General features: G+C 39.1%; 2 protein-coding genes across 6 annotated transcripts; both read left to right on the forward strand.

The window, feature by feature from the left end:
* The first annotated feature begins 4,190 nt into the window (after positions 1-4,190).
* Positions 4,191-23,892, forward strand: LOC133569636 (leukocyte elastase inhibitor-like). Of its 3 annotated transcripts, XM_061922114.1 has the most exons (11): positions 4,191-4,349; positions 4,613-4,797; positions 6,100-6,198; positions 6,744-6,794; positions 7,538-7,675; positions 8,308-8,425; positions 8,506-8,648; positions 20,470-20,547; positions 20,662-20,751; positions 20,819-20,999; positions 23,325-23,892. In XM_061922114.1, exons 2-11 carry the CDS (start codon positions 4,618-4,620, stop codon positions 23,549-23,551), a joined length of 1,305 nt encoding a protein of 434 aa, XP_061778098.1. In that variant the 5' UTR covers positions 4,191-4,349; positions 4,613-4,617; the 3' UTR covers positions 23,552-23,892. The 3 variants fall into 3 exon arrangements, with proteins under 3 accessions (XP_061778098.1, XP_061778099.1, XP_061778100.1); XM_061922115.1 differs by lacking the exon at positions 6,744-6,794; XM_061922116.1 differs by lacking the exons at positions 6,100-6,198; positions 6,744-6,794.
* Positions 23,893-24,042: 150 nt separating this feature from the next.
* Positions 24,043-41,842, forward strand: pigm (phosphatidylinositol glycan anchor biosynthesis, class M). 3 transcript variants are annotated; one of them, XM_061922117.1, is made up of 8 exons: positions 24,043-25,532; positions 27,267-27,440; positions 27,723-27,849; positions 31,607-31,850; positions 31,924-32,027; positions 32,102-32,256; positions 37,725-37,826; positions 37,887-41,842. In XM_061922117.1, exons 1-8 carry the CDS (start codon positions 25,362-25,364, stop codon positions 38,055-38,057), a joined length of 1,248 nt encoding a protein of 415 aa, XP_061778101.1. In that variant the 5' UTR covers positions 24,043-25,361; the 3' UTR covers positions 38,058-41,842. The 3 variants fall into 3 exon arrangements, with proteins under 3 accessions (XP_061778101.1, XP_061778102.1, XP_061778103.1); XM_061922118.1 differs by having other exon boundaries at positions 27,723-27,843; XM_061922119.1 differs by having other exon boundaries at positions 25,393-25,532; positions 27,362-27,440.
* The last annotated feature ends 30,247 nt before the right edge of the window (positions 41,843-72,089 follow it).

The raw sequence follows: 72,089 nt of genomic DNA on the forward strand, positions 1-72,089 counted from the left end.
CACCAAACAGCAGTTCAGAGTACCCTTTTTGGATACACTCAAGGGAGTATTGGAAAGTGCCCCCCGGGATGATTCCCTTGTCCTACTGGGGGACTTCAACGCTTATGTTGGCAATGACAGTGAAACCTGGAGAGGCGTGATTGGGAAGAATGGCCGCCCGGATCTGAACCCGAGTCCTGTTTTGTTAATGGACTTTTGTGCTCGTCACAGATTGTCCATAACAAACACCATGTTCAAACATCAGGGTGTCCATATGTGCACTTGGCACCAGGACACCCTAAGCCGCAGTTCCATGATGACTTTGTAGTTGTGTCATCGGATTTACGACCTCATATTTTGGATACTCGGGTGAGGAGAGGGGTGAAGCTTTTTTACCTGGTGGTGAATTGGCTGCAATAGTAGGGGAGGATGCTGGACAGACCTGGCAGGCCCAAACGCATTTTGAGGGTCTGCTGGGAACGTCTGGCAGAGTCACCTGTCAGAGAGAGTTTCAATTCCCACCTCCGTAAGAACTTTGAACATGTCACGAGGGAGGTGCAGGACAATGAGTCCAAGTGGACCATGTTCCGCACCTGTATTGTCGAGGCGGCTGATTGGAGCTGTGGCCGCAAGGTAGTTGGTGCCTGTTGTGGCCGTAATCCCAAAACTCGCTGGTGGACACCGGCGGTGAGGGATGCCATCAACCTGAAGAAGGAGTCCTATCGGGGTTTTTTGGCTCATAGGACTCCGGAGGCAGCGGACAGGTACCGACAGGCCAAGCATGGTGCAGCTTCAGCAGTCGCGGAGGCAAAAACTCTGACATGAGAAGAGTTTGGGGAAGCAATTCTGGGCCACCATCCGTCGCCTCAGGAAGGGGAAGCCGTGCACTGTCAACACCGTGTATGGTGAGGATGGTGTTCTGCTGACCTCGACTGTGCATGTTTTGGATCGGTGGAGGGAATACTTCGAAGACCTCCTCAATCCCACCAACACGTCTTCCTAAGAGAAAGCAGTGCCTGGGGAATCTCTGGTGGGCTCTACTATTTCTGGGGCTGAGGTTGCTGAGGTAGTTAAAAAAAATGGATGAGTTCCACTTGGAGTTCCTTAAGGCTCTGGATGCTGTGGGGCTGTCTTGGTTGACAAGACTCTGCAGCATCGGGGGAGGGACCTGTGGATTGGGGAGGGACCTGTGGGTTGGCAGACCGGGGTGGTTGTTCCTCTCTTCAAGAACGTATACCGGAGGGTGTGTTCCAACTATCGTGGAATCACACTTCTCAGCCTTCCTGGTAAGGTCTATTCAGGTGTACTGGAGAGGACGCTACATTGGATAGTCAAACCTCGGATTCAGGAGGAACAGTGTGGTTTTTGTCTTAGTCGGGGAACTGTGGACCAGCTGTATACTCTCGGCAGAGTCCTTGAGGGTGCATGGGAGTTTGCCCAACCAGTCTTCATGTGCTTTGTGACTTGGGGAAGGTATTCGACCGTTTCCCTTGGGAAGTCCTGTGGAGAGTGCTCAGAGAGTATGGGGTATCGGACTGTCTGATTGTGGCGGTCCGCTCCCTGTATGATCAGTGTCAGAGCTTAGTCCGCATTGCCGGCAGTAAGTCGGATACATTTCCAGTGAGGGTTGACTCCGCCAAGGCTGCTCTTTGTCACCGATTCTGTTCATAACTTTTATGGACAGTATTTCTAGGCTCAGTCAAGGCATTGAGAGGATCCGGTTTGTTGGCTGCAGGATTAGGTCTCTGCTTTTTGCAGATGATGTCCTGATGGCTTCATCTGGCCAGGATCTTCGGCTCTCACTGGATCGGTTCGAGGCCGAGTGTGAAGCAACTGGGATGAGAATCAGCACCTCCAAGGTATATCCAGGGTTGCCGCCAGGAAAAGGGTTGAGTGCCATCTCGGGGTTGGGGAGTAGACTCTACCCCATGTGGAGGAGTTCAAGTACCTGGGAGTCTTGTTCAGAAGTGAGGGGAGAGTGGATGGTGAGGTCGACAGGTGGATTGGTGCGGCGTCTTCAGTAATGCGGACGCTGTATCGATCCATTGTGGTGAAGAAGGAGGAAGGATGGATATATGGATATGTGTGTACATATACTTTTTTCAGAATGTATATTATTGGTTTGTAGAGAAATGCTTTAACATTTTGTTATAAAAGGGTATTTCAACGAGTAAACAGTAATGTAGGTACTTGACTTTGATATATGTACTGTTCACTGGGGTATTCTAATACATTTTGCAGGGATAACAATATCACAATTTTACTTTGAATCCATTTTTGGCACCAACTCAGTGGTCATTTTGGAAGAGTTTAACTCTAAAAAAGGGTACTTCAACAAGTAAACAGTAGAGTAATTACTTCATTTTGATATATGTAATGCACATAAGGATATGCTAGTAAAATATGCAGAGATGTGATGTGTCAATATCAAAATATTAATTTGAATACATTTTTAGAAACAACTTGTTAGGGTCGATTTAAGCTTTTTAAATGGTATTTCAACAAGTATACAGTGCTATGGATACTTCATTTTGATATATGTGTTGCTCATAAGGGTGTTCTAGTAAAATATTCAGCGATGAGATATGTCAATATCAAAATATTGGTATAAATCAATTTTTGTCAACAACTAAGGGGTCATTTGGGTACATTTTAGATTTAGAATGTTTAAAATTCCCGTAGCTGAAACTTTACTATGGATCATGAATCACGACGGAATGTCAACCAGCAGGTTTCGGTGAGAAAATTGTGATTAAAAAGTCGCTTCTTACCAGAGAAAAGCTGAGCTTGTGCCGTCCATAGCCGATGTCGACTCCCCTGAGACATTGGCGTCAAGACACCCGTGGAGACACACCTCCGACTATCAGGTACTATTTAACTCACTAAAACACTAGCAACACAATAGAAAGATAAGGGATTTCCCAGAATTATCCTAGTAAATGTGTCTAAAAACATCGGACCAATGCAATCATATTTTTTTTTTTCCTAGTCCATCGCTATCAATATCCTCAAACACAAATCTTTCATCCTCGCTCAAATTAATGGGGAAATTGTCGTTTTCTTGGTCCGAATAGCACTTTTTGTTGGAGGCTCCCATTAAAATCAATGTGAATATGTGAGGAGCCCCCACACTTGTGACGTCATTGTCTGCGACTTCCGGTAAAGGCAGGGCTTTTCTCTTAGCACCGAAAGTTGCAAACTTTATCGAGGATGTTCTCTACTAAATCCTTTCAGCAAAAATATGGTAATATCGCGAAATGATCAAGTATGACACATAGAATGGACCTGCTATCCCCGTTAAAATAAGAAAATCTCATTTCAGTAGGCCTTTAATGACAATTGAAATTCAATTAATACATCCAAACACTTTATAAATATTTACCACGTGCACGAAGAAATATCATTTACAATTGTATGTTGCTTCTAAACAATAAATAACTTTTAGCACATCAACATTGAGATCATCAACAGTCCTTCAAAATCTCATTAACCCCAGAAAAAAGGCAAACTGTCATTTTTCGGACCCTGTGTCAAACACGTAGTGTTACATCCATTCATCCACAATAACCCGGAAAATAAAGTGTCTCATCCGTTATGGACATACAAAGCCCAGCAATGCAGGTTTAGCAATGGGTGTGTGCTCCCGCGAAGGGAATCATTTTTTTGGCAAGGACTCCAATTTTGGCACAACACCAGAAGTGTGCCTCGAGGTCATGTGATTGCAACCCAGCTATACTCATTGCTGTAAAACATCTGTGGTATCGTAGATCATCTTTTATTAGCCTACTTATGTATGTATACATTTTTGTTGGCTCTCTTGAGAGATAATTACAATTATAAGAGATAGGCCAATAGAGGGCGCACTCGTTGTTAGGTTGGCTCCTGTCTACGTCACTTGGCACACTTAGAAGAAGAGCGTGCCAAGTCTTTTGTGTGTGTGCAACCATACGTTGAGTAAACGACAACTAAGAACAATTCCTGTGCAGTGCATTCATTTTGACCATATGACAACATCCATCCAGTTTCTACCGTTTATACATATTCCTCTTAAATATAACAACATAATTTGACAACACTTATTCATATAATCATGTAATGAGATTAAACCAAATAAAAAATAAATCATATACAATAATCTACCGGTATGTATAATCTATTATTTTAGAGTCACTCTTTTTTTGTTTTAATCCTGCGCTTCCGGGCATTAAACTCATGTTAGGTCGGTTTCCGTATGACGTCATCGCAAACGCGGAAGCTGATTTTACGGTGACGTTTCGGGGCGTGTTAGAAAAAAAATATATATAAACACTTTTTTTGACAACCGTCTGAGTATTCTTTGACCACCAGAGGACACAATAGACCGTCTGTCAGTAAGTAATCATTTTTTGTCGACGTATTTAAGGGTGTGAGCATAGTTGTAATGATTGTTGTTAAGAAATTCGATTTTGTTATGTCTCATTTCCACTGCGGTATCAAGTATAAACATACTTTGTCCTGGACGAAATCTTAATGAATATAGTGATTGCTAGCAGCCTGTTATTTATTTATTTGAACCATTCAATTCTCCGACACTATAAACAAGTTGTATTTTTGAGAACAATCTGAATTGATAACCCGGTTTTATTTTTTGCAGATACAATGGCGTCGTCAGCAGACAATCTATCCAAAGCTAACACGTCCTTCTGCTTGGATCTGCTGAGAAGGTTGAGCGACAATGACAAGACTGCAAATGTCTTCTTCTCCCCTTTCAGCATCTCTTCAGCCCTCGCCATGGTGATGCTGGGGGCTTCTGGCAACACAGCCTCACAAATGTCAGAGGTACTCTTTCAAATCATCTCTTTCCTCCCACACTACAAACTTCCCTTGCTTTGCGACATGCAATAGAAGACAACATGCTTGCAGGGTATAAACACGTGCAATAAACATAATACATGCTCACACTTCTGCACTTGTTATGCATATATGTACAATAAGTGTGAATTATGTTACCAAATGGATGTAAGAAAGGGTCGTTTACCATCTATGTTAAAAAATATGGTTGTCGAATATTATACTTGTTTGTTACAGAAATGGTTGTGAAGTCAAGTAGGATCTTCCCATCTAAGTTGCCCCGCCCTTAAAACAGCAGACTATTCTTTTCAGTTGGAATGTAGGTGGAACTCGAGATATGTTGGCTCATTTTACCAACCAATTGCTAAAGCAATGTCACACCCAGATTAGTCATAGGGCTAGACATGAGTGTGTGTGTGGGTGTGTGTGCGATTGTTCGCCTGCCTGTGACGTGTGTTCACAACTGCAACCTATGTGTGTTGAAGGAGTTGGTGTAACAATTGGAATTCGGACATAGGTTAAATTGCTGACTGCAGTGAAAGGTGTAAAGTGCAAGGTGTGTGTGTGTATGTTTGGTAATGAAATGTTCAAAAGGCACCCTGATGAACTTCTGCTCTGGAGACAAATCATTGGTTACACCTGACAGACACCGAACACATTTAATGTGGCACCATGTTTGTAATTTTTGGTATTGATTACTTGTTCAGATTTGTTTAGAATAGTTAATTTTTCTAAATAGTTATTTGCAGTTGAGGTAAAATGAAGTGCATTTTAAAATGTTAATCACTGTGATGAAGCAAGAAGTAGCTGCCAAATAAAAAAACAACCAAAGAAGTGGAGATCTGCTTGGTGACACTCTACTTGATGTGGTCATCAATTACTATTAAAACCACCTGCACAGCTGGTTCTGAAAATGAGTGAGTCAAGAAAATAAAACAGTGAATATCATTGATTCAAAAATTTTAAAAAATGTGTAACATAAATGTGCTAACGTATAAAAAAAGTATATCGAGCCTTAGTGCATGAGTTTATGCCTTTTTTATTGCTGTATTGCATCAGTACTTCATGATCTGTGTATTTTATGTAATTCATGTGATCTGTGTACAGAATGATAGACTTAGGTCTTTAAGTACATTAAAATGGGACTTACTAATACACAGACAGAGGACCGCCTGTATAACACAAGTTTGGTTCAATCAAATCAATGTTTATCTTTTTAGTTACATTATGAACAACCATGATTTGCACACATGTTGATGATTTTTAACTCCATTAACTCACACCCTCCAGGTTCTGTATCTCACTGAAGCAAAGTCCCAACAGGCAAAAGCACAAGATATGCAAATGCAGCAGCAGGTCCAGTCCAGTCTGCCAATGTTTCTGCAGAAGGTGGTAACTTACAGTACATAGAAATAAGGCACTGGAAGCATGTGGAGCTTTGTACTAACAACTAACTCGGGTGCAGGCAGGTGGAGGAACAAAGGTTATAAATCTGTATTGCGAAAAGGGAGCAGCTTTATTTGTTACACAGTGTTGCTACTAAAAATCTTGACATTGTACAATGTCCACAACTATTCTCTTCATGGTTTTCTTGTTGCGGCTGCTCAAAATTATATGACACATGCTTCTAGAATTTAACAATATTTAACAACGGTGTCTATATTTTCTGTGCCATCAAATTTTAAGATGCAGGTTTGACTTTTCCATTCATTCATCCATTTTCTACCGCTTTTCCCGTTTGGGGACGCGGGGGGTCGCTGGAGCCTATCTCAGCTGCATTCTTCATTCTAATTTGGTGCAGGTCCAACTATCCTAAACTATTGAATATACTGTATATTCAGTAATAATTTTGTTAGTGTGATAAAATATTCAATATGTTTTCTCTTTTCAATGTGGCCCCAATCCTCATCGATGATGTTTAATTTAATGTATAGATAAAAATGAGTCTGTTGAGCCTACTTTGGACACCCCTGGAAGAAGATACAGTATGTTGTTTTTTTCAAATATATTGTATTGTTTTGTACAAGGGATGGGCGTAGTAATCAATCTATTATTTGAGTGTGCTGTTTTGATAGTTGATCATTCATATTTGAAAGTAAATATCTTACTAAGATGTTAAATATTTCAACATCTTACAGAACATAAGCACAGGTTTTATTGATATTACTTAATGAAATGCTAACATGGGAAATTCCATCCTAACGACCGGTCTCTTTTCCTTGCATCTTAACAGCTATTCTTTTGCACCACAATGAAATGACACCATTCTCGTCTGAGCATGTTCCCTCTTGCAGGAGATATGAGCATGCTATTATAATTTCAGTACCATTACAGCTCTTAGTATCTATTAAATCGATATTTGGATGGATGGAAATTGAGTAAAACCATGCAATTGCAGTGCCAACTCCTGTGGCATTGAAACTGGGAATTAAGAACACCCTCTCATCCTGTTGCTATCTTATTAGCTGATATTTTTTTTTTGTCCCAAAGTCTATCCAGGAAATTGGAGTGCTCATCCCTATTGAATACTACTTTAAATATTGTAACTCGCTAAATATAACAAACACTATCAGTCTATAATTGAATAGTAAACAGAATACAATGGTGTGTAATGTAATGCTATTTACAGGTGAATGTGTGAGACTGTGCACAGATTATTCACGTATTAATGTCAGCACGACTTGAATCGATTTCTTGCAGTGTAACTTCTCGTCCTCTTGATGCACAGGTTCTGAAAACCAAAGGCCATGATGAAATCCATGCCAGCTTTGCCGAATTGCTGCTGAAACTAAACAATCCAAAAGCACTTTATGCCCTAAGTGTTGCCAACAGGCTGTATGGGGAGCAGTCCTACCCATTTGTTGAGGTTTGTGTTGTTCTATCAATCATGTTTTGTTCCCGCCAACAAGACAGATTCAAATCTTAAGAGCTTTGCATGAAAAATTAGGACGATTACCGCACTATTGTGATTAACAGGATACTCCCCATTAGTGCAAGATAAAAGGATCCAAGAGTTGGAGCAGAAATTAAGGCTTTGCACTAGAAGTGTGTGATACTACAAATGATGAAGTATATCCAACACCAAATATTACAAATCTAATATCAATAAAAATATTTTATAATGATACTTTTTATTACATTTGTTTGAGCAAAATAAATTAAACAGTGCAAAATATCCATCAATTTTCTACCGCTTGTCTCTCTCTGAGTCACGGGGTTGCTGGAGTCTATCCAAGCTGCCTTCAGGTAGACAGTGGGGTACACCATGGACAGGTCGCCACCTCATTGCAGGGCCAACCAGTGCAAAATTAAAATTATAAATATAATATATATTCATAGAGATCATTGTCATGTTAAATAGGGCATGTTCCTAGGTTCAATAACTGTTGGGAAACACTGATGTAGAGTTACATATTTGTATTTAATGCGGTTAGAATTAGTATTTCTACCTGTGCTAGTTATGGATGTTAATAAATGATGTGTTCTTTCTGGTGGTAGGATTTCTTAGCACAAACTAAAAAGCACTACAGAGCGGAGTTGGAGTCTGTGGACTTTATAAAAGGACATGAGGCAGCCAGGGTCAACATCAATAAATGGGTGGAGAAGGAGACACAAGGTAGACTGCTTACAATTAGTACACAATGTTCACACAATGTTAACACAATGTTGATGGTTTCCACTCCTGCTTCTTACCAGGTAAAATTACGGATATACTGATCCCAGGTGTGTTGGACAACATGACTAGGCTGGTGCTGGTCAATGCCATCTACTTTAAAGGCGACTGGAACCAGAAGTTTAAAGAGAGTTCAACACGTGACGCTCAGTTTAAGATTAACAAGGTAACACTGCTGTTAAAGTACTTTTTGTGCTCATCCTTACACTTCCATCCATAAGCAATAATGCCAAACAACAAAAATGATTTCATCAAAACACAACATGAACTAAATGAATTCAGTCTAATTCACAATTAAAATATATATATATATATATATATATATATATATATATATATATATATATATATATATATATATATATATATATATATATATATATGTGTATATATATATATATATGTGTATATATGTATATATATATATGTATATATATATGTGTATATATATATGTGTATATATATATATATGTGTATATATATGTGTATATATATGTGTATATATATGTATATATATATATATATATATATATATATATATATGTGTATATATATGTATGTGTAGGTGTGGGAAAAAAAATCACAAGACTACTTCATCTCTAAGTCTTGTGATTTTTTTTCCCACACCTACATATTGCGCTCTACCACGGTATCGAGCACTATTCTCTGGATAATCCAATCAAGACATATATATATATATATATATATATTTGTTTACCTTATCACCAAGTGGGTTCACACTTCATTTTTGTATTGATGAATTGTCCATATTGCTTGTGCGTTAGCCTGGAAAATTATAATAGTTTTGGGAAAAATGAGAGTGAACTACACTTTGCTTTGAATAAGAGGAACAGAAAAAGCGCAACACATTGTTATTTATGGCTCACACACGTTGTGTTAATGACATTGGATCATCCATCTTAATTGTCATACATACCTTATGTTTGGACCGTAAGGCACACTATCGATGAACGGGCCTATTTTTATACAAAAAGTGTGCTGGATCCTAAGGCGCATTAAATGGTTCATATAATGATTTTTTTTCTCTACATTTAAAACACTTCCTTACATGTAATTTTTTTTTTTTTAGTCAAAATGTTGCATAGATTATGTTTTACAGACTATCTCCAAGCCACTTTCTGACTGTCTCTTCAGGATGCGTCATTTTGAGGGTGGTCTTATTTACGTGCCTTTACTCCGAGAGCATCCTCTCCCCGTCATATTTAATGTAGTTTGCTAGCGCTTCCATTTACAGTTTACTAACAAATATAAGTTCAAACTATATGCTACTTTATAATAGAAATGGCAACAGTGGAGGAGGAATGCCCCACAACAAGAGGTTAGAGGAAAATTATCTAATTGACTACAGTGCAGACTACAAGAGCGGAAGTGCACAAGGCACTTTGGATACATTTATGCCATAAATGGTCAATCCGGTGATGTAATGGTATGGAAGGCAAGATTGTTTCATAAATATCTCTGCCTTGCCTCCCGGTTTGATTTCAAATTTTCTGGACTTAAGCAGATCCCAAATTCGCAATAGCAGGTACCAATAGGTAAGAAATGTTGGTTGTGCATGTTAGGGCAAAACAAAACGCCAGATAATGTCTCCTAAGAGCTGCCATTTTGGGGTCGTTATACAAACACCATGATAGTAACACTCGTATGTTTGAAAACACGTCTCTTATGTGTGACTGCCATTTACTGGTCACACTTATCATTACACCCTGTACCACATAAAATTGGTTTGAGGTCAGTAAGTACAACCAGAATTATACAAACATTAGGTGCACCAGGTTATAAGGTGCACTGTTGATTTTTCAGTAAATAAATAGTGATCACTTTTGTTTTAGCACACATTCGTATTTTATCTTTTGTGTTGTATTTAATCAAAATGTTGCAGTTATTTTCAATTGCGCTGGACGATTATATGATCGTGATCGATGATCGCGATTGATTTCAGTTCAATCACGGTGACCAGCTGATAGCATATTTCTTCAGTCAAACATGGCAGGAATGTCTGTTAGAAGATACCACAGTAGTAAAGAGTAAGAATGCAATAATGCTCGAGATAACCCGGCACGGAGCAGTCCCCCATTAATGACCTGGACCCTCTGTGTATTTGTGTACATGTTCGTGTGTTTGTGTAAATGTGTTTGTGTTCGTGTGTGTGCCACCGTTTCTGTACTTCGTCAAGAAAGTCAGGCTTGTCACGACATTACTAATGTTCAATGAGTGTTGTGCCTCTTTGCCCTTACACGACTGTGAGTGCAGGCCAGAAGAAAAAAATTAAGCAATATGGCCAACAATATCATAGAAGTTGAAACACAACATTTAGAAGAAGCAGAAACTTCAGTGACAGACTTTAATCTCACTGTCTGCTGCAGCTCATGTTGTGGTGCATGCGGTAATCCTGCCCTTAATGCGGAATCGCAGGCAATCACAGAATGCCTTTTAGACTGAATTTCTGAGTTGTCGCTGACTGGTAGAATAAACACTCTCAAATTAATCAGGAAGAAAAGTACATTTTTGTATCTAAATATTTTTGACTCAGTCTTTTGGTTTGTTTGCTCTGATTGAACTCCTCTTATATACAAACCCCGTTTCCATATGAGTTGGGAAATTGTGTTAGATGTAAACATAAACGGAATACATCCATCATCCATCCATCCATCATCTTCCGCTTATCCGAGGTCGGGTCGCGGGGGCAACAGCCTAAGCAGGGAAACCCAGACTTCCCTCTCCCCAGCCACTTCGTCTAGCTCTTCCCGGGGGATCCCGAGGCGTTCCCAGGCCAGCCGGGAGACATAGTCTTCCCAACGTGTCCTGGGTCTTCCCCGTGGCCTCCTACCGGTTAGACGTGCCCTAAACACCTCCCTAGGGAGGCGTTCGGGTGGCATCCTGACTAGATGCCCGAACCACCTCATCTGGCTCCTCTCGATGTGAAGGAGCAGCGGCTTTACTTTGAGTTCCTCCCGGATGGCAGAGCTTCTCACCCTATCTCTAAGGGAGAGCCCCGCCACCCGGCGGAGGAAACTCATTTCGGCCGCTTGTACCCGTGATCTTATCCTTTCGGTCATGACCCAAAGCTCATGACCATAGGTGAGGATGGGAACGTAGATCGACCGGTAAATTGAGAGCTTTGCCTTCCGGCTCAGCTCCTTCTTCACCACAACGGATCGGTACAACGTCCGCATTACTGAAGACGCCGCACCGATCCGCCTGTCGATCTCACGATCCACTCTTCCCCCACTCGTGAACAAGACTCCTAGGTACTTGAACTCCTCCACTTGGGGCAGGGTCTCCTCCCCAACCCGGAGATGACACTCCACCCTTTTCCGGGCGAGAACCATGGACTCGGACTTGGAGGTGCTGATTCTCATTCCGGTCGCTTCACACTCGGCTGCGAACCGATCCAGCGAGAGCTGAAGATCCCGGTCAGATGAAGCCATCAGGACCACATCATCTGCAAAAAGCAGAGACCTAATCCTGCGGTTACCAAACCGGAACCCTTCAACGCCTTGACTGCGCCTAGAAATTCTGTCCATAAAAGTTATGAACAGACTCGGTGACAAAGGACAGCCTTGGCGGAGTCCAACCCTCACTGGAAATGTGTTCGACTTACTGCCGGCAATGCGGACCAAGCTCTGGCACTGATCGTACAGGGAACGGACCGCCACAATAAGACAGTCCGATACCCCCTATCAACACCGTGTATGGTGCGGATGGTGTTCTGCTGACCTCGACTGCGGATGTTGTGGATAGGTGGAAGGAATACTTCGAAGACCTCCTCAATCCCACCAACACGTCTTCCTATGAGGAAGCAGTGCCTGGGGAATCTGTGGTGGACTCCTCTCCTATTTCTGGGGCTGAGGTAGTTAAAAAGCTCCTCGGTGGCAAGGCTCCGGGGGTGGACGAGATCCGCCCGGAGTTCCTTAAGGCTCTGGATGCTGTGGGGCTGTCTTGGTTGACAAGACTTTGCAGCATCGCGTGGACATCGGGGGCGGTGCCTCTGGATTGGCAGACCGGGGTGGTGGTTCCTCTCTTTAAGAAGGGGGACCGGAGGGTGTGTTCCAACTATCGTGGGATCACACTCCTCAGCCTTCCCGGTAAGGTTTATTCAGGTGTACTGGAGAGGAGGCTACGTCGGATAGTCGAACCTCGGATTCAGGAGGAACAGTGTGGTTTTCGTCCTGGTCGTGGAGCTGTGGACCAGCTCTATACTCTCGGCAGGGTTCTTGAGGGTGCATGGGAGTTTGCCCAACCAGTCTACATGTGCTTTGTGGACTTGGAGAAGGCATTCGACCGTGTCCCTCGGGAAGTCCTGTGGGGAGTGCTCAGAGAGTATGGGGTACAATGATTTGCAAATCCTTTTCAACAGATATTCAGTTGAATATGCTACAAAGACAACATATTTGATGTTAAAACTGATAAACTTTTTATTTTTTTGCAAATAATCATTAACTTTAGAATTTGATGCCAGCAACATGTGACAAAGAAGTTGGAAAAGGTGGCAATAAATACTGATAAAGTTTAGGAATGCTCATCAAACACCTACATGGAATATCCCACAGGTGTGCAGGCTAATTGGGAACAGTTGGGAGCCATGATTAGGTATAAATGCAGCTTCCATGAAATGCTAAGTAATGCACAAACAAGGATGGGGTGAGGGTCACCACTTTGTAAGCAAATTGTCGAACAGTTTTAGAACAAAAATTCTCAACGAGCTATTGCAAGCAATTTAGGGATTTTACCATCTACGGTCCGTAAAATCATCAAAACGTTCAGAGAATCTGGAGAAATCACTGCATGTAAGCGATGATATTATGGACTTTTGAACCCTCAGGCGGTACTGCATCAAAAACCGACATCAGTGTGTAAAGGATATCACCACATGGGCTCAGGAACACTTCATAAAACCACTGTCAGTAACTACAGTTGGTCACTACATCTGTAAGTGCAAGTTAAAACTCTACTATGCAAAGCCAAACCCATTTATCAACAATATCCTGAAACGCCGCCGACTTGGCTGGGCACGAGTTCACCCAAGATGGACTGATGCAAAGTGGAAAGGTGTTCTGTGGTCTGACGAGTCCACATTTCAAATTATATTTGGAAACAGAGGATGTGATGTCCTCCAGAACAAAGAGGAAAATAACCATACGGATTGTTATAGGCGCAAAGTTCAAAAGCCAGCATCTGTGATGGTATGGGGGTGTATTAGTGCCCAAGGCATGGGTAACCTACACATCTTTGAAGGCACCATTAATGCTGAAAGGTCCATACAGGTTTTGGAGCAACATATGTTGTCATCCAAGCAATGTTATCATGGACACCCCTGCGTATTTCAGCAAGACAAGTGTTACAACAGCGTGGCTTCATAAAAAAAGATTGCGGGTACTTTCCTGGCCCGCCTGTAGTCCAGACCTGTCTCCCATCAAAAATGTGTGGCGCATTATAAAGCGTAAAATACGACAGCGGAGACCTCGGACTGTTGAACGACTGAAGCTCGACATAAAACAAGAAAGGGAAAGAATTCCACTTTCAAAGCTTCCTTCTTTTCTTCAGTTCCCAAACGTTTATTGAGTGTTGTTAAAAGAAAAGGTGATGTAACACAGTGGTGAACATGCCCTTTCCCAACTACTTTGGCACGTGTTGCAGCCATGTAATTCTAAGTTAATTATTTTTTGCAAAAAAAAAATTAAGTTTATGAGTTTGAACATCAAATGTGTTGTCTTTGTAGTGCATTCAATTGAATAAGGGTTTAAAAGTATTTGCAAATCGTTGTATTCCGTTTATATTTACATCTAACACAATTTCCAGACTCATATTGAAAAGGGGTTTGTAACATGTACTACAAAAAACTGCAGACATTTTTGGTTCAAATAATTTTTCAGTTTGTGGATAAAAACGTTTTGTGCCTTAAATAATCATTAAATGTGTTTTATGTGCTGTTACACATTATTTTACAGTACCTCAAATTCAAACTGCACTATAATGTACTTTTTTTTAATATGATACGTAATTTGACATTTAGTAAACGCCAAAATCTGAGTCACCACTTGTTGAGTTGACTTGTCATTTGCCAAAGTACTGGTGAGAAGCACTGATGTGTACAAGTAAGAATAAAAATACCAATTTGCAATTTGAAAGTGTTGTTGATTTAATGTTAACTTAAAATAAGACTGGAATAATATTCAGTACATCACTTGTCTACTGCAGAATGGAGTTTGTGATGACAAGCAAAATAACACAGGAACTTTGAGAGCTAAAGAAGTTGTTCTCCCTCAAAACGTATTGTAAAAGAAGTGAAACCATGGCCCTACAACCAAGGTACGGACCGTAGCGTGGGTTACTGTACCGTTGCACCTCTAGTGAAAATAATCATAGCTGTTGACAAAATGACAGTTGTCAGCTGTTGGTAGGGCAATATAGCCTAAAAATAAAATCCCCAATAATTTTCACCAAAAATTGGATTTACGATTTTTTTCTGTTTTTTTACCTCCTACTTTTTCAACAAACCATTGAAGACAAATAACAAATATAATATATTAGGGGCGGCGTGGCTCGGTTAGTAGAGCGGCCGTTCCAGCAACCTGGGGGTTGCAGGTTTGATGCCCGCTTCCGCCATCCTAGTCACTCCTGTTGTGTCCTTGGCAAGATACTTTACCCACTTGCTCCCAGTGCCACCCGCACTGGTTTGAATGTAACTTACAAACCCCGTTTCCATATGAGTTGGGAAATTGTGTTAGATGTAAATATAAACGGGATACTATGATTTGTAAATCGTTTTCAACCCATATTCAGTTGAATATGCTACAAAGACAACATATTTGATGTTCAAACTGATAAACTTTTTTTTTTTGCAAATCATTAACTTTAGAATTTGATGCCAGCAACACGTGACAAAGAAGTTGGGAAATGTGGCAATAAATACTGATAAAGTTGAGAAATACTCGTCAAACACTTATTTGGAACATCCTACAAGTGTGCAGGCTAATTGGGAACAGGAGGGTGCCATGATTGGGTATAAAATCAGCTTCCATGAAATGCTAAGTAATTCAGAAACAAGAATGGGGCGAGGGTCACCAATTTGTAAGCAAATTGTCGAAGAGTTTTAGAACAACATTTCTCAACGAGCTATTGCAAGGAATTTAGGGATTTTACCATCTATGGTCCGTAAAATCAAAAGGTTCAGAGAATCTGGAGAAATCACTGCACGTAAGCGATGATATTAAGGACCTTTGATCCCTCAGGCGGTACTGCATCAAAAACCGACATCAGTGTGTCAGGATATCTCCACATGCACTCAGGAACACTTCATAAAACCGCTGTCAGTAACTACAGTTGGTTGCTACATCTGTAAGTGCAAGTTAAAACTCTGCTATGCAAAGCAAAACCCATTTATTAACAACACCAAGGAACGCCGCTGGCTTCGCTGGGCCCGAGCTCATCTAAAATGGACTGATGCAAAGTGGAAAAGTGTTCTGTTGTCTGACGAGTCCACATTTCAGATTATATTTGGAAACTGTGGACGTGGTGTCCTCCGGAACAAAGAGGAAAATAACCATCCGGATTGTTATAGGCGCAAAGTTCAAAAGCCAGCATCTGTGATGGTATGGGGTGCATTAGTGCCCAAGGCATGGGTAACTTACACATCTGTGAAGGCACCATTAATGCTGAATGGTCCATACAGGTTTTGAAGCAACACATGTTGTCATCCAAGCAACATTATCATGGATGCACCTGCTTATTTCAGCAAGACAATGCCAAGCCACGTGTTACAACAGCGTGTTTTCGTAGTAAAAGTGTGCGGGCACTTTCCTGGCCCGCCTGTAGTCCAGACCTGTTTTCCATCAAAAATGTGTGGCGCATTATGAAGCGTAAAATACGACAGCAGAGGCCCCGGACTGTTGAACGATTGAAGCTCTACATAAAACAAGAATGAGAAAGAATTACACTTTTAAAGCTTCAACAATTAGTTTCCTCAGTTCCCAAAACGTTTATTGAGTGTTTTTAAAAGAAAAGGTGATGTAACACAGTAGTGAACATGCCCTTCCCCAACTACTTTGGCAGGTGTTGCAGCCAAGAAATTCTAATTTTATGAGTTTGAACATCAAATAGCTTGTCTTTGTAGGGCATTCAACTGAATATGGTTTGAAAAGTATTTGCAAATCATTGTATTCCGTTTATATTTACATCTAACACAATTTCCCAACTCATATGGAAACGGGGTTTGTAGATATTGGGGTTTCACTATGTAAAGCGCTTTGAGTCACTAGAGAAAAGCACTATAAAATATTAACTTCACTTCAAATATAAGTAAAAAACAAGTTTGTCTTTTATATAATCAACAACGAGTAGTTTGAAATCATACTGCATATACTGCAACTTACTTTTGGAAAAATTCCAATTTGTATAATGATGTTCTTTTTAGATCAGATATACATTTTACTTTTATGGAATAATTTTACAAGAACTAAATTAAGAGTTTCCCTTGTGAAGCAATACTTCTGCTTGAATAGAATACTTTAATTCACAAAAGTAATTGTAATTGCACATTGCATGCAAAATAAACCATCTCCAAATTCGAGATCATTAAAGTACGAACTTCTATAGTATTAACTTCATATTTCTGTAAATTAAAATGTAGTATTATACATTGTATATATTGACTGTAATTCTTTTTAGAAAGTAGACAAAGTAAACACGGCCTTTTCCATTTACACATCTTGGTGATGGGCCGAGCAACTGCTTCAGTGATCGCTCTGCGCATTGTGCTTCTTTCTCATCATACATGGCATCATCATACATACCTGGTGTAAAAGATTGCACAATAGTAAGGTGGTTTTTAGCCTATAGTTTGTTTGTTGCTGTCTTGTTTGCCTGGTAAAGAATTTTATTTCCTTCACTCGACTGGAAGCTTCAGTTTCAGAAGCTGAAATAAGTTTGATTTGCTGTTGCCTGATTGAAATACACTTAGCAGCGTGCAGTTACTTGTTCCATACCTGTTGCCGCAAATCAATGTACTGACAACACTTTTCTTTTTTGTGGAACAAACGTCGCCCTCTCATTAGCGTTAGCATAGGCCATGCTGTGTTATGCGTGCCGTTAGCTAAGGAAGTAAAGGGACGGCGTAAGCTACGGAAGCTCCTGGGGGGCGAAGAGTGAAAAAAAAACAATTTTTTAATTATATAAATCGTCTGCAAATAAAAAACTTGAATATATTGATAAATCCTATATATAGCCCAGGCCTAACTGTTGGCATATACAGTATTACCTGAATCAAGCATGGCAGAAATATATGTTGCAAGATACTACAGTAGTAAACAGTAGGGATGCAACGGTACTCGGTCTAAACCTGCACAGGACAATTCGACTTTGATTTAAAAAAAATTGTGATATTAATCAAGATCGAATGATATGAAATAATTAATAGTGATCTTTTTTTTTTTTCTTTGCCATATTGCCCAGTCCTACTTTTTATTTTGATACAGGGTCAGCAACCTTCACAATCAAAATATAACACCAATGATAAACTTTTAAGAGTGATGATCTTTTTTTAATTTGACGGACAAAAGGATATTTCCGTGCAGAATTTAACTATTATTTTTTTTCCAACATTTCTCTTGTTTTGGGTTAAAATTGTCACACACAGGGTTAGGGTAGGGATAACAGTTTTTGTTTCTTTTTTTTATTGCTTGCTTTCCTCATGCTCATCTACAAACCCCGTTTCCATATGAGTTGGGAAATTGTGTTAGATGTAAATATAAACAGAATACAATGATTTGCAAATCATTTTCAACCCATATTCAATTGAATGCACAACAAAGACAAGATATTTGATGTTCAAACTCATTTTTTTTTTTTTTTTTTTTTTTGCAAATAATACTTAACTTGGAATTTCATGGCTGCAGCATGTGCCAAAGTAGTTGGGAAAGGGCATGTTCACCACGGTGTTACATCACCTTTTCTTTTAACAACACTCAATAAACGTTTGGGAACTGAGGAAACTAATTGTTGAAGCTTTGAAAGTGGAATTCTTTCCCATTCTTGTGTTATGTAGAGCTTCAGTAATTCAACAGTCCAAGGTCTCCGGTGTCGTATTTTACGCTTCATAATGCGCCACACATTTTCGATGAGGGACAGGTCTGGACTGCAGGTGGGGCAGGAAAGTACCCGCACTCTTTTTATACACAGCCACGTAACACGTGCTGAATGTGGCTTGACATTGTCTTGCTGAAATAATCAGGGGCGTCCATGAAAAAGAGGGCGCTTAGATGGCAGCATATGTTGTTCCAAAACCTGTATGTACCTTTCAGCATTAATGATGCCTTCACAGATGTGTAAGTTACCCATGCCTTGGGCACTAATGCACCCCCATACCATAACAGATGCTGGCTTTTGAACTTTTGGTCAATAACAGTCTGGATGGTTCACTTCCCCTTTAGTCCGGATGACACAATGTCAAATATTTCCAAAAACAATTTGAAATGTGGACTCGTCCGACCACAGAACACTTTTCCACTTTGCATCAGTCCATCTTAAATGATCTCGGGCCCAGAGAAACCGGCGGCGTTTCTGGATGCTGTTGATATATGGCTTTCGTTTTGCATAGTGGAGCTTTAACTTGCACTTGCAGATTGGGACGGCGTGGCGCAGTGGGAGAGTGGCCGTGCGCAACCCGAGGGTCTCTGGTTCAAATCCCACCTAGTACCAACCTCGTCACGTCCGTTGTGTCCTGAGCAAGACACTTCACCCTTGCTCCTGATGGGTGCTGGTTGGCGCCTTGCATGGCAGCTCCCTCCATCAGTGTGTGAATGTGTGTGTGAATGGGTAAATGTGGAAGTAGTGTCAAAGCGCTTTGAGTACCTTGAAGGTAGAAGAGCGCTATACAAGTACAGCCCATTTATGTAGTGACAAACTGTATTTAGTGACAGTGGTTTTCTGAAGTGTTCCTTAGCCCATGTGGTGATATCCTTTCGAGATTGATGTCGCTTTTTTTATACAGTGCCGTCTGAGGGATCGAAGGTCATAGTCATTCAATCTTGGTTTCCGGCCATGCCGCTTGCGTGGAGTTATTTTTCCAGATTCTCTGAACCTTTTGATGATATTATGGACCGTAGATGTTGACATCCCTAAATTTCTTGCAATTACACTTTGAGAAACGTTGTTCTTAAACTGTTTGAAAATTTGCTCATGCAGTTGTGGACAAAGGGGTGTACCTCGCTCCATCCCTTCTTGGGAAAGATTGAGCATTTTTTGGGAAGCTGTTTTTATACCCAATCATGGCACCCACCGGTTCCCAATTAGCCTGCACACCTGTGGGATGTTCCAAATAGGTGTTTGATGAGCAGTCCTCAACTTTATCAGTATTTATTGCCACCTTTCCCAACTTCTTTGTCACGTGTTGCTGGCATCAAATTCTAAAGTTAATGATTATTTGCACAAAAAAAATGTTTATCAGTTTGAACTTCAGATATGTTGTCTTTGTAGCATATTCAACTGAATATGGGTTGAAAATGATTTGCAAATCATTGTATTCCGTTTACATTTACATCCAACACAATTTCCCAACTCATATGGAAACGGGGTTTGTAATAACCAGGGGTCATCAAGACACATTCATGGCCTCACAGACCGTAGGAAATAATACAAATATTTTAAAAAGCAACATTTTGTCAGTCCTTTAGACAAATATACTTATTGAGTGCAAGTTGCTGATGCCTGAACTATCAATTTGATTCATTAGATCATTTCTTGTTGGATGAAACCCACGCGTGACCTGATGTAATATTGTAAATGTAATATTCTGCTGTTAAAAGTAAAACTTCTAAACTTCTTACAAAGGAATTGGAGTTATGGGAAATTGTGTTGTTTGCAGCATTATAACAAGGGAAATATTGTTTGTCTTAATTTGATAATGTGAGGATTATGTTTAATGTTTAATTCATTCATCGTGTGATGAGCTCTATTGTTGTTCTTAGAATGCAACCAAACCAGTGAAGATGATGCACCAAAAATCAAAATTTCCTTTGACTTACATCCCTGAAGCCGGCTGTCAGGTAAGGACAGGAAGAAGATGTAGTAGTCTTTTTTTGTGACTGTGAAGAAACGACATGCTGTCTTTTTATGACTGCATCAAACGTGGTAAAAAAAAATCTGCTTCTGTTGGACAGATCTTGGAGCTGCCTTACAAAGGAAAGGATCTCAGCATGCTCATCTTTCTCCCCATGCATATGGAGGACGACTCCACTGGTCTGGAGAAGGTATAGGACATGCATTATGAACACGCAACACAACCCACAATAACTTTGGACTGTGTGTCTGCCACAGATAGAGAAGCTACTGACATATGAGAACTTTGTGGAGTGGACTCGTGCAGAGATGATGGATGAAGTTGAGGTCCAGGTGGGCCTCCCACGATTTAAAATGGAGGAGAAGTACAACATGAAGAATGTCTTGCTCAGCATGGGGATGTCAGATGCCTTCAACATGTCGAACAGTGATTTTTCTGGTAGGATACAGTATGTGCCGGATTGATCATTATTATATCATACTTGCCTACAATTCATCCCAGAGGAAAGAATGGAACTAACAATGGTCTGTTCCAGGGTCAAAGTTTTCAAACATCTCATTGCTCTCAGGTAGAACTATTAAGTAGAAAAAAATCCCCCCAAAAAATCAATCAAAACAAAAATCAATTGTATTGATCATTTGTAGGTGCAGTCTAAATACATAGGGATAAAAACTTAAATGTAGCAATTTAGTTCAAAATAAAGCAACAACATTCAAAATCCTGCAAAATGCAGAAAATATTGTAATATGTTTGTTGCACCCCAAAAGGGGAATACGCGGTAGAAAATGGATAGATGGATGTTGCACCCTATTAGGCTAGCACGGGATTGAACTCAGGACTACTCAGGACCTTTGTATTGTGAGACACGTATTGGTTTTAAAACTATTTTTCACAATTGCTAAGTTTGTGTAAAAATGTTTTTACTGCCTTTACTGATTGATGTTTACAGCGGTCAGTCACCCTGTCTATTACTATTATTACTAGCTAACAACACCCCGAGCTAATGATTGTTTGTGCATTACGTACGTACAAAATTATGAAGCCGTAAGAGGGCGGGATATAACATTGGAAAGTTAGAGCCCTCTAGACATCGACGTAAATGTTGCAAACCGCTCCTTTGATTAGACACCAAGTGTGATGTTGACGACTGTACCCGAGTGTTATTGGAGGTCATGAAATTACAACACTCAATTTGAATGCAAATGTTGATCCAAAATTAGAGGAAAATGTTTTGGCAATGGTGAGCTATAAGAGATGTAAACTTGTAGTAGTACACTGTACCAGGTAGGAGTGGGCAGTTTCATGCCTCAATGTAAACATTGAGTGTGGTAGGACCATTATCAAATTGATACTTGCCTGATGAGGTCTCTAATTTTTCATTGTCTTCTGACAATGAAAAATATCTGTGTTTTATTGTTCGTGTTAATAAGTCGTTAATATTGGTATTTATATTAGAAGTGTTACAATGTATTGAAAAATATCACAATATTTAACCTTACGATACAAATAGCAATATGCTCTTCTCGGTATCGCTTTTTTTTGCCACAACAAAACTTCTTTCATGGTTCCTTCTAAGTGAGTCAAGTCACAGTTTTGGGAGACGAGTTTCATAAAAAAGTCCAATGGGCCTACTGGTGTGCTTTAGTAAGAACACTTCCACAGGACTGAGATGGAAAGAAGAATATACTCGTTAGTAGTTTTACCTCACAGCTCTCTCGGTGGGAGGAAGCCGGAGTACCCAAAGGGAACCCACACAGTCACGGGGAGAACATGCAAACTCCATACAGAAAGATCCCGAGCCCAGGATTTAACCCAGGAATAGATTAGATTAGATTTATTTATTCCGTCAGGAGAGTTCTTTCAGGAAAATTACAATTTTCAGCACAATCCCATTCAAGATCAAACAAACATTACAGGGAGACAGAACAGGATCGCTGACGGGTCTGCCGGCTTCCAGCGCCCCTTACAAAAAAGATGAGATACAGGTAAACAAGGGGGATTGGGGGGGAAAAAATAGAAGATTAAAATAAAATTTAAAAAATCGGTCTTAGCCTGGGCCCCGGAGAGGGGGTGCAGACTGAGGCCAAGGGAAAAAAAACCCATCTCATAGCCATATTACACATCCTTCTTACATGTGTGTACGAGGGAAACATCAAACATCAAAGAACAAAGAGGACATTAAAGACATTAAAGCAGAAGATACATCCAGACACTTCTATATACAGCTATGAATAAAAAGTAAAAGAAACATATCCACTGTGGTGGCCTCTGCGGTGTTCCACGCCATCGTCCACTGGGGTAGAGGGAGCATGGCCAGAGACAGGAGCAGACCCAACAAACCAACCAAGACAGCCGACTCCACTCTCTGCCAGTGTCCAGTCCACATGGATGAGCGATGATCCGTCCAAGGAGACTGCTCACCCAGCCAAGACACCGCGAAGCCTGTCCGTCCCAGAATACTCAGGACCCTCGTATCGTGAGGCACATGCAGTAACCCCTGGTCCATCCTGTTGCCCCTCTGATAAATGAATAGATTAAATATGAATTATAAATTTTTGACAAATTTTGACTTAATTCAGTAAATACAATAAAAATTAATGAATAATCCTATTGTATTTTCTGTTAATTATTAATTCAAACTTATTTCATTTTTGTGGATACATCTCTTCTCGCTGCACAAGCGGTACTCCTTGTTTATGTTCGATTTTGTGTCATGTCTTTTGCTTTCTAATGTCTTGTTTGATACTTGCTGTGCGTTCGCAGGCATGTCTCCTGCCAACGACCTGTTCTTGTCAGAGGTGATCCACAAGGCCTTTGTGGAGGTGAATGAGGAAGGAACCGAGGCTGCTGCCGCCACCGCCGCCGTCATGATGTTACGCTGTGCCTTGCGAACACCTGAATTCATCGCTGACCACCCCTTCCTATTCTTCATCCGCCATAACCCGTCCATGAGCGTGCTTTTTGCAGGCAGATATTGCTCCCCCGTGTGAGCTTATGTTCCTCCGCTACATGTTAACCACTTGAGGAAGAAACCCTGCTAACATCCTGAGTGATTCCAGGATGCTTCTGCTTTTAACCACATGTGCCTGCCTGTCAGGCGTTCAATCACTGCCTATTCAGGTGCTCATTCAACACTTTCACAGGTGATGAATTGTTAATTGCAGCGCTATATGCTGAATCATTTGCACTCTTTGCTTTATTCAAGTTGGGTTTAAGAAAACATATCCTGCAGTGTTTGAATCTGCTAGGCTCATTTTTTGACAGTGATGGACAACATGTTGGTGTTTTTGACCAAAGAGAATGATAAAATAAAATGTTCTGTACAGTTAAACACCTGTTATGGACCAAAATCCACGCAGCTGTTTAGTAACCTCACTCTAACACCTTAAAAGTTTTCACCAGACATTGAGTTTGACAGCTTGTGCTTTTAGCTCGATGTCTAGCGCTCTCGTCTGCAGGACCAGTCCGGTTCCAGCGGTGCCATGACCTGCATGAGAGTGAGGTTTAGGGCAGTAAGTGGCTGTTAGAGTATACGTTGATTTAAAATACTCCCTGACATCTTTAAAAATTGGTGCTATATATGAAGTTGACATCTGACTTTTCGCTCAATGCCTAACTCCCAATGATAGGACCCCGTTTTGAGATACAGACAGAATGGAAGTGGAGATGGATCCGGTGAAACATATCAAATTAGTCTTATGTTTGCAAAAAAAGTTTGTGGTGTTTGGACAACAAATTGTATCTCCAGTTTTATTAAATTTTTCTCAACATACATAACAATACAACGTTTTTGACTACATAAAAAGAACCATATGTTCGTTTTGAACATACAATAAGTTGTTTTTGGAATGTGTCATTTTTAAATCATGACTACTGATTGACAAGCACTAATTATGATTTTAAAAATTATATTGTACAAGCATTTTTCTACATTAGCCACCGTTCCATAATCAAGTCCAGTAGATGGCGGTAATGCACCTAAAATGCAGAGATTGCCCATGAATTGATGGACCCGACTTAAACAAGTTGAAAAACTTATTCGGGTGTTACCATTTAGTGGTCAATTGTACGGAATATGTACTGAACTATGCAATCTACTAATGAAAACATCAATCAATCAATGTAACCACTTGTAAAAACCAAAGTAAAATAAATGATCGTTGCCAGACATACGATAATAGTTGTATTTGTACACTGATTTCACCCACAGTACGACGCGCTATCCATCAATTTATACCGCTTGTCCCCCTCGGTGTTGCAGAGGTGACTGACTGAGTTTCGCGGCTAACAATCATTAAAAAAATGTAACAAAAACAGGATACAAACAATGCTTCTATTGGAGTGCATTGTCTCTCATTTGCCCTCTTCGAAACTGTTTCGTCAGTGGCAGTTTTTTTTTTCCAAGAATGTTGTTTGTTTGAAGCTACAACGATAATATAAAATGTGCTATACATACAAAGGTAATGTATACAGTATAAAATGGTCCTGACTAAAGTCAAATCGAAAATGTTCGGTCATTTTGAACCTGTGGTACAATAGCGTGTCTATTCCCATCTGGCAACGGTGGGTGTTTCGTTTCTACGCAAAACACAAATCCCTTCCGGGTAACATGTAATATTAAAGTTCTTGAAATATTTCCCAAATTTTAACCGGCCGCCATGAGAGCAACTTTACAAAAGCTTCGTGTATATCGGAAGGACAACATATGATCTACACAATGGGGAGTTTTTGGTCACGTCCCTACTGAGAAACCAAGACGTAGCGAGCCAATGCTAATGTGGAAGCGAGCAGCTTTCAAAGATGGAGACGCTATTATTTAAAATGACTGAAAAACGTTTTCTTTTCACGGCTTCTGTCGTAATACGACTCGCCTTGGTCGCCTATGGAGAATTCCATGACAGGACTATGGTAGTAAAGTACACTGATATTGACTATCATGTGTTCACGGATGCTGCAAGATTCATCACAAAGGTAACCACTCGCTAATGTTTGCTAAATAAACATTTAGTCTCAATACGTGCTCTTCCATAAACATGCATTAAGTGTAAAGTAAGGAAGTTCAAGAACTAAATGGCCTATACATCACGCTAAATAACAATAACAACATGCAATGAACACAAGCACTTTAGTACTTTAATATTTGTCTGTTTCTGTGAAGCAATAAAGTAACACACATTCCCCGAACGCGACAAAAAGATTTACATTGACCAGATTTGTATGACATCATACTCTTTTAAATGTAATATTGTTTTTGGTTATTAACATGGTATCGTCCAAATGTTTGACCTTATTGATCTATTCACTTGATTAACACTGAAAATGTTCATACAGCATACTTTTTATTGTCATTGAGTGTTACAACCGAAAGTTTTATAGATAGATAGATAGATAGATAGACAGATAGTACTTTATTAATTTCTTCAGGAGAGTTCCTTCAGGAAAATTAAAAGCAGCAGTGTACAGAGTTGAGATCAATTTAAAAAGTAAATAATGGGAGTGTAAATGGAAACAAAATAGAAAAATATTGCAATAAGAATCAAAATAAAAAGCAACAATGGGAATGAAAATATAACACTAAAATAAGAATATAGCAAGCGAAACTAGGCAGTAGTGACCATGTTATGAAAGAGTATTGCACTATTGTTTTGCATCCCCTGTCATCCTAGTACCTGCCGCACCCCTACCTAGAGAGGAGTTGTACAGTCTAATGGCGAGTGGGACAAAATAGTTTTTTAGTCTATTAGTCCTGCACTTGGGATGAAGGAGTCTAGCACTGAACAGGCTCCCCTGGCTACTGATAACGCTATGTAGAGGGTGACTGGCATCATCCAGGATGTTCACTAGTTTGTCCACAGTCCTCTTCTCTGCCACCGTCACCAGTGAGTCCAGTTTTATTCCGATTGTAGAACCGTCCCGCTTTATTTGTTTCTCCGGTCGGGAGGTGTCCTTAGATGTACCTTGATGTACATCTAAGTTAATCAATTCATGTACCATGAATTGATTAACGTGGACCCCGACTTAAACAAGTTGAAAAACTTATTCGGGTGTTACCATTTAGTGGTCAATTGTACGGAATATGTACTAAACTGTGAAATCTACTAATAAAAGTATCAATCAATCAATCAATCAATACTGCACCCCCCCCCAGCACACTACCATGTAGAACAGAACACTGGCAACCACAGGAGTTTTTTACAAATGTTGAAGGAGCGTAGCCTCCTGAGGAAGTACAGCCTGCTATGTCCTTTCTTGTACAGGTGGTCCGTGTTAACAGTCCAGTCCAGCTTATTGTCCACCCAAACCCCCAAATAAAGCAAAGTATTAATGCTCATTCAATGACTATTCGCACAATTGGCCATGACACATGTCATCACAAATATCATACATCACAAAATTGATGTATGAGAAACTCTGAAATAGTTGTTGGACACAGGAGGACTATGGGGACAAAAAGCCAAAGTATTGGACTGACAGTAATTTTAGACAGTAAATTTGTCATTTTAATTGTGTTACAATTGTATGAAATAAAAGGCAATTAATAAATTAATCACAAATATGTTTTTTTGCCAAAAAATGTTGATTCTGATTAAAACCATGATCAACAATTTAAAGCAGGACATATACATTGATAAGAATCTCATTACATTGTTTGGGTGTACCTGACATAATGAACGAGACATTTTTATCCTCACATTGTGTTACCAGGGTGAGTCTCCATACAACAGATCTACATATCGTTACACACCTCTACTAGCCTGGATGCTAACTCCCAACATTTACATCAACTTCATGTTTGGCAAGCTGCTCTTCATCCTGTGTGACCTTCTGTCTGGCCTGCTGATCTACGCCATCCTGAGCCTGCGAGGTCTGCGTTCCGAGGTTTGGTGTTTGAGGAAATCTAACCATCACTACATTAATTATTAGCGCTTTAGTTTTTACCACAGAGAAGTATGAAAGTGGATATTATATGTTCCAGTGTCAAACCAACACAAAACCCTTTTTTTAGAAAACATGGTGAAAAATCCACACAAAAAAGCTAAATGAGCTGTTTATTCACCACTCATATGCTGCATTATTTTAACCAGTTACAATTTTTGAGAAACATCTTTCTGCTGACAAACTCAACTGTACATGAAAATAAAAATGTACTTTTATGATCAGACAGCACGACAAATGTGTTCCCTGTGGCTTCTCAACCCTCTGCCTATGGGAGTGTCCAGTCGCGGGAATGCAGAGTCCATCCTGGCTGCTTTGGTGCTGGGGACACTGCTTTGTATGGAGGGTAAAAGTAATACATTATTTATTATTTTATATATTTTATGTTGGTCATAAAGTACAAACCCCGTTTCCATATGAGTTGGGAAATTGTGTTAGATGTAAATATAAACGGAATACAATGATTTGCAAATCCTTTTCAACCCATATTCAGTTGAATGCACTACAAAGACAAGATATTTGATGTTTAAACTCATAAACTTTTTTTTTTTTTTGCAAATAATAATTAACTTAAAATTTGATGGCTGCAACACGTGCCAAAGTAGTTGGGAAAGGGCATGTTCACCATTGTGTTACATCACATTTTCTTTTAACAACACTCAATAAATGTTTTGGAACTGAGGAAACTATTTGTTGAAGCTTTGAAAGTGGAATTCTTTACCATTCTTGCTTGATGTACAGGTCAAGTTGTTCAACAGTCCAGAGTCTTGTTGTCATATTTTACGCTTCATAATGCGCCACACATTTTCAATGGGAGACAGGTCTACACTGCAGGCGGGCCAGGAAAGTACCTGCATTCTTTTACTACGAAGCCACACTGTTGTAACATGTGCCTTGGCATTTATTTTGCTGAAATAAGCAGGAGCATCCATGATAACATTGCTTGGATGACAACATATGTTACTCCAAAACCTGTAAGGACCATTCAGCATTAATTGTGCCTTTACAGATGTGTAAGATACCCATGCCTTGGGCATGGGTAACACCCCCATACCATCACACATGTTGGCTTTTGAACTTTGCGCCTATAACAATCCGGATCGTTATTTTCCTCTTTGTTCCGGAGGACACCACGTCCACAGTTTCTAAATATAATTTGAAATGTGGACTCATCAGACCACAGCAGTGTTAATTTTGACAGCAAAATTTGATTTAGTTTTTGTCATAGTCTTTAGACCAAAATGTATTTTAGTTTTAGTCATAATTTAGTTATTTAAATTGTTTTAGTTTTAGTCTAGTTTTAGTTGACGAAATATCATAAGATTATAGTCGACGAAAACTACAGTAGATTTAGTCAACTAAAGGGTAATATGTAATCTTTCCCTTCAATTTCTGAAAGTCAAAGCAAAACAGCGGAAAAATCACCGATACAAGTCGTATTTTGATGAAAATCATGTCTCAAATTTAGTATTTCACGAGTAAGCCGTGTAATAACGGGATAACGTCGAGTGAGTTGTATGTTGTGGAAAATGCTTACCTGTGTGTGGATTTCGGGGTGATTCGACTAAATGTTGCGTCGTTTGTTGTGTTTTTCCCCGTAATCCTCGCGCTGCATTTCTTACACTGCGTCTTGTTATCTTTGACGTGAAATATAACATTTCCCCATATGTCCTCTCTCCTCTTCCTCCCCGGCGTTGACATGTTGTCTTCTGCAGCACATTCCCGGGTCAGTCTCAAACGCAAACTACGTTAACGTAACTTCCTTACCACATCGCTCTGATTGGTTCTCTTCCCAACTCCTCCCGCCTCTTCCTAACGAAATGAGTTCCGATTGGATCTTGTCTTTGGCAGACATTTTCGTCTCGTTTTTATTCGTTGACAAATATGTCAATACACCTCGTCATCGTCTTAGTCCACGTAAATTATTTTTTATTTAGTTATTGTCTCTTTTTAGTCAGAAAAAAAAGGTCGTTGACGATAACTATGATGAAAATTTTTCGTCAACAAAATTAACACTAGACCACAGAACACTTTTCCACTTTGCATCAGTCCATCTTAGACGAGCTCGGGCCCAGCGAAGCCGGCGGCGTTCCTTTGTGTTGTTGATAAATGGCTTTCGCTTTGCAGAGTAGAGTTTTAACTTGCACTTACAGATGTAGCGACCAACTTTAGGTACTGACAGTGGTTTTATGAAGTGTTCCTGAGCCCATGTGGTGATATCCTTTACACACTGATGTCGGTTTTTGATGCAGTACCGCCTGAGGGATCGAAGGTCCGTAATATCATCGCTTACGTGAAGTGATTTCTCCAGATTCTCTAAATATTTTGATGATTTTACGGACCGTAGATTGTAAAATCCCTAAATTCCTTGCAATAGCTTGTTGAAAAATGTTGTTAAATGGTAAATGGGTTGTACTTGTATAGCGCTTTTCTACCTTCAAGGTACTCAAAGCGCTTTGACACTACTTCCACATTCACACACACATTCACACACTAACGTTCTTAAACTGTTCGACAATTTGCTTACAAATTGGTGACCCTCGCCCCATCCTTGTCTGTGAATGACTTAGCATTTCATGTAAGTTGCTTTTATACCCAATCGTGGCACCCAACTGTTCCCAATTAGCCTGCACACCTGTGGGATGTTCCAAATAAGTGTTTGATGAGCATTCCTCAACTTTATCAGTATTTATTGCCACCTTTCCCAACTTTTTTGTCACGTGTTGCTGGCATCAAATTCTAAAGTTAATGATTGTTTGCACACAAAAAAATGTTTATCAGTTTTAACATCAAATATGTTGTCTTTGTAACATATTCAACTGAATATGGGTTGAAAATGATTTGCAAATCATTGTATTCCGTTTATATTTACATCTAACACAATTTCCCAACTCATATGGAAAAGGGCTTTGTATGTTTGTCAGTACTTGGTCTTACATAAATAAACTTAAATACTTTTTTTGTCTTCCATTATCCATCCATTTTCCAATATTATTTATTATATACTTAATGGCACAGGAGTTAATGCGTGTGCCTCACAATACGAAGGTCCTAGGTTCGTTTCCCGGGCTTGGGGTTATTCTGTGTGGAGTTTGCATGTTCTCCTCGTGACTGTGTGGTACTCCCGCTTCCTCCCACCTCCAAAGGGATGCACTAGGGTATAGGCTGATTGGCAACACTAAATGGTCCTGTGTGAATGTTGTCAGTCTATCTATCTGTTGGCCCTGCTATGAGGTAGCGACTTGTCCAGGGTGTACACCGCCTTCCGCCCAAAGGCAGCTGGGCTAGGCTCTAGCATCTCCGCAATCCCGAGAGGGACAAGCGGTAGAAAATGGATGGATGAATGTTTGTCTTACATTTTTTGTCATATTCTTCATGTTCGTCCGTATTTGTTCTAACATGTTATAATATTATACACTTTATTTTTGTCACATTTTAATCATTATTATATACTTAATGGCCCTGCGATTTGGGGGCGACTTGTCCAGGGTGTACACCGCCTTCCGCCCGATTGTAGCTGAGATAGGCACCAGCGCCACCCGCGACCCCAAAAAGGAATAAGCGGTAGAAATCGGATGGATGGATATATACTTGATGTTTGTCTTATATTATTTGTTATCATTTAATTCATTATAACTTCATTTTATAATCTTCCCTCGCATTGTTTACTATTATACATTTTGTTTGTCCGTACGTATTCTTACATTATACATATTATTGTATACTTTTTCTGACATTATATATTAATGTACTGTATACTCTTTATTAGTGTACTCTTCATGTTGTCACTTGTTCTTACAATTTTTTTTATTATGTCCTCATGTTTGTCCTATACTTTTTATTATTATAACGTCATGTTTGTTCATATTTGTTCTTACATTATTTAATTATATACTTAATGTTTGTCTTACATTATTTCCTCATAATCAAACTTCTTGTTTGTCGATATTTGCTCTTGCTTTTTTTTTTTTTCTTAAGTTATGATACTTCATGTTTGTTCATAATAACTCTGCCATATTTTTTCCTTGGATACTATACTTCATGTTTGTTACATTGTTTTGCCATACGGTAAGTTATGCTATTTTTATGTTTGTAATATTTTTCTGTAGGTGGCCGCGTAGTGTGGGCGGCGCTACTGTATGGGCTGTCAGTTCATATGAAAATCTATCCTGTCACGTACGCTCTTCCCATTCTCCTGAGTCTTCGCTCGCCACAAAGAAGATCTGAGGAACAACAAAAATGGTGGAAAAGATTGTTTGGCTTGTTGGGACGTTTCTTCAACAGAGAATTGGTCATCTTTGCAAGTGTTGCTGGGGGCATTTTTTGTGTTTTAACCACACTTTTCTATCACATGTAAGATCAAACATTTGGTGATTTCTGGTTATAATTGTAATGTATTTACACTGTGATTTACCTGTACGGTCAGGTATGGTTGGACATTTCTTCATGAGACCTACTTCTACCATCTAACCAGAAGAGATATTAGACACAACTTCTCTCCTTACTTCTATATGCTCTACCTGACTGTAGGTATGTCTACTTCTCATAGTTTTTTGGGAAATCATCATCATAATAATAATAATAAATAATGTTTGATTCCGCAGACAACAGGTGGAGTCAGTGTCTTAGCCTGGTGGCCTTCTTGCCTCAGTTGACCCTTCTGTTGGTGACATCATGGTCTTTTCACCGTGACCTTGCTTTTTGTTGTTTCCTGCACACTGCCATCTTTGTCACCTTCAACAAAGTCTGCACATCACAGGTACTCAAGTCAATATCATACCTTACATACCTGAATAACTACACAAAAAATATATGGATACGGTGTAGTCCAATTGTGTAGTTGAATTTCTACAATGTAACAATGCCATTTTATTATTTTTTTATGAACATTGTATCCATTTACATTTTTCATAAACCCTCTAGATCAGGGGTCACCAACCTTTTTGAAACCAGGAGCTACTTCTTGGGTACTGATTAATGCGAAGGGCTACCAGTTTGATACACACTTAAATAAATTGCCAGAAATAGCCAATTTGCTTATTAAATAAATCTATATACATAACAAAATTGGTATTTCTGTCTGTCATTCCGTTGTACATTTTTTTTCCTTTTACGGAAGGTTTTTTGTAGAGAATAAATGATGAAAAAAAACACTTAATTGAAAGGTTTAAAAGAGGAGAAAACACGAAAAAAAAGAAAATTATATTTTGAAACATAGTTAGTCTTCAATTTCGACTGTTTAAAAGTCAAAATTCAACCGAAAAAAATAAAAGAGAAAAACTAGCTAATTCGAATATTTTTGAAAAAAAAAAAATTATGGAACATCATTAGTAATTTTTCCTGATTAAGATTAATTTTAGAATTTTGATGACATGTTTTAAATAAGTTAAAATCCGATCTGCACTTTGTTATAATATATAACAAATTGGACCAAGCTATATTTATAACAAGGACAAATCATTATTTCTTCTAGATTTTCCAGAACAAAAATTTTAAAAGAAATTCAAAAGACTTTGAAATAAGATTTAAATTTGATACTACAGATTTTTTAGATTTGCCAGAATATTTTTTTTTTAATTTTAATCATGTTAAGTTTGAAGAAGCTAAAATGAAGAATTAAATTAAAATGTACTTATTATTGTTAACAAAAAATACTTGAACATAGATTTAAATTGTCAGGAAAGAATAGGAAGGAATTTAAAAGGTAAAAAGGTATATGTGTTTGAAAATCCTAAAATCATTTTTAAAGTTGTATTTTTCTCTAAAATTGTCTTTCTGAAAGTTATAAGAAGCAAAGTAAAAAAATAAATGAATGTATTTAAACAAGTGAAGACCAATTCTTTAAAATATTTTCTTGGATTTTCAAATTCTATTTGAGTTTTGTCTCTCTTAGAATTAAAAATGTCGAGCAAAGTGAGACCAGCTTGCTAGTAAATAAATAAAATTAAAAAAGTAGAGGCAGCTCACTGGTAAGTGCTGCTATTTAACTTATTTTTAGAACAGGCCAGCGGGCTACTCATCTGGTCCTTACGGGCGACCTGGTGCCCACGGGCACCGCGTTGGTGATCCCTGCTTTAGATACATTTATAAACACTTCCAATATTTTTAAACCCTTCATAAACCCTAAAACCGTGCTTCCTAGCCTTAGGGCCTGGGCCCATTGTTGGGCCGCCCAAAATATATCTTTTTCAGTGTGTAATTAAAAAAAAAAATCAACTTGCTTTCTCAGTTCCATCACTTGTGGCAGTAATCACAATCTCAAACCAGAGTCGTGTATTAAGAGCATATGGCCAACTCGGTTTCAGGGAATCTCTTCAATGATTGGTCAAAAGGCACTGATGTGACTACACGCCATGACTGCTACCAATTTTTAACTGAGGCAATGTGTTTGCGGCGCTTCCTCTTTAGTTTTTGAACATGTAAAAAATGCGTTGTTGTGCAGCATTGGGCTGCCCCACCCGCTAGAATTGTGGACAGCTTTTACATTGCTTTCCCCACAACTCGCAAATAAGATAATTAATTATGGGAAGTAAAGGTTTGCTATCAACACTGGGGCCCTGCCACCAAAGAGCTTCTTAACTACCTTGGCAACCTCAGCTCCAGAAATAAGAAAGCCCACCGCGGAGTCCAAAGGCACTGCTTCCTCACTGGAAGACGTGTATGTGGGATTGAGGAGGTCTTCAAAGTATTCCTTCCACCAATCCACAACATCCGCAGTCGACATCAGCAGCACACCATCTCCACTGTACACAGTGCACATTTTTCCCCTCCTAAGGCTGTGTGTAGTGGTCCAGAAACGCTTCGAAGCTTGTCCGGAAGTCGTTCTCCGTGCACCCTCTTCGAACTCCTCCATTGTCCAAGCTTTTGCCTCTGCTACCGCCAAATCCATACACCGCTTGGTCTGTCAGTACCTGTCCGCTGCCTCAAGAGTCCCATAAGGCAAAAAGACCCAATATGACTTATATTTCAGCTTGACGGCATTCCTTACCGTTTGTGTCCACCAGCGGGTTCTGGGATTTCCGCCACGGCAGGCACCGACCACCTTGCAGCCACAGTTCCGATTGGATGCTTCGACAATAGAGGCACGGAACATGGTCCACTCGGACTCAATATCTAGTGCCTGCCTTGTAACATCTTGGAAGTTCTCCCTGATGTTGAATGCAGGTGGAAGAAGGACAAGCTTAAGGTGTCACTCCAGATTTTAAAGGACTGTTGGCATCGATATCAGAGCACAGTAAAAGAGGCAAAAAGAGAACATTTGGCAAACATTATTGCTTAAAATAGTCTTGACCCTCGTATTTTATTCAAAACCATTGACTCTGTTCTTAATGCCCCTCAGCCCAAATGTTTGGAGCTATCCTCTGAATTGTGCAATGCCTTTTTAGAGTATTTTATTGATAAGATTGCCACAACAAGGGCTCTCATTTCTGTTCCGACCTCTGACCCTTCTGTCCCATTTAACTACTCTGCTGTTTTTAATCAGTTTGAGCAAGTGACTCTGCGGAAGTTAGAAGAATTAACTAATCATATGAAGCACTCAGGTTACCCCCACGATGCTGTCCCTCCTACGTTTTTTAAAGAAGTGTTTTCTTGCATAGCGAAGCCTGTTCTTAACATTTTAAATAGCAGTCTGTTTTCTGGTGTGGTTCCTACCAGTTTTAAACACGCTGTGGTTCAACCACTTTTAAAGAAACCTGGTCTGGACAGTTCAGTTTTAGCCCATTTTAGACCCATTTCTACCCTGCCTTTCCTCTCAAAGATCTCAGAGAAGATTGATTTTACCCATTTAAACAGTTTTTTAGAGGACTGTGATGTTTTAAAAGTCTTTCAGTCTGGGTTTAAACCGCTCCATATAACCAAGTCAGCAATATTAAGGGTTTTTAATGACATCCTTCGAGCAACAGATTTAGGTGTCCATGTGATTTTAGTTTTACTGGATCTAACAGCAGCATTTGATACAGTGGACCATAATATTTTAATTAGCCACCTACAGCATCAAGTGGACATCTGTGGTACTGCTTTGAGTTGGCTGAAGTCATATTTGACTAACAGATCTGTAAATGTGCTGGCTCTGAATCCTCTGTTGCTCCCTTGACATGTGGGGTTCCACAGGGCTCAGTTTTAGGACCACTGCTCTTTTCTATGTATTTACTTTCCCTGGGCTCAGACCAAAGAAAGCATGATATTAGTTTTCATTGTTATGCTGATGACACACACATTTATTTTCCGTTAAAGAGAAATCATGCCTCTTCAATGCAGCCACTACTTGCTTGTCTTGAAGATTTCAAGGCCTGGATGGCCCTAGACTTCTTCAATTTCAATGAAAAGAAGACCAAAGTAATAGTGTTTGAACCTAGTGGTACCTGTGAGCCCCCCCTGTTGTCTTTGGCCCCTTGACTTTGCGCGTTAAGCCCATGGTCACCAACCTGGGCTTTCGTATTGACTGTGATTTTAAATTGGACCTTTGGTTTCGCACAGTGGTGAAAGCCAGCTTTTTGTATTTACGTCAGCCGGCCAAGGTTAAAAAACTTATTTCGAGGCAACAGTTTAAGACAGTAATCCATGCCTTTGTCAAATCTCGGCTGGATTACTGTAACTCTTTGTATTTTGGAATTAAGTCAATCCTCCCTCTCACGCCTGTAGCTGGTCCAAAATGCAGCTGCCCGAGTTTTAACCAACACAAGAAAAAGAGAGCACATTACTACTGTTTTAGCCTCTCTCCATTGGCTGCCTGTGTCTTTTAGAGTCCATTTTAAAATTATCTTACTCATTTTTAAATCCTTACATGGTCTTGCCCCACCATACCTCAGGCTGCTCCACCTCTATGCCCCCACCCGGTCCCTCAGGTCAGTTTATCAACTGATCCTGGAGGTACCCAAATCAAAGCGCAAGCTCAGAGGGGACAGAGCCTTCTGTGTTGCGGGTCCCTCAGGTCAGCTGATCCTGGAGGTCCCCAAATCAAAGCGCAAGCTCAGAGGGGACAGAGCCTTCTCTGTTGCAGGTCCCAAACTCTGAAACAATCTCCTTCTCCATGTGAGACAGGCCCCTTCTTTGGTTATTTTTAAGACCCTTCTTAAAACCCATTTTTATTCACTGGCTTTTAACCCAGCATGAGACTTTAAACTGTTTTTAACTGTTTTTAACTTTTTTACGGCTTTTTATCTAACCAAATTTTCTTAGGGTAATTTGTATTTGCTTTTTCAATGTGTATTTTACTTCTGTTTCAAATTTAATTTTTTAGTCTGTCCTTTGCCTATATGCTTACGTTTACGCTTGCGTTTGGTGTACATACCTTTGTTCTTCAATTGTGGTTGTTTTTAAAGGGCTTCATAAATAAAGTTGGAGTATGGAGGTTGGAATTGAAACTCCCTCTGACAGTAGACTCTGCCAGATATTCCCTTCGGACCCTCGTTATACAAACATATGAGTTGGGAAATTGTGTAAGATGTAAATCTAAACGGAATACAATGATTTGCAAATCCTTGTCAACCCATATTCAATTGAATGCACTACAAAGACAATATATTTAATTAATGTAGCTGTTTCTTATTACAAATTCACTGTTTTTTTAAAGTTGTAAGTGATATACGCTTAACTGGTGAAACGAAAATAATTGTAGCTCCTAAATTGTTATATGCAATGAAATTGTGAGGTGCCCAAAGATTCCCACCTCTACTAATTATGGTGGTAATTAGAGGTGTGGAAATAATATTTTTTAGAGTCGTTTGGTAAACCTCAATAATCGATGTATTATTGTAAATAAAGCAATGCAGACAGTTCCAAAATTTGGCTGACTGCAGCGAGCCACCTCACTGAGAGATCTGAGCAGTTCCTTTATCATAGGGCACTTATGGTCCAGTTTTGCACTCATTTTCATACATTTATTAAATGTGGGAATCAATTTAACTGTTTCCTATTCCAAATTATTTTATGTTTTTTAAAGTTGCAAGTGATAAACGCTTATTTTGTGAAGCGAAAACATTTTTAAAACAGCATCAATATACATAAATTAAAGCTACTACAATAATACATTTTAATCAAATCTTAGCTCCTGAATCGTAATTGTAATCAAATCGTGAGGTGCCCAAAGATTACCACCTCAAGTAATAATGTTTTAAAACGTTCAGTGAATGACTAAAAACACGAAGCACTCCAGAATTTTCAGCAGCATAACTTGTGCATATTATTTACAAATTGACGTTAACATGTTTTTCTTTCACTGTGCAGTACTTCCTGTGGTATCTGAGTTTACTTCCTCTGGTCATCCCTCACCTGAGTCTTTCAGTGAAACAAGGAGTAGGACTGCTGCTCCTCTGGTTTGCAGGACAGGTAATTTTATTTTTAATATTTGAATATACAAGGTGACTAAGTGTACTTTTCCATTACCAGGCTGCATGGTTGGCTCCAGCCTACTTCCTGGAGTTTGAGGGCTACAACACCTTTGTGTTTATTTGGCTTTCTGGATTGTTCTTTTTAACCGTGAACTGTATCATTCTCATACAGATTATTGTACACTACAACAACAATCAAGTCAACAAGAAGAAAACAAAGCTGATATAAACCTGTATGAAAGCTTTTTTAATGTATTTTGGCTTGTGATTGCACGTGATTTTCTAATCCAATATACAGTAAGAATAACTAATACGATCATGACGGCTCAGACAATAAGACAATTGTAAGAATTACATTAAAAGTACAAAACCAATTTCAAGCAATCTGTAGAACAGATTTGGGCAAATTAAGGCCCGGGGGCCACATACGGACAGTTAAGCTTTTCAATCTGGCCCGCCGGACATCCCCCCCAAATTTTTTTTTAATTTTTTTTTAGTTAATTTAATATGGAAAGTGTAGCTGCAATTATGATGTGCAGTGATGTTTTCTAATGACCGTGAGTCTTCAAATAGACAAAGTATTTCAATGGTTGGAATCTGCGCTTTTGGATGATATACCAGTTACTATGTTTATCTAATTAGTTACTATGGTCATCTAATTCCTGCGATGAGGCGGCGACTTGTCCAGGGTGTACCCCGCTTTCCGCCCGTTTGTAGCTGAGATAGGCTTCAGCGCCCCCCGCGACCCCGAAGGGAATAAGCGGTAGAAATGGATGGATAAATGGTAATCTAATTTGTTACTATGGTCATCTAATTAGTTACTATGGTCATATACGTCACAGCAGCTCAGACAAGGCACCAAGCAGTGTGGGCGGGAAGTGTTTCCACGGACGCGGAAGGAGATTTTCACTACAAAGTTCTAAGGCTTAGTGATATGACAGATATATCAGATTGTAGGTGGGTTTATTTTGTACCCTTCGCGTTGATATTTCACTGTTTGTTGCATTTTTGCCGCGCTTCACTCGATTGTAAAATATGTCGATCGGAAGGTTGTGTGACGTTCATATGTTGTCAATATACAGTGTTTTATCGTTAATAGAAAAAAATTAAATTCCATTACGTTTTTTAAGGCGGTCTGTCATAACGTTTTTAGCATTCAATAAGACGTTACTGTCAGGTTTTGTATTAGTGTTCCTAAAAATAGATATACCAGCCCCCAGACACATTTTTTCTGTAAATGTGGCCCCCGAGTCAAAATAATTGGCCCAGGCCTGCATAAAAGGTTGATAGAATAAAATATTGATCTCTTTATTTTTATTATGTTTTGTGTTTTTCTTTTGTTCGTTTGTTTCGGGAGTAGACTTGCTAAGTTTTGTTTTGCTTATTCTGTTGGTAAAAAGTAAACAAGTGACAAAGTAAAATTTGTATCGTTTAATGTTAATGGGCTATTGAACCCAGTTAAACACAGTAAAATCTTATCGAAGGTTAGGACAGAGCAAGCTCACATAGTGTACTGACAGGAGACCCACTCGGCTGACAAGGAGCATGTAAAACTAAAGAGAAATGGCTTCACTAATTAGTTTATTTCTTCATATAAATCAGGACATAGGAGAGGAGTTGCCATCCTCATCTCAAATAAGTTAATTTTGAAAAAGTATTGGAATTTGCTAATAATGAGGGTAGATTTATTTTAGTAAAGGGGAAGATAGATGGGAACTCAATCACCCTGTTGAATGTCTATGCACCCCCCGGTAGTGCTATTAGTTTCTTCTAAAAAATCACCAATATTATGGTAACGAAAACCGAAGGTCTTTTGATTTGTGGTGGGGATTAAAATACATATTTAGAGCCAAAATTGGACTCATCTAGTATAAAAACTCATAACGCTAAGTCCCTATATAAGAAAGTAAACACACTTTTCGAGGAAGTAGGTTTAATTGACTTTTGGCGAGACCTTTTCCCTGACAGAAGGGATTATACTTATTTCTTTGCACCCCAATGTCTTTATACAAGAATAGGTTATTTTCTAACATTTGGGAAGGACAAAGATAAAATATACACTTGTGAAATTGGGACAATAGATCTAAGTGACCATGAACCAATATACTTACAAAATATTATACATGGAAACTAAATTAAAGTTTGCTGAATGGTCTATCCTTTAAGGCACAAATTAAATCTGAAATTAGTCTCTTCTTAAAATTCGATGACACGGAAGAGGTCTCACCTCCCATATTATGGGACACCTTGAAGTCTGTTGTAAGATGCAAAATTATCGCAATTTCTTAATTTAAGAAAAAATATAAGAATACAAAATCAGATGACTTAAAAAACCCCAAAATGAATTATAAAGAAAACAAATTAGATTTTGCATAGTATACATTAAGGGAAATAAGAAATATTAGGAATGAAATTAACAGTTTGGCCACACAAGAAAAAAAAACTTAAAATGTTTCTCAAACATAGACAATATGAAAGTGACTCTAAGTCTATAAAAAATTTGGCCTGGAAACTGGAAAAAAAGATACCGGCAAACACAATTCAAGAACAAAAGTGATAGAAACTAAACCAAACAAAATTCAAGAAGCTTTTGAATTTGTTTTATAAAACCATTTACTCAAAGGTCTTCAATAGGAGCGTAACCCAAATTGATAACTTCCTGAATTTCCTGGATTTACCTACTTTAGATGAAGAACAAAATAAAACAATGTCTGCAGATATAATTGGAGATAAATTAAAAGTTGCAATTAGTAGGCTTAAATTAAGTAAGTCTCCAGTATCACACGGTTAGACCGCAGAGTGGTATAAGGAATTTAAACAATTATTAATACCTCTTTTACTCCCCAGACTGAATTGGGTTTTTAAAAAAGCACAAACGCCACTTAGTTGGAAGGAGGAAATTATCTCAGCTATTCCAAAACAAGGCAAATATAGAATTGAGTGTGGATCTTACAGGCTAATATCTGTTCTCAATGTAGATTATAAACTATTTACATTCCATCATGGACAAAAGATTAGAAGATGTTTTATCTATATTGATACATAATGATCAAACAGGTTTTATAAATCAACACCAAACACAAGACAATATAAGAAAGACGCTACATATTATGGATTGTATACAAAGAAAAAACATTGAAGCAATTGTTGTAAGTGTAGAAGTTGAAAAGGCCTTTGATTCGGTTAATTGGATTTTTTTTACAGAGTTCTATATAAATTTGGCTTCCCACAGGATCCAATTATTAAAACTGTACAGGCACTATGTAACAAACCTACTGCTAGGATTAGAGTCAATGGATACTTATGATAAATTATAAATGATAAATGGGTTGTACTTGTATAGCGCTTTTTTGCCTTCAAGGTACTCAAAACTCTTTGACACTACTTTCACATTTACCCATTCACACACACATTCACACACTGATGGAGGGAGCTGCCATGCAAGGCGCTAAGCAGCACCCATCAGGAGCAAGGGTGAAGTGTCTTGCTCAGGTCACAACGGACGTGACGAGGTTGGTACTAGGTGGGGATTGAACCAGGGACCCTCGGGTTGCGCACGGCCACTCTCCCACGCCGTATCAAATGTCATGTTTAGTGATCATGTTTAGTTTGGCTATGTTCCGTTTGGTTTTTGCAATCATTAACTTTAAGTTCCTGTTTTTTTTCACTCCCTTGTTTTGTTGCAATGGTTGCAAATCAGTTCACCTGTCCTCACGACTCACGCACCTGATTCATTTAAACTCACGCACCTGTTTTCAATCACCACATCACTATTTAAGCCTGTCATTTTATGTTGGTCAGCCTGGCGTCAATGTGTTCTTTTCTTGCTCTGTGCTGACTTTTTTCATGCCTTGCCATAGTTTCATGCCATGCCAAGTAAGTGTTTATTTATTCATGTCATAGTAAGCGATTTTTGTTTCTTGTCCTTAGTTAGGTCTAAGTGGTGTTTTCGCCTCGTGCGCCTTTTTGTTTGTTCCTCTTTTTGGTGAAGATTAAATCATGTTTATATCTGCACGCCATGTCATGAGTAGTCAGTCTGCTTTCCTGGGAAAACGACCCCGCAGCAAACGACTGCAGGACTGTAGTACCCGGAGGAGGTTAAGTCAAAAAACTGAGGCACGCCTAACCAGGAGAGGCCGAACCACAGTCTTATATTCCTTCTTCCTGCGTTGGGGTGTGTGTTAATTCAGAAGGACACAACCTGACCGTGTATGGAGATGTTCATGTACCTCCAGGTTCTGTAACAGCTTCTCCCCTCAGGCCATAAGACTCTTGAACGCATCTTAATAATCCCCTCAATACCCCCTTAAAAAGGATTAACTCGCTGGAATATAAAGACAATAAAACATACATCCATAAACTTGGATGCATGTGCAAAAGTGCAATATATGTATCTGTACACTAAACTTTGTATTTATATCTGCACCTTATTGATTTTTTCTCCTGCACTACCATAAGCTAATGCAACGACATTTCATTCTTATCTGTACTGTAAATTTCAAATTTGAATAATAATAAAAAGGAAGTCTAATTCTATGTGAAAGTGTCTTCAAAACCACTAATTTAAATCATAACTTAAATGATGACTTTGAGCTAGACAAGTGGTCTCTTCTCTTTTGCATTCCAAAGTCCCAATTAGAGCCCCTTTTCCTACAAGAAGTGATCCAGTCCACCTGCGAATGTCAAACTAAGGGGCCTTATCTTATTGTGTTAAAACTAAAATACCACATTTTCATTCAATTTGGTGGTTTGCCTTGTCTTCACCATAAGCAAAACATGGTATGAATGAATATTAACTTCAATGGCAAACAGTATTTTAAATACCTGGGCATCAATTTATCAAAAGATCTTACAAAATGAGCAGAACACAATTATCTACCCATAAATACCAAAATAAATGATGACATAGCACAATGGAACTTAATTCCCTTTTTTAGCCTTAGTTCTAGAATTGTTTCTATTAAAATGAACTTACTGCCAAGACTGTTGTATTTATTTCAAACCCTGCCAATAGGGATTAACCAAAACCCATCCATCCATTTTCTACCGCTTATTCCCTTTCGGGGTCGCGGGGGGCGCTGGCGCCTATCTCAGCTACAATCGGGCGGAAGGCGGGGTACACCCTGGACAAGTCGCCACCTCATCGCAGGGCCAACACAGATAGACAGACAACATTCACACACTAGGGCCAATTTAGTGTTGCCAATCAACCTATCCCCAGGTGCATGTCTTTGGAGGTGGGAGGAAGCCGGAGTACCCGGAGGGAACCCACGCATTCACGGGGAGAACATGCAAACTCCACACAGAAAGATCCCGAGCCTGGATTTGAACCCAGGACTGCAGGAACTTCGTATTGTGAGGCAGACGCACTAACCCCTCTGCCACCGTGAAGCCCTTAACCAAAACCAATTCAATAAATGGGACAAAATGCTATCTCGGTATATAAGGCAAAGTAAAAGGCTAAGAATTTGTCTCAAAACGTTTCAGTTGGCCAAACTGGGGATTACCTTGCTTCCTTGTGCAGCACAGATGAGAGCAATGATATGCTGGTGCAACCCGTCATATGTTGCTCAATGAAAACATATTAAAGAAGAAATGCCCTCCATTCCCATTCAAGCAATCTTGGCGGATAACAATTTACAAACCCAAATAAATAACATTGCTAACCCATGGGTGAAATGGACCCTTAAAATGTGGAAAATGATCATAAAGGAATACAAACTCGAGAGTGATATTGCATTACTTAAATAGTGTGCCTATGATTCAGATTTTACACCTAATAAATTAGACTCAAGATTCAGGCACTGGATATTGAAGGGTATAACACCGGGGTCTCAAACCCGCGGCCCGCAGCTCGCGAGACATTATTTTGCGGGCCGCACCTTGATGTGAAATTGTAATGTTGGTGCGGCCCATGAGTTTTACATGACCGGCGCTTTACAGCATCATACTTTTATACCCTCGATTTTTCCAGGAGACTCCCAATGTCAGTGCCCCTCTAGGGATAATTGTTCTCTTGATTTTCACTTTAACAACAATATTAAAAGGGCAACATGGAGGCACTGCCTTAAGCCTCCTGTTCAAACTGTACCAGCAGCGTACCAGCCCTGCCGCATGGTGTAGTTAGTATTGACAGACGCAGTATGCGACTGCAAGACATACTTGATCAACAGCCATCAGAGGTGGGTAGTAACACGCTACATTTACTCCGTTATATCTACTTGAGTAACTTTTGGGATAAATTGTACTTCTAAGAGTAGTTTTATTGCAACATACTTTTACTTTCACTTGAGTATTTTCATGGAGAAGAAACGCTACTTTTACTCCGCTACATTTATCTACATTCAGCTCGCTACTGATTTTTATCGATCTGTTAGTAGACGTTTTTTTTGTTTTCGTTGTCAGACATACTTTCAAAGTAGGATCTATCGCACGCCTGCGTTCCACCAATCAAATGCAGTCACTGGTGACGTTTGACTCCATTCCACCAATCAAATGCAGTCACTGGTGACGTTTGACTCCGTTTCACCAATCAAACAGGGGCAGGGAGTCACATGATTAACTGCCCAAAAAGTTTCAGCTGCAAACAACAACAACAATGGCAGAGACGACAACGAACGCACACACCCCTGGCCTCACATAAAATCGATGTTCATGCTTCAGACAACCTAAAAACAGTTATGTAGGGCGTTGTCATACCGTAATTCCTTTGAACGTGGAATTTTTTACCATTCTCACTCCTGCACTTACCAAAGGCATGCGGTAAAAGTAAGCATGCGCTAATTATCTTAAAACTTCTTCTCACTCCGGCACTTACCAAAGGTATGCAGTAAAAATTGGAGTGTGACCTTAAATCCTACTGAATAGCTCTTAATCTTCTTCCCTTTATGCGATTTCAAATTACCAGTATTGAAATCAGCCTCCTCCATTTTGAAAATGATGACAGGGGAAGTGTCACTCGTGACGTCACGAGTTTGACCAAGCGGTAATTCTAAGCATGCGCTAATTATTTTGGGAAGCGAGTTTGACCCGGCAGTAATTCAAGGCAGGCGCATACTATATGCCCTGCGGCAATTCAAGGAAATACAGTATGTGTCTCCCCAAACAAGTCGACATTTCAGATTACATGAACTCAACGTGAAAAAATTTGAGGAAGCACATCGCGGTAAGTAACATTAGTAGATATTTTGGCTGTCACCTCGGGCTAATGTTAGCTTCCCTGCTATGAATCACTGTCAAATTAACGTACTCTGCAGCCTCATAGACGGACAGAGACACACACACTCACGCATGCATACAAACACCAATCAGAAGTTCACATGTGTTCCCCGGTGTAGCCTACAGCTATCAGACTTTATGATCGGCGTAAAGGCAAACTTGTTATTTTCCTTTGTAAATCTCTGCTTACTGAGCCTATGGTGCTGTTACGTTATTGTGGCTCAATTTGCCTTAATTGTTTTTATTTTAATGTAATATTACTTAATATATTTTAATATAATATTATATTAATAATAACATTTTTAAAATAATATATTTTCCCCTTGGGGATTATTAAAGTATTTCTGATTCTGATATATTATTGTTTTAGTTGCTTAAGAGATATTCCTGGCTCTGAATTTGTTCATTGCTATTCTTATGTTTTTGTGCATTATTTTTTGCCGTCATCATTAAACGAACAGGTTACTCATCAGTTACTCAGTAGTTGAGTAGTTTTTCACAACATACTTTTTACTTTTACTCAAATAAATATTTGGGTGACTACCCCTTACTTTTACTTGAGTAATAAATCTCTAAAGTAACAGTACTCTTACTTGAGTACAATTTTTGGCTACTCTACTTACCTCTGAGTGGCAGTATAAACAATTTTAACACTGTTACAAAAATGTGCCACACTGTGAACCCACACCAAACAAGAATGACAAACACATGTTGGGAGAACATCCTCATCGTAACACAACATAAACACAACAGAACAAATACCCAGAATCCCATGCAGCCCTAACTATTCCGTGCTACAATATACACCCTCGCCCCCCCTTACCCTGCCCCTATTGTAGCTTGGAAGAGTTAGTTAGGGCTGCATTGGATTCTGGGTATTTGTTGTGTTGTGTTTAAGTTGTGTTTTGGATGTTCTCCCAAAATGTGTTTGTCAATCTTGTTTGGTGTTGGTTCACAGTGTGGCGCATATTTGTAACAGTTATAAAGTTGTTTATAAGGCCACCCTCAGTGTGACCTGTATGGCTTTTGAATAAATATGTCTTGCAGTCACTTCCGTAGGGCTGCAGAATCCCCAGATAATATGTGACTGGGTCTGCATACTTTATGTATGGTGGAAAAGCAGACGTGACGGTTGTTCGTAGATCACACCAAATTAGTGCCATCACGACACGCCTTTACTGTTGCTGACTGGAGGGTCACTGGCATTTGGCAGTTTCACGGAAAAATCGGGCTAGAGATGGCAAGTTTGTTGCTAGGGTGGGAAAGCCATCCAAAGAAGATGAATTGATTAAAAAGTGCATGTTAGATTTTTTTAAGAAAACTTTTCTTTCGTCCCAGCCTCACCCAGTTTCTGCATCCAGTGGCCCCCAGGTAAATTGCGTGCGAGACCCCTGGTATAACAGCTTTATGTAATGTAATGAAAGATTAAAAAAAGGCTCAGTTTTGAAACTATTAAAAGGACACATTTATTAGAAAATCAAGACTTCTATCGATATTTGCAGTTGCGGCATTTTGTTAATATGAAGGTGAAAAATGTAACAAAGACAAGCATATGTTTAATTCACAGGTGTCAAACTCAAGGCCCGCGGGCCAGCTCTCGACCTCCACTTCATTACATATCAATCAATCAATCAATGTTTACTTATATAGCCCTAAATCACTAGTGTCTCAAAGGGCTGCACAAACCACTACGACATCCTCGGTAGGCCCACGCAAGGAAAACTCACACCCAGTGGGACGTCGGTGACAATGATGACTATGAGAACCTTGGAGAGGAGGAAAGCAATGGATGTCGAGCGGGTCCAACATGATACTGTGAAAGTTCAATCCACAATGGATCCAACACAGTCGCGAGAGTCCCGTTCACAGCGGAGCCAGCAGGAAACCATCCCAAGCGGAGGCGGATCAGCATCGCAGAGATGTCCCCAGCCGATACACAGGCAAGCAGTACATGGCCACCGGATCGGACCGGACCCCCTCCACAAGGGAGAGTGGGACATAGAAGAAAAAGGAAAGAAACGGCAGATCAACTGGTCTAAAAAGGGAGTCTATTTAAAGGCTAGAGTATACAAATGAGTTTTAAGGTGAGACTTAAATGCTTCTACTGAGGTGGCATCTCGAACTGTTACCGGGAGGGCATTCCAGAGTACTGGAGCCCGAACGGAAAACGCTCTATAGCCCGCAGACTTTTTTTGGGCTTTGGGAATCACTAACAAGCCGGAGTCCTTTGAACGCAGATTTCTTGCCGGGACATATGGTGCAATACAATCGGCAAGATAGGATGGAGCTAGACCGTGTAGTATTTTATACGTAAGTAGTAAAACCTTAAAGTCACATCTTAAGTGCACAGGAAGCCAGTGCAGGTGAGCCAGTACAGGCGTAATGTGATCAAACTTTCTTGTTCTTGTCAAAAGTCTAGCAGCCGCATTTTGTACCAACTGTAATCTTTTAATGCTAGACATGGGGAGACCCGAAAATAATACGTTACAGTAGTCGAGGCGAGACGTAACAAACGCATGGATAAAGATCTCAGCGTCTTTAGTGGACAGAATGGAGCGAATTTTAGCGATATTACGGAGATGAAAGAAGGCCGTTTTAGTAACGCTTTTAATGTGTGCCTCAAAGGAGAGAGTTGGGTCGAAGATAATACCCAGATTCTTTACCGTGTCGCCTTGTTTAATTGTTTGGTTGTCAAATGTTAGAGTTGTATTATTAAATAGAGTTCGGTGTCTAGCAGGACCGATAATCAGCATTTCCGTTTTTTTGGCGTTGAGTTCCAAAAAGTTAGCGGACATCCATTGTTTAATTTCATTAAGACACGCCTCCAGCTGACTACAATCCGGCGTGTTGGTCAGCTTTAGGGGCATGTAGAGTTGGGTGTCATCAGCATAACAGTGAAAGCTAATACCGTATTTGCGTATGATGTCACCTAGCGGCAGCATGTAGATGCTGAAGAGTGCAGGGCCAAGGACCGAACCCTGGGGAACTCCACACGTTACCTTAACGTAGTCCGAGGTCACATTGTTATGGGAGACACACTGCATCCTATCAGTAAGATAAGAGTTAAACCAAGACAGGGCTAAGTCTGACATACCAATTCGTGTTTTGATACGTTCTAATAAAATATTATGATCGACGGTATCGAAAGCAGCGCTAAGATCGAGGAGCAGCAACATAGATGACGCATCAGAATCCATCGTTAGCAATAGATCATTAGTCATTTTTGCGAGGGCTGTCTCCGTGGAGTGATTTGCCCTGAAACCGGATTGAAAGGTTTCACATAGATTGTTAGACGCTAAGTGTTCATTCAACTGCTCCGCAACAATTTTTTCAAGGATTTTTGAAATATAAAAGCCTGGAATTAATATGTGTCAATAAATAATATTGGAACAAATATAATATTATCAAACTTTTTGGGTAAAAATCCAAATTTATACTTAAATATCTGCTTAACTTATGATTTTGAAGCAAGTTGTCCATCAAGTTGTACACTATAAAAATGACCAATAGATTTTAATGCAACAACTTTTTTTTTACAGCATATTACTCTAAGTTGAAAAAAAAATTACCAATGTTTCTATTTTTACAGTAAAATTCTGTTGACTGAGCTGTCAGTTTTTTTGTTTTGTTTTTTTTACTGCAAAATCCATGGTTGATGGTTAAAAAACTAGCAGCTGAGTTGGCAAAATTAAATTAAACAGCGATACTGTATTTATATACACACACAAATATATATATATATATATATATATAATATATATATATATATACATATATATATATATATATATATATATATATTAAAATAATAATAATTTTAAAAACACCATATATTTTACAGTAAAAGTCTGACAACTAAATGCCTTTTTCTTTTGTAAAAAAAACGGTGGTAAAATCCAGAGATTTTTTTTCACGCTTTACGTAAAAAAAAAAGAAAAAATATTTAAATTCATAGGCAAATTAATGTATTATTTACTGTTACAGGCGGCCCTCTAATGGTAGCCATGACTGTGGTATGGCCCTCAATGAAAACAAGTTTGACACTCCTGGTTTAATTGAACTGTTTACAAAAGCCTTTAATTCAGAAAATATTAATTTAACTGTTTCATGCTTCTATCAGGGTCTTTTGAATCAAAAATCATACTCAACTTCAACCAGATGGGAGAATGAAGGAGGAATAACTATGTCTGAGGAAGAATGGACAATAATATGGAGATTAAAATTAATCTTTAACATCAATATTTATCGAACATGTCCACAAAAAATCTAGCTGTCAACACTGAACAATTGAACATTGTTGCATTTCTTTTCACAGTTTATGAACTTACATTCATATTTTGTTGAAGTATTATTTAATAAATATATTTATAAAGGATTTTTGAATTGTTGCTATTTTTAGAATATTTAAAAAAAAATCTTACGTACCCCTTGGCATATCTTCAAGTACCCCCAGGGGTACGCGTACCCCCATTTGAGAACCACTGCTCTACAGGATATTTTCAAATGTAACATACCCCTTGAAAGTAAGACTCTGTTCTATGGACATCTACCTCAGGATCGGCTGAAAAAAGATGAACACTTAATGAATATCGTACTAGCGGCTTGTAAAAAGACCATTACCAGGAAATGGATATTACAGGAAAGCCAAACTTTGAAACCATGGATGGAAATCCCAATGGACATTTATAAAATGGAGAAGATAACAGCTTTCATTAAATATAAATTGGAGAAATTTACTTCATACTGGAAAAACTGAGTCAAATATGTCACGCCACATAAGCCTGATCTTATTTTCTTAAATTTGTGATTTTACTGTTTAAAAATTATTACTCCCTAATATGTTTATAGTTTATTTATTTATTTATTGATATTATTTTATTTCTTATGTTCTTATTGTATTATATTTTTAAAGATGTATTTATCCATCCATTTTCTACCGCTTATTCCCTTTCGGGGTCGCGGGGGGCGCTGGCACCTATCTCAGCTACAATCGGGCGGAAGGCGGGGTACACCCTGGACAAGTCGCCACCTCATCGCAGGGCCAACACAGATAGACAGACAACATTCACACTAACATTCACACACTAGGGCCAATTTAGTGTTGCCAATCAACCTATCCCCAGGTGCATGTCTTTGGAAGTGGGAGGAAGCCGGAGTACCCGGAGGGAACCCACGCATTCACGGGGAGAACATGCAAACTCCACACAGATGTATTTATTTGTTGTTAATATTATTATATCTTTGGTTTGTTTTAATTTAGAATTTTTTTTCATTGTTTTTCTCTTTCTTTTGGGGAAGTGGTAGCATCGTTGGGATATAAACAAAAACATATTATTTTGACATTTAATGCAGACATTATGTCAATAATGTCTGACATAATGTCTGGATGTCAATAAAACTACAATTTAGATCATAAAATATCGAGTCATTATCCACGATCATAATTACACAAATTGTCTGCCTGTTTATGAACCAGTAAATAACTATCACAACTGTTCTGTTTTTTTTCCATTTCATTAACATTAAAGACATAATTATTTTTCATACTGTGTGTATGTGTGTATGTGTGTGTGTGTGTGTGTGTGTGTGTGTGTGTGTGTGTGTGTGTGTGCGTGCGTGTGTGCGTGCGTGCGTGCGTGCGTGCGTGCGTGCGTGCGTGCGTGCGTGTGTGTGTGTGTGTGTGTGTGTGTGTGTGTGTGTGTGTGAAAGAATATATCATGTTTTTTGTAAAATAAAACTAAATAAACACACTCAATAAAAATAACATCACTTATATATATATATATATATATATATATATATATATATATATATATATATATATATATATATATATATATATATATATATATCCATCCATTTTCTACCGCTTATTCCCTTTCGGGGTCGCGGGGGGCGCTGGTGCCTATCTCAGCTACAATCGGGCGGAAGGCAGGGTACACCCTGGACAAGTCGCCACCTCATCGCAGGGCCAACAAAGATAGACAGACAACATTCACACTCACATTCACACAGTAGGGCCAATTTAGTGTTGCCAATCAACCTATCCCCTGGTGCATGTCTTTGGAAGTGGGAGGAAGCCGGAGTACCCGGAGGGAACCCACGCATTCACGGGGAGAACATGCAAACTCCACACAGTATATATATAGTGTGTGAATGTGAGTGTAAATGTTGTCTGTCTGTCTATCTGTGTTGGCCCTGCGATGAGGTGGCGACTTGTCCAGAGTGTACCCCGCCTTCCGCCCGATTGTAGCTGAGATAGGCGCCAGCGCCCCCCGCGACCCCAAAAGGGAATAAGCGGTAGGAAATGGATGGATGGATGGATGGATATATATATATATTTATACATATATACATACATCATCGGTGGTCGCTCGAACGAGTATGACAATCCTCCTGTAGGGGTGTATACTTTTATGGAGGATGCCTGTGCGTGGGGAGACTGGTGCAATGACAGTCACCACACGATCCTTGACAGAATCGGGTCAGGGTCCCGTGACATGGAGTCCAAGACCACTGGGGACCATTTTCTGCTGCAGCCTTCTTCCGCCACCGCATCCGTTGTGGTACTTCTTAAACCTACCGTCTTCTGCCGTTGAGGTCTTCACCGTATCCCTGGCTCGGGGGCAGTCAGTTACTAGGCCTTTGCCAAGGGCCACCTGGGGTAACAGTAGTAAAGGGGTTAACCTCTTACTGCCCCAAGACCCCATAGAGGAGCCTCCACTGCCGGATAACTTTGACGTCATGCCCAGGACATATATACAAACTCTGTTTCCATATGAGTTGGGAAATTGTGTAAGATGTAAATATAAAGGTAAGACTTGTCCAGGGTGTACCCCGCCTTCCGCCCGATTGTAGCTGAGATAGGCGCCAGCGCACCCCGCGACCCCAAGTGGGAATAAGCGGTAGAAAATGGATGGATGGATGGACAATGATTTGCAAATCCTTTTCAACCCATATTCAATTGAATGCACTACAAAGACAAGATATTTGATGTTCAAACTCATTAACTTTTTTTTTTTGCAAATAATAAACAACTTAGAATTTCATGGCTGCAACACGTGCCAAAGTAGTTGGGAAAGGGCATGTTCACAACTGTGTTACATCACCTTTTCTTGTAACAACGCTCAATAAACGTTTGGGAACTGAAGAAACCAATTGTTGAAGCTTTGAAAGTGGAATGTTTCACCATTCTTGCTTGATGTACAGCTTAAGATGTTCAACAGTCCGGGGTCTTGTTGTCGTATTGTACGCTTCATAATGTGCCACACATTTTCGATGGGAGACATGTTTGGACTGCAGGCGGGCCAAGAAAGTACCTGCACTCTTTTACTACGAAGCCACGCTGTTGTAACGCGTGGCTTGGCATTGTTTTGCTGAAATAGGCAGCGGTGTCCATGATAACGTTGCTTGGATGACAACATATGTTGCTCCAAAACCTGTAAGGACCATTCAGCATTAATGGTGCCTTCGCAGATGTGTAAGTTACCCATGCCTTGGGCACTAATACACCTCCATACCATCACAGATGCTGACTTTTGAACTTTGCGCCTATAACAATCCAGATGGTTATTTTCCTCTTTGTTCCGGAGGACACCACGGCCACAGTTTCCAAATATGATTTCAAATGTGGATTCGTCAAACCACAGAACACTTTTCCACCTTGCATCAGTCCATCTTAAATGAGTACTGGCCCAGAAAAGCCGGCTGCGTTCCTGTGTGTTGTTGATAAATGGTTTTCGCTTTGCATAGTTGAGTTTTAACTTGCAATTACAGATGTAGCAACCAACTGTAGTTACTGACAGTGGTTTTATGAAGTGTTCTTGAGTCCATGTGGTGATATCCTTTACACACTGATGTCGGTTTTTGATGCAGTACCGCCTGAGGGATCAAAGGTCCGTAATATCATCGCTTACGTGCAGTGATTTCTCCAGATTCTCTGAACCTTTTGATGATTATACGGACCGTAAATGGTAAAATCCCTAAATTCCTTGCAATAGCTTGTTGAAAAATGTTGTTCTAAAACTGTTTGACAATTTACTTAAAAATTGGTGACCCTCGCCCCATCCTTGTTTGTGAATTATTTAGCATTTCATGGAAGCTGTTTTTATACCCAATCATGGCACCCACCTGTTACCAATTAGCCTGCAAATCTGTGGGATGTTCCAAATAAGTGTTTGATGAGCATTCCTTAACTTTATCAGTATTTATTGCTACCTTTCACAACTTCCTTGTCACGTGTTGCTGACATCAAATTGTAAAGTTAATGATTATTTGCAAAAAAACAAATGTTTATCAGTTTCAACATCAAATATGTTGTCTTTGTAGCATATTCAACAGAATATGGGTTGAAAATGATTTGCAAATCATTGTAATCCGTTTATATTTACATCTAACACAATTTCCCAACTCATATGGAAACAGGGTTTGTATGATATATTTGAATGGAATATAGTAAATATTAAGAATATATAACATATTTAAGTAGACTAATTCCCAGTATATAATAAGAATATATAATTTATTTAGGTAGAATAATTTCCACTGGATAGTCAGGATGAATAATGTTGTGTTTTTTATTCTCCCCAAATCTTTAATGTGTATTATTTAATTATTTAGGTCTTGTTATAAACACTGCACTGCATTAACTACAACATTTTGACATAATTTAAAAAAATATTGTAAACACAATAATGCCAAATTTATTTTTGATGTGTTGTGTTGAAAAGTAAAATTTTTAATATACTACGAAAAGTCTTTTAAATTATGTTGTGTTTTCCCAGATTTTAATCATTATTATTTCCATGTTAAACTTAATTGCGATTATGCTGCAAGGTATTTTTTACAACATTTGAAATCCCCCCCTTTTTTTTTAAACAAGGCATTTTGCAAATGTTTTGTTAATTCCCAAATGTCAATTTCACTTTTTCACAAAGGGACAAGCGGTAGAATGGATGGATGGATGGATGGACTTCATATATCAGATAAATCGCAGCTGCAGTGTTCAGGTTTGACCACAAGATGGCAGCTTGTATTTAGAGATAGCGTGTCTGTCCTGATGTAACCTATCAAAAGCCTACAACTCCATCAAGCTAAAGTCTTGCTGCAGCTTGCACAACGCTGCTTAAGATGTGAAGTACATTCACTCACTAACACATCTGCATGATTTATGTTATCAAAAATAGAAAAACAACATTTAAGATAGGAACACCTATCTTAAATGTTGATTTTCTATTCTATTCATTCATTCCCTAATACATCCACACAAACCTAAAACATCCAAAAATAGGCAATCAACCTTTAAGATGTTAGGTGCATTGACTCATAATTACAACTGCAAAAACTTACAACATCAAAAATAGGCAATCAACCTATGAGGGGTACATTCACCCACTAATACATATGCACAGACGTATAACATTAAATACAATCAACCTTTAAGATGTGAGGTGCATTCACTTGATAATACATCTGCAGAAATTATAACATCAAACATTAAAAATCATTCTTTAAGAAGTGAGGTGCATCCATCCATCTTCTACTGCTTGTCTCTTTGAGGGTTGCAGGGAGCTGGAGCCTATCTCAGCTGCATTCTGGCGGAAGGCGGTGTACACCCTGGACAAGTCGCCCCTCATCGCAGGGACAACACAGATAGACAGACAACATTCACACTCTCATTCACACACTAAGGTGAATTTAGTGTTGCCAACCAACCTATCCCCAGGTGTATGCCGGAGTACCCGGAGGGAACCCACGCAGTCACGGGAAGAACATGCAAACTCCACACAGAGAAATCCCGAGCCTGGGATTGAACCCAGGACTACTCATGATGCACTAACCCTGCTACCACCGTGCTGCCAGTGAGGTGCATTTACTCACTAATAAATTTACAAAAATGATACAATAAAAAATAAACACCCAACCTTTAAGAAGTGAGGTGCACTCACTCACTAATACATATTCACAAATTATACCATCAAAAATAGACACTCAATCTTTAGGAAGTGAGGTGCATTCACCTACTAATACATATGCATTAATTATAACATACACAAATAACAATACACTTTTAAAATTTGAGGTGCATTCACTCACTAATACATATGCATTAATTATAACACAAAAAAAACAATCAACTTTTAAAATTCGAGGTGCATTCACTCACTAATACATATGCACAAATTACACCATCAAAAATAGACACTCAATCTTTAGGAAGTGAGGTGCATTCCCCTACTAATACATATGCATTAATTATAACATACAAAAAAAACAATCAACTTTTAAAATTCGAGGTGCATTCACTCACTAATACATATGCACAAATTATACCATTAAAAATAGACACTCAATCTTTAGGAAGTGAGGTACATTCACTCATTAATACATTTGCAAAAACGTATAACATCCAAAATAGAAACTCAACCTGATTCCCTCACTAATACATCTGCATAAATTATAACCTAAAAAATATAAAATCAAGATTTAGGATAGGAAGTACATATACCAGCTAATACATCTCCACAAACATATAACTTCCAAAAATAGACAATCAACCTCTTAATAAATGGGTTGTACTTGTATAGCGCTTTTCTACCTTCAAGGTACTCAAAGCGCTTTGACAATACTTCCACATTTACCCATTCACACACCCATTCACACACTGATGGACGGAGCTGCCATGCAAGGCGCCAACCAGCACCCATCAGGAGCAAGGGTGAAGTGTCTTGCTCAGGACACAACGGACGTGACGAGGTTGGTTCTAGGTGGGATTTGAACCAGTGACCCTCGGGTTGCGCACGGCCACTCTTCCACTGCGCCACGCCGTGCCTAATGTGAGGTGTTTTCATTCACTAATACATCTGCAAAAGTTATAACATCCAAAAATGGACTCTATCTTTAAGATGTGCAGTGCATTCACTCACTGATACATTTGCACATATTTATAACATCAAAAATAGACAATCGGCCATTAAATAAGTGAGGTCCATTAACTAAGCATAATATTTTCACAAACTTATAACATCAAAAATAGACAATTAACCTTTTAAGAAGTGAAGTGCATTTACTCAATACTAAATATGTACAAATTATAACATTAAAAATAAACAAGCAATGTTTAAGAAATGAGGTGCCTTCACTCACTAATACACCTGCACAATTTATAACATCAAGAAAAGATGATCAACCTTTAAGATTTAAGGTGCATTCACTCAATAATACATCTGCACAATTCATAACATCCAAAAATGGACAATCAACCTTTAAGATGTAAGGTGCATTCACTCACTAATATATCTGCACAAATATATAACAACAAACCCAAACAATCAAGCCTTAAGACATGAGGTGCATTCACTCACTAATATATTTTTCGAAAATCCTCGAAAAAATTGTTGCAGAGCAGCTAAATGAGCACTTAGCGTTTAACAATCTATGTGAAACCTTTCAATCCGGTTTCAGGGCAAATCACTCGACTGAGACAGCCCTCGCAAAACTGACTAATGATCTATTGCTAACGATGGACTCTGATGCGTCATCTATGTTGCTGCTCCTCGATCTTAGCGCTGCTTTCGATACCGTCGATCATAATATTTTATTAGAGCGTATCAAAATACGAATTGGTATTTCAGACTCAGCCCTGTCATGGTTTAACTCTTATCTTACTGATAGGATGCAGTGCGTCTCCTATAACAGTGTGACCTCGGACTATGTTAAGGTAACGTGTGGAGTTCCCCAGGGTTCGGTCCTTGGCCCTGTACTCTTCAGCATCTACATGCTGCCGCTAGGTGACGTCATACGCAAATACGGTATTAGCTTTCACTGTTATGCTGATGACACCCAACTTTACATGCCCCTAAAGCTGACCAACACGCCGGACTGTAGTCAGTTGGAAGCGTGTCTTAATGAAATTAAACAATGGATGTCCGCTAACTTTTTGCAACTTAATGCCAAAAAAACGGAAATGCTGATTATCGGTCCTGCTAGACACCGACCTCTATTTAATAATACAACTTTAACATTTGACAACCAAATAATAAAACAAGGTGACTCTGTAAAAAATCTGGGTATTATCTTCGACCCAACTCTCTCCTTTGAGTCACACATTAAAAACGTTACTAAAACGGCCTTCTTTCATCTCCGTAATATCGCTAAAATTCGCTCCATTTTGTCCACTAAAGACGCCGAGATCATTATCCATGCGTTTGTTACGTCTCGTCTCGATTACTGTAACGTATTATTTTCGGGTCTCCCAATGTCTAGCATTAAAAGATTACAGTTGGTACAAAATGCGGCTGCTAGACTTTTGACAAGAACAAGAAAGTTTGATCATATTACGCCTGTACTGGCTCACCTGCACTGGCTTCCTGTGCACTTAAGATGTGACTTTAAGGTTTTACTACTTACGTATAAAATACTACACGGTCTAGCTCCAGCCTATCTTGCCGATTGTATTGTACCGTATGTCCCGGCAAGAAATCTGCGTTCAAAAGACTCCGGCTTATTAGTGATTCCTAGAGCTCAAAAAAAGTCTGCGGGCTATAGAGCGTTTTCCGTTCGGGCTCCAGTACTCTGGAATGCCCTCCCGGTAACAGTTCGAGATGCTACCTCAGTAGAAGCATTTAAGTCTCATCTTAAAACTCATCTGTATACTCTAGCCTTTAAATAGACCTCCTTTTTAGACCAGTTGATCTGCCGCTTCTTTTCTTTCTCCTATGTCCCCCCCTCCCTTGTGGAGGGGGTCCGGTCCGATGACCATGGATGAAGTACTGACTGTCCAGAGTCGAGACCCAGGATGGACCGCTCGTCGGGACCCAGGATGGACCGCTCGCCTGTATCGGTTGGGGACATCTCTACGCTGCTGATCCGCTTGAGATGGTTTCCTGTGGACGGGACTCTCACTGCTGTCTTGGAGCCACTATGGATTGAACTTTCACAGTATCATGTTGGACCCGCTCGACATCCATTGCTTTCGGTCCCCTAGAGGGGGGGGGGTTGCCCACATCTGAGGTCCTCTCCAAGGTTTCTCATAGTCAGCATTGTCGCTGGCGTCCCACTGAATGTGAATTCTCCCTGCCCACTGGGTGTGAGTTTTCCTTGCCCTTTTGTGGGTTCTTCCGAGGATGTTGTAGTCGTAATGATTTGTGCAGTCCTTTGAGACATTTGTGATTTGGGGCTATATAAATAAACATTGATTGATTGATTGATTGATCTGCTCAAACTTATAGTATTGAAAATAGATAATCAACGTTTAATATGTGAAGTGCATATCTGCACAAATTATAACAAATAGACAATCAGGATGTGAGGTGCATTCACTCACTAATGTATCCACACAAATTATAACACAATAAGACTGATACCCCCTGACATCCCTTCTCAACTGTCTTGCGACGTCAAGGCTTGGTTAGCCCAGAATTTTTTAATAATGAATGAGGGAAAAACTGAAATTTTAGTTTTTGGTCCGGCCCTCACTGACTTGGAACCGTTGCAAAATGATGTGCGTCCCAAGGTCACCAGCATTGGCGTCACTACAGATAGCGATTTTAAACCTGACAAACAAGTCAATGGCGTTTTAAAATTGTGTTTTTATCATTGTCGTCTTCTAGCAAAGGTAAAACCGTTTTTATCTTCTAACCTTTTTGAACAAGTCGTGCATACTTTTATTTCAAGTCGCCTGGACTACTGCAATGTACTTTATGCTGGCATTAGCCAAAAAGCTCTCTCCCGCTTGCAGTTAGTCCAGAACGGGGCAGCACAACTTTTAACAGGGGCCAGGAAACACGAGCATATAACCCCAATCCTTGAGAGTTTGCACTGGCTCCCTGTTCATTTTAGAATTGATTTTAAAACCTTGCTCTTTGTTTTTAAAGCTGTACATTGACTGGCACCTCATTGTATCTCGGACCTCATCCAAACTTACAATACTGCGAGTGCTCTGAGGTCCGAGAGCCAGCACCAGCTTGTGGTGCCCAAGACCAGACGTAAAACCAGGGGAGACAGGGCCTTCTCTGTGGTCGGCTCTAAGCTCTGGAACACTCTGCCCCTCCATGTTCAAACTGCTCCCACAGTGGAGTGTTTTAAGTCTCGTCTTGAGACCCATTTTTATTCTCTGACTTTTAACACTACATAAGTGGTGTGGTCCTCTGTTGTCCTGGGTGTTTTAACATTTTGATTTCTATTTACTGTTTTAATTGGTGTCACCCTTAAAATCGTTTTTAATCATATGTATTTTATATTGTTTTTATATTTCTTTATTATGTATTTATTTATTATTATGTTTTATTATTTATTTTTATTTTTTGTTTTTATTCAGTCATTGGTGGAGCTCAGGGTAGTATTTGAATGTTGTTTGTAATATTGTTGTGCAGCACTTTGGAAACATTTTGTTGTTTAAATGTCCTATATAAATAAAGTGGATTGGATTGGATTGGATAAGAAAAAAACAATCAACCTTTAAAATTTGAGGTGCATTCACTCACTATTACATTTGCACATATTTAAAACATCAAAAATAGACAATCAACCTTTAAAATGTGAGGTGCATTCACTCAATAACACATCTGCGCAAATAATACAATCCAAAAATGGACAATCAACCTTTAAGATATGAGGTGCATTCACTCACTAATACATCTGCACAAAATGTAAAATCAAAACTAGACAATCAACCTTTAAGGTGTGAGGTACACTCACTCACTATTATTTTTGCAAAAATTATAACGTCAAAAACAAACAAGCGACGTTTAAGAAGTGAGGTGGACTCTCTCACTAATACCTCTGCACAAACTTATAACATTGAAAATAGACAATCATTCTTTAAGATGTGAAGTGCATTCAGTCATTATTATATCTGCACAAAATATAACAACAAAAGTAGACAATCAACCTTTAACATTTGAAGTGCATTCACTCACTAAAACATCTGCACAAATTATAACACCCAAAAATAGACAATCAACCTTTTAAAATGTGAAGTTCATTCTCTCACTACTATATCAGCACAAATTATAACATGAAAAATAGAAGATCAATCTTTAGGATTTGAGGTGCTAACACTCACTACAATGTTTGCACACATTTGTAACATCCAAAATTAGACAATTAACCTTTCAGATATGAAACACTAATGTATTTGCACAATTTTTTTTAACCTCAGTCAATAATACATCTGCACAAACATGTAACAATAAACACAAACAATCAAACTTGATTGTGAAGTGCTTTCACTCATTAATACATCTTCACAAATTATAACATCAAAAATAAACAATTGACTTTTAAGAAGCATTTACTCAGTAATACATCTGCAAAAATTACAACCTTCAAAAATAGATAATCAACCTTTAAGATGTGAAGTATAATCACTCACTAATACATCTGCACAAGTAATAACATCAAACATAGAAAACCAACATTTAGGATAGACGGTGCATTCACTTGCTAATACATATACACAAATTATAAAATCAAAAATAGACAATCAATCTTTAAAAACTGAGGTGCATTTACTCAGCAGTACATTTGCTCAAATTATATTAATCAAAAATAGACAGTCTACCTTGAAGAAGTGACATGCATTTACTCAATACAACATCTGCACAAATTATAAGGTCAAAATGAAAGAAGCAATGTTAAAGAAGTGAGGTGTATTCATTCACTAATATATGTGCACAAACTCATAACATCAAAAATAGACAATCAAACTTTAAGAAGTGAGGTGCATTTACTCTTTAATGCGTCGTTACAAATTTTAACATTGAAAATAGACAATCAAACTTTTAAGATGTGAGGTACATTCACTGAATAGACAAAAAAGTAAGATATTGTCATCTTTTTTGTAGGTGACAAAAATATCTACAGAATTTTTTTATTTTCTTTTTTTTTTAATTAATTGTTGACCCTTTTATCCCAAGGCCTTAATCAAACAGCATCACACTGCCTTCTTTCGTTCTCATTATTATTGTTCTTTTTTTTTTCAGGTGTATTTAATATATACTGTAGTTGATCCAAAATGGTCCTTGAAGCCTTCTCGACATTGACGTGACTAAATAAAGCGAGGAGGGGCGTGGTCTATGTTAATGAGTTTAATGTGCGGGATTGCGTGACCTCCCTCCATATGCCTAGTAGGTTGTGGGTATATGTGCATGACAATATGTATTTATGTGTGTATGTGCATGACAATGTGTGTATGTGTGCATGTCATGTCTGTGTCATACCCTCAAGGATTCTCCTGATTGTCATCAGGGGGTTGTGGGGTTGTGTGTGTGCGTGTGTGTGCTGGAGAGAGACACACGCAAAAACTCTGGGAGTGGGTGTGACCAATTAAGACAAATGGTGTGCAGAGCAGCAGAGAGAATGAACGGTCACGCAACCTTGCATGGTATAGGATTACAGGACACACACACACACACACACACGCACACACACATTCCCACACAACTGTCAACAAGCATCACACACCTTGCTACTACAATTATCCAAAGTTCGCAATTGCATTTTTTATATATTTTTTTTTATTAGCGTTTACCTTTATTAAGGTGAACAAGGGTGATGGGTCAAATGCAGATAATAATTTCGCCACTCCTAGTGTGTGTGTGTGTGTGTGTGTGTGTGTGTGTGTGTGTGTGTGTGTGTGTGTGTGTGTGTGTGTGTGTGTGTGTGTGTGTGTGTGTGTTTGAGACAATCATTGGTACTTTAACTTGAACTTTAATTAACTTCTTTTTTCTAGCTTTAGTCTTACCTCCTTTGTCAGGTACAACAATATGATATGATGTATGATGTGATATATGTTATAATGTATGATGTGATATATGATATGATGTGATATATGATACCATGTACAATGTGATGGGTGATATGATGTACAATATGATATATCATGTCATATACAATGTGATATATGTTATAATGTATGATATGATGTATGATGTGATATATGATATGATGAACGATGTGATGTATGATACGATGTGATGTATGATACGATGTACGATGTGATAAATGATATAATGCACGAGGTGATATATAATACGATGTACGATGTGATATAGGATACAATGTATGTTGTGATATGATACGATGTACAATGTGATATATGAAATGATGTACAATGTGATATATGTTATAATGTATGATATGATTTATGATATGATATATGATACGATGTACAGTGTTATGTGTGATATGATGTATGACGTGATATATGATATTATGTACAATGTGATATATCTTATAATGTATGATATGATGTGTGATGTGATATATGATATTATGTACATTGTGATATATCTTATAATGTATGATATGATGTATGATGTGATATATGATATGATGAACGATGTGATATATGATACGATGTGATGTATGATACGATGTACGATGTGATAAATGATATAATGCACGAGGTGATATATAATACGATGTACGATGTGATATAGGATACAATGTATGCTGTGCTATATGATACGATATACAGGTGCTGGTCATATTATTAGAATATCATGAAAAAGTTGATTTATTTCATTAATTCCATTTAGAAAGTCAAACTTGTAGAATGTATACATTATTCCAAACAGACTGATACATTTCAAGTGTTTTTTGCCAAAAAGGAGATGATTGTAGCTGACCACCAATGAAAACCCTAAATTCAACATCTCAGAAAATTTGAATATGGTGAAAAGGTCAGATATTGAAGACACCTGGTGCCACACTCTAATTACTAACTAACTCAAAACACCAGGAAAAGCCTTTAAATTGTCTCTCGTTTTGATTCTGTATGACACACAATCATGGGGAAGACTGCTGACTTGACAACTGTCCAAAAGATGACCATTGATACTTTAAAGAAGGAGGGCAAGACACAAAAGGTCATTGCCAAAGAGGTTGGATGTTCCCAGAGCTCTGTGTCCAAGCACATTAATAGAGAGGCAAAGGGATGACAAAGATGTGGTAGAAAAAAGTGTACAAGCAAGAGGGATTGTCAAACAAAACCGATTCAAAAATGTGGGGGAGATCCACGAAGAGTGGACTGCAGCTGGAGTCAGTGCTTCAAGAACCACCACGCACCGACGTATGCAAGATATGGGCTTCAGCTGTCGCATTCCTTGTGTAAAGCCACTCTTGAATAAGAGACAACGTCAAAAGCGTCTCGCCTGGGCTCAAGACAAAAAGGACTGGACTGCTGCTGAGTGGTCCAAAGTTATGTTTTCAGATGAAAGTAAATTTTGTATCTCCTTTGGAAATCAAGGTCCCAGAGTCTGGAGGAAGACAGGAGAGGCACAGAATCCACGTTGCCTGAAGTCCAGTGTCAAATTTCCACAATCGGTAATGGTCTGGGGTCCCATGTCATCTGCTGGTGTTGGTCCACTGTGTTTCCTGAGGTCTAGGGTCAATGCAGCAGTCTACCAGGACGTTTTAGACCACTTTATGGTGCCTGCCGTGGACCAATTTTATGGAGGTGAAGATTTCATTTTCCAACATGACTTGGCACCTGCACACAGTGCCAAATCTACCAGTACCTGGTTTAGGGACCATGGTATCCCTGTTCTTGACTGGCCTGCAAACTCACCTGACCTTAACCCCATAGAAAACCTATGGGGTATTGTGAAGCGGAAGATGCGAGATGCCAGAGCCAACAATGCTGAAGAGCTGAAGGCCACTATTAAAGCAACCTGGGCTCTCATAACACCTGAGTGCAACAGACTGGTGGACTCCATGCCACGCCTTATTGCTGCAGCAATTCAGGCAAAAGGAGCTGCAACTAAGTATTGATTGCCGTACATGCTGAAACTTTCCATGTTCATACTTTTCAGTTGGCCCACATTTCTAAAAAATATTTTTTGGTACTAGTCGTAACTAATATTCTAATTTTCTGAGATACTGAATTTGGGATTTTCAGTAATTGTCAGTACTAATCATCAAAATTTAAAGAAATCAACATTTCAAATATATCACTATGTGTGTAATGAATTGATATAATATATAAGTTTCACGTTCTGAATATAATTACTGAAATAAATCAACTTTTTCATGATGTTCTAATATGAACAGCACCTGTACAATGTGATATAGGAAATGATGTACAATGTGATATGTGTTATAATGAATGATATGATGTATGATGTGATATATGATACAATGTACAATGTTATGTGTGATATGATGTACGATGTGATAAATGATATGATGACAATGTGATATATGTTATAATGTATGATGTGATGAATGATATGATGTATGTTGTGATATATATAATGATGTATGATGTGATTTATGATACAATATACAACTGTGTGATATATGGACATGATGGTATTAGTTTATTATTTTATTTGAAACACACATAGTTACAATAAGGCACATCACCGACAGTATTTCCAGTTCCTCATTACTGCTTGTCTGCAAAGCAGCAGGATGAAGCAGCGCTTATTTTAACCCTCCCCAACACTTTGGCTTGATTGTTCACTTCCTGTACTCAATTTCTCCTGTCTAAAGGCACTCAATTTTGGTCAAAACTGAGCTGATAATAATTTTGGAGTTCTTAGGTGATATGCTTTACATTAGTGCATGCGATATTGTAATTTGTTCCGTAAGTAAGCTGTTACGCGCATGGCAGGACCTAGCAACTACCACATAACCGCGTAGATACAACAGAAAAACCTAGTATCTCAAGGGACCAATCGGAGCTTCTTTGTCAGTCGCCTTATTGTCTTTAATGAGACATTTGCACGAATGGGGGCCGACGGTCAACCTGATTATGTGATATTATGGCACGAGGGGATATTTGGAAGATTGGCCCAGGACGTTGCAAGCACCTTCTTTAAATGTATTGTTCTTGATTCTTTCCCTTGCATACTCTTTTGGGCAGATAACTGTGGAGGTCAAAATAAAAACTGGACGCTGTACACGGCTCTTGCCCAATGTGCAAACGCAGAATGGGGCCCACCCAAGATTGTGATAAAATATCTGGAGAAAGGGCACACGTTCATGAAAGCAGATTCAATCCATGGCTCAATCGGCAAGAAAATGAAAGCTCAAGAAAACATCTATACGTTTGATGACTTTGTAGATCTTTGTAAGACAGCATCAAGATAGATTGGTTTTCCTTTGTTTTCGCAAAATCAGCTAGAAGTGAGTTACTAGGTTTTGCCTTTGCACGGGAGATTTGTAACTCGAAAGAAAAAATTAATAGTCAATAAAGTTATCATGATAAATAGTTAAGTTTGTTGTTATTCACATATATCATCTTATTTATCGATAATGTTCAAGATGGTTGCCACTGTTTAACACTTTGATTTAACACTGAGATCCAAATGCCACTCTCAAAACAGCGTGTGAAAAGTATTAAATAGCACGTGCTGTTGGTGGGCGTGTTGTGTGTGATCCACTACGACTGCGTGTGTAATTGATAATCGGTGCAGGCGGCTTCATTTAAATTAGGTTTTTGCATGAAGGTACCCATGGAAACATCACATATTCCTGTCTAAGAATGTTCTCATTCATCCAGGTCATTGTCATCCAGGTCATTGTCATGTCAGGGCATTCATCTGATCGCAACTGGATGGTTTAGTTCGTCTTGGAAGAAAAGCAGCAGGAAGAAGCCGTGCTTATTTCAACCCTCACGGACACTTTTGTTTGATTGTTCACTTCCTGTCCCCAATTTGTAGAACAAATAAATACATGAATAGTCAATAAAGTTATCATGATAAATAGTTAAGTGAGTTGTTATTCACATAATTAGATGAATGACATTATCTTATTTATCAATAATGTACCAGATGTTTGCCACTGTTTAACACTTTGATTTACTACTGAAGGTGGCCATGGAAACATCCCACATGACTCATTCATCCAGGTCATTGTCATCTCAGGGGCATTCAATCCATCGCAACTGGACTTCATCTGTTCGCACTCATAGACTTGGATTGGTCAAATCTAGTGCAGCGGCTGGTGCCTTCCATCCATCCATCCATCCATCTTCTTCCGCTTATCTGAGGTCGGGTCGCGGGGGCAGCAGCCTAAGCAGGGAAGCCCAGACTTCCTTCTCCCCAGCCACTTCATCCAGCTCCTCCCAGGGGATCCTGAGGCGTTCCCAGGCCAGCCGGGAGACATAGTCTTCCCAACGTGTCCTGGGTCTTCCCCGTGGCCTCCGACCGGTCGTTTTGGCTAGTGCCAAAACCACAATTATTTATACTACAAAACCAGGATGGTGTGCCTGGACAAGGATGGTTTTATCCTATCGTAGTGAGAAAAACAACAGTTTTAATGCAAACAAGCAATAGTACGTAACTGTCAAAGCTATCGACAGTCGTCAAAGTGTAATTTCCCCTCGTTAGCATTGAAAACGATTGCCGTGGGTTGACTACTATCAGTCGAAAATAGTGGGAATCCCCCACGTAAGCATTCCATTCACTTGTAAACAAATGGCCCAAATGGCATTCTGGTCTCCTTCTGTGATCAGAATGTTTTTAACTCCTGTTTTTTGTTGGAGTCTTTTAGGAATGGTTGAAAGGACAGTGTTGTATGTGGTGTCGTGGACCACCTCCGTCTGCATCGTCTGTCTTTGCAGCACAAAACACTCTTTTCTCACACCCACGTGTGTACCTGTACATCCTTTATAGTCGTGCTAAATAAAGAGACAAAATAGCGCTCCCAGAGCAGTGTCAGCCTTGATAGATCATACTGCGAGTGCGGGATGGTTATAATTGCATCTCTTTTTCTCCCAGTATTGTGAACGTTGTAATTATCAGCTCATATTCAACGACTTCATGAAGACCCACTTCATGGATTGTGCACCTAATTCTACTCACTTAAGACACAATCCTCTACTCACATTTTTAGTAGGTCAGCTTTGTGTGTGCTATTACGTGTGCACGTGTTTTAATACATGCAAACCTTTACTAGATCAGTTCAAATGTTTTAAGTGTTGCACATGCATCCAAATTTAGAGTTACACTTTTTCCCTAAGGTTATATTTCTCCTCTTTTGTGGAGAATAATTGCTGTACATTCATGGTTATAGTTTGCTGTGTGCATTATTTTAGTGTATGGATGTGATACATGGCGTGTTGTGTGAATGATTGCATGCAGTATTTATTAATCATTTAAAGTGGCCTCATTATGTCAAGCCCCGCCCCCGCTTCCTCATCACTATAATCAATCAGAACATTACCATGCTTGTTATATGTGTGACATATATTATATATTTGTTATATGCTATATATTTTTTGTATATATGTAAAATATGCTATATACTTATGTGATATACTTATTAAATGTGTAATATACAGTATGTTATGTATTTGTTACATATTTGTTGTATGTTATATACTTGTTATATGTGTAATATATGTTATATAAATGTTGATATGTAATATATGTTGTATGCGTGTTAAATGTGTCATGTTTGTTATGTATTTATTGCACATGTGATATAGTGATATATGTGTTGTATGCAATATATATGTTCTATATTTGCTAATATGTAACATATGTTTTATATTTTTTTATAGATCGAAAGAAAGATAGTACTTTTTTGATTCCTTCAGGAGAGTTCCCTCAGGAAAATTAAAAATTAAATGAAAATTTATAAATAAATAAATCCATCCATCCATCCATCCATCATCTTCCGCTTATCCGAGGTCGGGTCGCGGGGGCAGCAGCCTAAGCAGGGAAGCCCAGACTTCCCTATCTCCAGCCACTTCGTCTAGCTCTTCCCGGGGGATCCCGAGGCGTTCCCAGGCCAGCCGGGAGACATAGTCTTCCCAACGTGTCCTGGGTCTTCCCCGTGGCCTCCTACCAGCTGGACGTGCCCTAAACACATCCCTAGGGAGGCGTTCGGGTGGCATCCTGACCAGATGCCCGAACCACCTCATCTGGCTCCTCTCAATGTGGAGGAGCAGCGGCTTTACGTTGAGCTCCTCCCGGATGGCAGAGCTTCTCACCCTATCTCTAAGGGAGAGCCCCGCCACCCGGCGGAGGAAACTCATTTCGGCCGCTTGTACCCGTGATCCTATCCTTTTGGTCATGACCCAAAGCTCATGACCATAGGTGAGGATGGGAACGTAGATCGACCGGTAAATTGAGAGCTTTGCCTTCCGGCTCAGCTCCTTCTTCACCACAACGGATCGATACAACGTCCGCATTACTGAAGACGCCGCACCGATCCGCCTGTCGACCTCACGATCCACTCTACCCCCACTCGTGAACAAGACTCCTAGGTACTTGAACTCCTCCACTTGGGGCAGGGTCTCCTCCCCAACCCGGAGATGGCACTCCACCCTTTTCCGGGCGAGAACCATGGACTCGGACTTGGAGGTGCTGATTCTCATTCCGGTCGCTTCACACTCGGCTACGAACCGATCCAGTGAGAGCTGAAGATCCCGGCCAGATGAAGCCATCAGGACTACATCATCTGCAAAAAGCAGAGACCTAATCCCGTGGCCACCAAACCGGAACCCCTCAACGCCTTGGCTAAATAAATTAATTTAATTAAATTCATACATACCTAATTAAATAAATAAAATAAAATAATACAACTATATGCATAATGTATGTTATATAGTTGTTATATATGTAATGTATGTTATATTATAAATGTATGCTACTTGTTATACATTATATACTTGTTAAATTTCCTAATATAATATATTATATTTTGTTATATGTGCTGTATACTTGTATATGTGTAATGTACGTGATATTTATATAAGTTATAAACTTGTTATATGTTATATACCTGTTATATGCTATATACTTGTTGTATTTGTAATGTATGTTGTATATGTTTTATGTGTGTAACGTATGTTATATATACAATCGTAGTCAAAACCTTGTAAAGAACATAATGTCATGGCTGTCTTGAGTTTCCAATAATTTATTTAACTTATTTTTTGTGATAGAGTGATTGGAGCACATTCTTGTAAAAAAAACCATTCATGCAGTTTGGTTCTTTTATGAATTTATTATGGGTCTACTGCCCGATTGTAGCTGAGATAGGCGCCAGCGCCCCCCGCGACCCTAAAAAAGGGAATAAGCGGTAGAAAATGGATGGATGGATGGATGGATGAAAATGTGACTAAATCTGCTGGGTCAAAAGTATACATACAGCAATGTTAATATTTGCTTACATGTCCTTTGGCAAGTTTCACTGCAATAAGGTGTTTTGGGTTGCCAACCACAAGCTTCTAGCAAGTTTCTGTTTGAGTTTTTGACCACTCCACTTGACAAAATCGGTGCAAATTTTTTGGTTTTCTGACATGGACTTGTTTCTTCAGCATTGTCCATATGTTCTCGACTTGGTTTAAGTCAGGACTTTGGTGAAGGCCATTCTGAAAACATGTATTCTAGCCTGATTTAGCCTTTCCTTTACCACTCTTGACATGTATTTGGGGTCATTGTCCTGTTGGAACACCCAACTGCGCCCAAGACCCAAACTACGGAGTGATGATTTTAGGTTGAATTTGGAGGTAATCCTACTTTTTTATTGTCCCATTTACTTTCTGTAAAGCACCAGTTCCATTGGCAGCAAAACAGGCCCAGAGCATAATACTACCACCACCATGCATGACGTTAGTGTGGTGTTCCTGGGATTAAAGCCCTCACCTTTTCTCCTCCAGACCTATTGCTGGGTATTGTGGCCAAACAGCTCAATTTTTGTTTCATCTGACATCACATGGACTTCTGGAGAAAAGTTCTGTGTTGGCCACAATACTCAGCAATATGTTTGGAGGAGAAAAGGCGAGGCCTTTAATCGCAGGAACACCATCCCTACCTTTAGTCAAGCATGGTGGTGGTAATATTATGTTCTGGGCCTGTTTTGCTGCCAATGGAACTGGTGCTTTGCAGAGAGTAAATAGACAATGAAAAAGGAGAATTGCCTCCAAATTCATCAGCACAACCTAAAATCATTATCCCTGAGGTTGGGTCTTGGGCGCAGTTGGGTGTTCCAACAGGACAATGACCCCTAACACACGTCAAAAGTGGTAAAGGAATGGCTAAATCAGGCTAGAATTAAGGTTTTGGAATGGCCTTTCCAAAGTCTTAACTTAAATGTGTGGATATTGCTGAAGAAACAAGTCCATGTCAAAAATCCAACACATTTAGCTGAACTGTACCAATTTTGTCAAGAGGAGTGGTCAAAAATTCAACGAGAAGCTTGCCGGAAACTTATGGATGGCTCCCAAAAGCACCTTATTGCAGTGAAACTTGCCAAGGTACTTGTAACCAAATATTAACATTGGTGTATGTATACTTTTGACTGAGCTGATTTGGTCACATTTTCAGTAGACCCGTAATACATTTATAAAAGAACTAAACTTCATAAATGTTTTTTGTGACCAACAAGTATGTGGTCCAATCACTCTATCACAAAAAATAAGAGTTGTAGAAATTATTGGAAAAGCAAGACAGCCAAGACAGTTTGTTCTTTACAAGTGTATGTAAACTTTTGACCACAGTTATATATTATATACTTGTTATATATGTAATGCTTACTATATACATGCTGTATGTGTAATGTTAATACATTAAACATGTTAATACATGTTATTTAAATTTACTTTGATGCTTACACTGGTATTTACCCTTGTATTTACACAGGTATTTACCCTGTTTTTTTCACTGGTATTGACCCTATTTACAACGGAGTGGCGCAGTTGTGAGAGTGGCCGTGCCAGCAACCTGAGGGTTCCTGGTCCAATCCCCACCTTCTACCAACCTTGCCATGTCTGTTGTGTCCTTGAGCAAGACACTTCACCCTTGCTCCTGATTGGTGGTGGTTAGGGTCTTGCATGGCAGCTCCCTCCATCAGTGTGTGAATGTGTGTGTGAATGGGTGAATGTGGAAATGGTGTCAAAGCGCTTTGAGTACCTTGAAGATAGAAAAGCGCTATACAAGTATAACCCATTTACCATTTATTTATACTGGTATTTACCCTGGAATTTGTCTTGCATTAACTCTGCCATTTACTCTAGTATTTACCCCAATATTTACATTGATATTTACACTGGTATTTACCCTGGTCTTTATACTGGTATTTACCCTGGTCCTTATACTGGTTTTCATAGTGGTATTTGCCCGAGTATTTATCCTTGTATGTACACTGCTGGCGACCCCTTAAGTTTTCTTTGTATATAACCTGACATTTGCCCTTCTAATTGCTCTGTATTTATCTCGGTATTTGCTCTTTCATTTACTCTGGTGTTTGTCCCGGTATCTCCCTTGTATTTCCCTGGTATTTACATTTGCACTTGCCCTTGTATCCACCCTGGTATTTACCGAAAATTTTACCCTGTTTTTTTATATCAGTATTTTCCCTGATATGTACCCTGTTATTTACACCGGTATTTACTCTGTTATTTGTCCTGGTATCTCCCTTGTATTTTCCTTGGTATTTACACTTGTATTTGCCTTTGTATTTACCCTGGTTTTTACATTTGTATTTTCCCTTGTATTTACCCTGGTTTTTACATTTGTGTTTTCCCCTTGTATTTACCCTGGTATTTATCCCGGTATTTGCCCTCGTTAGTTCCCGAGGTATTCATGGTTGTATTTGCCTTTGTATTAGTCCTGCTATCCACCCTGGTAGTTACCGAAAATTTTACCCTGTTTTTTTATATCGGTATTTTCCCTGATATGTACCCTGTTATTTACACCTGTATTTACTCTGGTATTTGTCCTGGTATCTCCCTTGTATTTTCCTTGGTATTTACATTTGTATTTTCCCTTGTATTTACCCCGGTATTTATCCCGGTATTTCCCCTAGTTATTTCCCGAGGTATTCATGCTGGTATTTGCCTTTGTATTAGTCCTGGTATCTACATTGGTATTTGCCCTTGTATCCACCCTGGTATTTACCCAAAATTGTACCCTGTTTTTTTATATTGGAATTTTCCCTGATATGTACCCTATTATTTACACTGGTATTTGCCCTTTTATCTACCCTGGTATTTGCTGTTGCATTTGGATATTTGTCCTGGTTCTTTGCCCTGGTATTCAAATGTGTTTTTGCTCTTGTATTTACCCTAATAATTTTCGCGGTA

This window comes from Nerophis ophidion, linkage group LG15 (assembly GCF_033978795.1).
Source record: "Nerophis ophidion isolate RoL-2023_Sa linkage group LG15, RoL_Noph_v1.0, whole genome shotgun sequence".
In the NCBI taxonomy this organism is placed as follows: Eukaryota; Metazoa; Chordata; class Actinopteri; order Syngnathiformes; family Syngnathidae; genus Nerophis; species Nerophis ophidion.

Bases quoted from the DNA above. Each gene is read 5' to 3' on its own strand.
- pigm (XM_061922117.1), top strand. From the start codon at position 25,362: ATGGAGACGCTATTATTTAAAATGACTGAAAAACGTTTTCTTTTCACG. The intron at 27,441-27,722 runs GTTTGGTGTTTG...TTTTATGATCAG, and splicing joins TGCGAGGTCTGCGTTCCGAG to ACAGCACGACAAATGTGTTC. The intron at 37,827-37,886 runs GTAATTTTATTT...TTCCATTACCAG, and splicing joins TCCTCTGGTTTGCAGGACAG to GCTGCATGGTTGGCTCCAGC.
- LOC133569636 (XM_061922114.1), top strand. From the start codon at position 4,618: ATGGCGTCGTCAGCAGACAATCTATCCAAAGCTAACACGTCCTTCTGC. The intron at 6,199-6,743 runs GTGGTAACTTAC...TTTAATGTATAG, and splicing joins TGCCAATGTTTCTGCAGAAG to ATAAAAATGAGTCTGTTGAG. The intron at 20,548-20,661 runs GTAAGGACAGGA...TCTGTTGGACAG, and splicing joins TCCCTGAAGCCGGCTGTCAG to ATCTTGGAGCTGCCTTACAA.